Source organism: Equus quagga, chromosome 8, assembly GCF_021613505.1.
Source record: "Equus quagga isolate Etosha38 chromosome 8, UCLA_HA_Equagga_1.0, whole genome shotgun sequence".
NCBI classification, from domain to species: domain Eukaryota; kingdom Metazoa; phylum Chordata; class Mammalia; order Perissodactyla; family Equidae; genus Equus; species Equus quagga.
Genome location: NC_060274.1, coordinates 121,129,280 through 121,196,232, shown reverse-complemented (window position 1 = coordinate 121,196,232; position 66,953 = coordinate 121,129,280). Strand labels below are relative to the sequence as shown.

The window sequence follows — 66,953 nt, the reverse complement described above, 5'->3', positions numbered from 1 at the left end:
AAAACAATAAAAAATAATGTTACTGGCCCCATAGGACTAGGAACTTTGACAAACTCTTTCTCTATAGGAATGTTGTAGAGACACTGGCCTTCCATGACTCCCAATTGCCATATGTTAGCCCCTCTGGCATCTTGATATCTGCAACCCTTGTGAGTTTGTGCCTGAAGATACATAAACCACACTGGTGTGGGTGCAATTATAGGAAATTGGATCTGTTCTGTGCCTACCGAGGGGTCTGATATTTCAGAGCCAGAGGAAAGACATCCACTCTAAGACTTGGGCTGTCAGCTCCACTTGCTCCTGGTGACTGAAGTCTTCAGTACAAAACCAAAGTCTGTATCTGACTTGGAGATGGGAGGAATTTAGAAATGTAAGAAGACCCCTATCGTTCCTTACTGGAGGAAGAAAGTTTCAGCATGGATCACCCTGGAGTGGTAATGCTATGTTCCAAGACGTCCCCTGTGATTGGAATATTACTGGCTCCTACCACATATGCTCCACACACTTATGATCCAAAAAGAAAATATAGACCCAGGTTAATTTCACAGGTACACCAAAAGAGAATTTAAAAGCTTGTATAACTCTGAGTTGGGGCTGGCCACATGTCAAGAGAACAGCAAACTCCAGCTTCACTGCTTTAAATAAATAGGCAGGCAGGAACTTGCCCTTGGAGATAGACCATGCTATAATTTGAATAAAGGTTATCATACATGCACTAAAGAATGAAAAATGTAGGGGCCAGCCTGGGACATAGTGGATAAGTTTGCACACTCTGCTTCGGGGGCCTGGGGTTCGCAAGTTCAGATCCCAGGCCTGGACCGACACACCACTCATCAAGCCATGCTGGTGGTGTCCCACACACAGAAAAATAAAGATTGGCACAGATGTTAGCTCAGGGCCAATCTGCCTCACCAAAAAAAGAAAGAATAAAAAATGTAGCTGATGAGGCTTTCACAAATACTCTCAAGTTAATTACTTTGCCCTTTACTCCCACTACAACACAATTTCAATAAATACATTTGAGCATTTTAACGTAAGGAGATAAAATTATAATAGTACTTGTGTTGACCCAAATCCTCCAAGAGGCAGAAGCCAAGATGTGATCAGATGTAAAGAGACTAAGGGAAACACCTATGAGAGAAAATGGAGAGGGACCCAGAGGAGGGTGGGAGAGCCATCAGACTGTGATGTAGGTTTAACCTTGTGAAGCAGAGAGTGGAGGAAGGAAAGGCTTACACTGCAATGTTGGGTTCAGAAAGTTGGCCAAGGCCAAGAGAGAGTCCTTGAGCCAAAGTCACTCATCAGAAGAGTCCTGTGTCTTCCAAGAATGGGGCTGCCTTAGTACCTCTGCCATTCTTAATCACGGGCCAGGAGAAGCCCCTGGGCAGCATGGCCTTGGCACCAAGGATTCCATAGGGCACCACCTGGGGCCGTCTGTCAATTACATACCCGCTCCCTGAGTTGGAGATCTAAGCAGAGCATTTTCACGGCCACCAGAGCACTTATTCTTAAAACAGCTGTAGACACCTGTTCTGGATCATCTTAAATAGTGACTTAGTAAACCTCCCCAGTGACTCATACCAGTAAATGCACATAGCTGGATTCATCCACCTCTATTCCTAAATTAGAAGGTGCTTAATCCTTTCTAGATTCTTGAGGCCCCTCAAGGAAAGGATATATAGGACCACATTAAATTTAACTCGTAACTAAAAATAATTGAAGGAGACCTGTGACTGTTGATGCTCGCAGATAACTGGAAAGCATATGTATGAAGTAACCCTTGCATTTTGCTTCATGAAAAACTAGAATTACTGCAGGGATTTCCCTTTATTTGACAAAAATGGATGATGTACCACTGGTAACAATCACAATTCTGTTATTCTGCATATGCCTCTTGCATATGCTGGACAATTATCCATCATAGTGTTTACATTTATTATGGATAACTCAGAAAGTTGCTGTGCAAAAGGTATGGATTAGCATGCTTGCCTTAAGCTAATACATATCTATCCTTGGAACTGAAGATGACTTCATTGTCCCCTGAAAATGGGGAAAGGTGGATTATCGGAGCAAAATTTGGATTTGGTTAGAAAGGACAGCGGAGGTGGGGTAGGACATAAATGTTGAGGAGGTAATCTCAGTGTTTCCCACATGGCATTTCTTAAAAACCTTCCTCCAGACTATAGACTACAATCCAAACTCCTTAGTATGACAGCTAAACTCCTTCAAAACCTGGCCCAAATGCCTCTTTCAGAGCCAGCACTGTGCAAGTCCTGTTAACAAGTTTCAGGCACAATCAACATTTAGTCTTTCTCTAATCAAGCTTTTCACATTCACGTCCCCATGCTGTAGACTATGATAGAGCCTCATCTTCTGTGCCCTCCACTCTTCTCTGCCCACAAAGATCACATATATTTCTCAGAGCTGTTTTACTGTCATTTTCTCTGTAAGTTCATCTCTGATATCTTGATTAGAAATAATTGCTTCCTCCTTTCTGTTCCCTCACACTTAATTTGCAGTCAGTTTTGGCACTTACATAAATCCATCTGATGCTACAGTTGTCTCACATTTCCTCTCCTCTGTAGACTTACTGACAGTAGTATCATCTCCATGTCCCGGAGTGCCTCATAGGACATGTGCCCAGTGAGAACGTACTGACTCTCATGGAGTAGTCTGTTTTCTCCTAGGTGGGAGGAAGGATCTGAGGTCTGCACAGGAGCAATGACTCTTTAGTCAGTCCCATGTGGGTCACCATCTGTCACTTCCTAGGTTTTTAATGGACCTTTACACTGTGCCCTCGGTTGTTTGGTTTCCATTCTTCAGTCAACTCCTGCTCCCAAATGCAGGTACCTTCGTGATGGCAGGTCTGCTTCTGCTCTCTGACCCAGGAAAAATCACTTTTGTGGGAAGCCCTTTCTTCTATCAACACCAAAGTACTCTCAGGAGTGTTCTAGAACAATAGTAGTACTTTACATAAAGAGTGAGATTGCCATAGGTAAAGACTCATTAAAACCCAAGAGCACAAACACACAAAAGAGACTCTGAATTCAGCATTTGACATGGAACTTTCCTGACCACTTCATCAGTGTCTCTCTTCCATTTTGCTTCCCGAAGTTCTGTTGTTTCCTAGTATGAAATTCTGATAGGTCTTATCCAAAGTACCTCCCTTGTGTAGGCTTCTCCTTGCTCTTTCTTTCTGAAACCTGACTGCATTTGGTCCTCTGCCAAACAGGTTTCCAGTAGGCCCTGAAAGACTCAGTTATCTACTCACTAATTCAACGGACATCTCTTGAACATTCACTATATACATGTTAATTTATTTAATATATATTTATGTATTTATTAAGAAACTAAAGCTTACTGCATGCCACGAATGAAACCAGGAGGAGGACCAAATGGTGGGCAAGGGGGAGAGACTCTACACTCATAGCATGAGAGCCTATGAGAGAGACCAACATCAATCAAATGATCACACAAATACATGTAAAATTACCTCTTGGATAAGAACTAAGCAGCAGAGGGATTTGGTGTAGTCAGGAGGAGGATTTGGTGTAGCCTGGAGACTAGGAAAGTCTTTTCTAGGGAAGCAATGACTGAGCTAAGATAAGAAAAAAGAGTCATTTTCTAGGAGAAGGAAATTTCCCTTTGGTAGCAAGGAGTGTTGCACATTGAGTAAACTTAAAGAAAACCCATGGAGCTAGAGTCCTGGGAGAAAAGAGGAACCACAGTGTTAAATAAGGCTGGAGACCTAAGTGGGCTGGAGACATCAGAATGAACACTAACTGCAGCGTCAAGAGTGGACTAGAAATGGTATGGGGCGGGTGCAGTGAGCTCAGTGGGGGCCATTGCAGTAGGAGAGATGCCCAAGGTTTGATATAGGGCAGAGGTGTGGAAATGGGACAAAAGATTTTCAAGAGATAGATAGTAGGACCTGGTGAGAGTTCAGTTCTAAGAAGGATGGATTGAGGAATGGACAGCACAGCCCATGGCGGGTAGGACATGGGACTTCCCGAGGGTGTGGATTGACTCTGTGCTGGAGCCGCCAATGCCCTGCTTCTTAGTTATGGGTATCACCTAGAATAAAATTTTAGTGATTTTAACCTGCGATATTATTAACTTCTCCTAGCCAAAATGGTATGTGACTATTTCTTCCCAGAAACATTTATGTTTTCCTTTGTTTTTAATGATACAAACAGTACAAGTTAGGAACTACAGAAGATGAAAAGGAAAAGTGCTTTTTTCCATTCACAAACACCCTGGGATCAGTTATCAGAGGCAACTCCAGTTACCAAGTTCTTCTGACATCCTTCAAGACATTTTCTATGCCTTTACACACACACACACAGAGGCTATGTGTCTGCATATTAACTATATTAATGAGATAATATGCACACTAACCAACACATTTTAAACGTTAAACTTGAACTTTTCCACACTAGGACTTACAAATTTACTTCATTTCTTTTAACAATTGGAAAGTATTCCATTGTATGATGTATCTTAATTTAACCACTAACTTACTGGTAGTTAGAACTTATTCATTAGGTAATTTTGAGTTGCCTTTGGCTTAAATAACAGAAATTTATTTTCTCATAGCTCAAGAGGCTGGACATCCAAGATCAAGGTGTCAGCAGGGTTGATGTCTCCTGCGGCCTCTCCTTGGCTTGTGGACACTCACCTTCTTGCTGTGTCCTCACGTGACTTTTCCTCTGCGTGCAGGGGCATCCCTGGTGTCTCTTCCTCTTCCTACAGGGACCAGTAATAGTGGATTAGGACCCCACCTCATTGGCCTCATTTTAATTTAACCACTTCTTTAAAGATCTCTCCAAATACGGTCACATTCTGAAGTGCTGAGGATTGGGACTTCAACATACGAATTTTGGGGGTGACATAATTCAGCCAATAACAAGAAGCGTTTCACAACGTATTAAAATAAATATCAGCACTTCATTCCTGGTTCCCCCATTCTCAAAGAAAAAAACAAACTGCTTTAAAATGCTGATAGTCTATTTTGGTAAAGTTCCAAAGAGAAATATAGCAACAATATCTCATTATGTTAGTTTAAGAGAAAGGAGTGAAAATGAAGGATCAGTCAGCACTGCCAACTCTGCGCTTACGGTAAGGAGGTAAGAATGGAGTCTGGACTCGGGAAGGAGTCCACTGGTGACCTTGGGGAGGAAAAGAAGGGGAAGAAGCAGAAGCTGGACTGCCGAGGTTTGGACCTCATTCTTGGCAAAGGACAGGGTGAATTGCAGGGAAGAAATGACCTGTTCTATACAAAGAGGCAAGAAACAGAGTGTAACCACAGTATATTTTTAGTCTAGAAAAGAAACCAGAAGGAAATAAAAAACAAAAATACAAAAGCAGCAGGCTGGCCCTGTGGCCTAGTGGTTAAGTTCCCTGCTCAGCTGTGGCGCCCCGGAGGGGTTCACAGGCTCAGATCCTGGGCAGGGACCTAGCACTGCCAGTCAAGCCACAGTGTGGCAGCATCCCACGTAAAGTGGAGGAAGATTAGCACAGATGTTAGCTAAGAGGCAGTCTTCCTCAAGCAAAAAGAGGAGGATTGGCAACAGATGTTAGGTCAAGGCCAATCTTCCTTACAAAAAAGAAAAGAAAAATACAAAAAGAGAGGGAACTGGACAGCAAGATCCTGGAGGAGATGCTTGTTATTTTGATAAAGAGAATGGGCTGGAGTCCTGGTGAAGAGCCTGGCCTTGACAATCCCCCGTCCCCCAGGCAAGAGAGAATGAAGAGTCTGCTCCGTGTTAAAGTTCAGTAAGGCTGTGACAATAAATGCTGCTTTTAAATAATGCTTATAAAGGGAAAGTCATGAACTTTTTAAAACAATAGATACATCGGATAACTTCATAAACAGTGTGATAACTCACATGCATAAACAGCGGCAGTCCCAAAGGTGGCTTTAGAAAAAAGGGATTTAAAACCCCCTTCTCCATAATCACGCTCAAGTCCTAACACTCATCTCCCTACGCTTTCCTGTATCCTCTCTCTCCTCCTAAAAACAAAAAACAAAACAAAACTCTATCCATGTAAAAACAGCGTATCTGCTGTGCAAAGCTGTGCAAAATCAGATTCGCGGCAAATCTCGTACTCCTCCACATTGATTTTCACCAACCCACCTCTCTTCGGGAGAAATTCAAGCAGCAGCTACTCTATCGCTTTAGCTGTAACTTCACCAGCCTGCATGGACGCGTCTGTCCGGTGATGCACCCGGCCAGACCCAGTTCTGTGGCTTGAGCTCCACCCACCTCGGCGCATCTTCCCCGTCACGGGGTGCATGGTCTGGCGCTGACCACCAGGGGGCAGTCCCTCAACGCAGGAGCCGCCGGGCGACGGTGAAGCGGCAGCGGCCGTTCCCGGGCGCCGCACCCCAAGGCCGGAGGGGAGGGAGCCTGATTCCACGCGGGGCCGCCGCAACCCCTCGACCTTGAGTTACGTTGTTGTTGGGGGTTTGTCTGCCCCGAATCTGGTTTACTGGAGACTTGTCACCAAGTGTGACAGCAACTTTGCCGAGCTCCCTCTCGCAGGTTCTTCCAGGAAACGTTGGAGAGTCTGGGAGAACCGGTTTCGGCCCCGAGCTCCGCAGACCGATGGATTTCCTCCCGGGAGCGCGGGCCGCCCAAGGCCCCAGGTGCTGCCGACCGGGGTGGGGCCGCAGGGAGGAGGCTCCGGAGAGCGGTCGCCCCGGGACCGCCCCGCCCCGCCCCGCCCCGCCCCCGGCGCTCAGCGGAAGCCCCAGTGCAGCAGGCAGCCCCGCGGACCCCGGCGGCCCGAGCGTGAGTTTTCCAATCCCGGCGCGTCCGTGGGGTGAGGGTGGGGGGGGGGGTGGGGGTGAGGGTGGGGGTGAGGGTGGGGGTGGGGGTGGGGGTGGGGGTGGGGGTCGAGCACCTGGCGACACTGGTGCGCCCCGAAGTGTCAGACGCGTGCTCGGGAACGTTTCCGGAATCGGGGTGTTTGTCTCTTCTTGAGAGAGATGCCCAGGTTTTTGTTTCTTTTCATTTCGCCAGTTTGGCGCTGTTTGCTATTTGTCTGAAAACCCTTTTCTGTCGCCTCCTTGAACTTCGTGCATCAGGAATTTGACAAAGATGTGTGCGTGTGTCTGCGCGCGCACTCCTGTTTATAGAAAGTTGTGAGTCAGTGTTCCAAGCACATGTTACTCATCTCCTGGGTTTTTTGCTTGTTTTTCCTGTAAAACTAGGGAGACCCAGATTAGCCAAAGACTTCCCTTGTCATCTCAGATAGTTAGCAGGTCTTGGCCCCAGGCTTCCTGACCTCTCGCCTGCTCCTTCTGCTTTCCTAAATCCTAAGGCTGGGGTCATTCACCCACAAGCTCCATGCTCCAGCTGGGGTTGGCTCATTTTTGTGAATTCACTTTCCTGGGGGCAATATTAAGAAAGAGGTGTTAGATCGGAAGGGAAGTTAAAGAGAAAAAAAAACGGGAGTTGGAATTTTCCAGGAAGTACAAGGCATGCTCTGGCATACCAAGCCTACTAGAGATTTTGTGGAGAATGTAGCAGGAAAAAAGTCTAGAAAACAATGGCGAGTGCAGACCCTGGAGGCCTTCAAATCCAGAGTAAGGCGCTCAGCTTTTACCTTATGGGGGGTGGATGAAGTTTGAAGGAAGAGAAGTGAGTAGGATGTCTTGAGGAAGATTGGAGATGAGAATGCATCCTGGCGACTAAAGCCAGATTGTTTTCCTCAAGGGATGAATGTAAACTGAAGGTGCAGATGTTTGAGAGCTTAGGTGAAAGAAAGTGGACAAAATGAGGTGGCTGACCGGGTGTGCAAACAGGAGAGAGGAAGGAAGGAGGCGATTGTAGCCAACACTTCAGTATCTGTTTGGGTTGAGATTCTTCCCCAAAGAAAAGCCTGGTAGAAGGACGTGAGTGTGGGCAGTTGTTCTAATGGGAACTGCGCCCAGAAACCAGAGTGAGGAAGTGGAGAGGACTAGACAGGAATGAGGGAAAGTCCCTGGTCCCTGAAGGAAGGGCATGTTGCCGAGCTGTTTACCACTGTGGGCAACTGGAGCTCAGTTCCTCCAAGGACCCTCTGAGGAGCTCTAGGATGCACCTCAGGACAGCCGTGTGGCGTTTAGCCCTGTCACCTCCACTGGGTGAAACTTATCCAGGCATCAGTTCACGGCCACCTGGGCTGCCCCTCTGCACCTGCGGAGGTAAGAAGGCGTCCAGGGCTCGGAAAGTCCTCCACAGCAGCCACTAAAGTCAGAGGTGGGCCAAGGGGGAGTGGCACAGGCACCCAGAGCATCTACTGCCTGGCCCTTGTCACTTGGGGAAGCTAGAAAGAGCAGCAAAGGGACAGGCACTTGCATTTTCTTAGTGATCACTGTGTACCCAGCCCAGGGCAGGGTGCTCTTACATGCATTCTCTTAATCTTGAAAAACAATCGTCCAAGGGATATATTGGTCTCTTTTTATAAATGGGGAAACTGCGGCTTAAGGAATTTATCCAAGAGGAGCTGCTTTGAAACAGTGAGCTTCCTTTTAGGCACACCAAATTTTAGAAGACCCCGGGAAACCACAGAATGCTACTCAGGTAGAGGTGGGAAACTCCCCAGTTAGGCAGATGTGATAAACTGGGAGGCATTGCCAGCTCATTTAGTCAAAGCTGTCAGAACAAATGCTGTTTTTGAAAGGTCACCTGACCTTTTTGTCCAAAGAAATAAAATACTAAGTCAACTCCGCCACGGCAGCTCTCACCTTCATCTACCCAGCCCTGCAGACCCCGGCCTCCCTCACCCCTCCCAGGCCCTGCTCCTCCTGCTCCGTTCTCCCAGGCACCCTGGCGCTTCTCTCTGTTGGAGCGCTCTTCTCCCGTAGCGTTTCAGGGCTCAACTTCAATGTCCGGTTTCAGCTTCAATGTCGCTTTCTCAAAGAGGCCTTTTCTGTCACCCCGTCTAAAGTAATTTTCCAGTGACTCCATTAGCACATCACTATGTTTTCTTTTTATCATAACAATTATTAATTGCTGTATTTTGCTTATCTTTTTATCTTCCTATTTATTTATTGTCCTTCCCTTTCTAAAATATTAGATTCCTATAACCGAGGACCTTGTCTGTTCTGTTCCTTGCTGTACCCCCAGTGCTTGGCACACAGTGGGCCCAATAAGTGGTTTTTGTCTGAATGCATTTAGCTGTTTGTGTTTTCACTCATTGCTTCATCTGTTGTGACCAAGCTGTTCTTTTCTTTCCTCTACAGCAGGTGATTGAACCATGGCGACAACTCCCGCTACTGCTTTCGAGGCCCTCATGAATGGAGTGACAAGCTGGGATGTCCCCAAAGACCCCATCCCCAGTGAACTCCTTCTTATTGGAGAGGCTGCCTTCCCAGTGATGGTGAATGACAAGGGCCAGGTCCTCATTGCTGCCTCCTCCTATGGCCAAGGCCGCCTGGTGGTTGTGTCCCATGAGGGCTACCTACTGGATGCCGGCTTGGCCCCATTTCTTCTCAATGCAGTGGGCTGGCTCTGTCCCTCCCCTGGGGCTACCGTTGGAGTGCACCCATCCTTGGCATCACTAGTAAACATCCTGCAGGCCTCTGGGGTTGAGGCACAGAGTCAGCCAGAACTGGGAGATGCCCTGGGGGTTTACTGCATCAGTGCCTACAATGACAGCATGACTCCAGAGCTGATCCAGTTTGTGAAACGTGGAGGGGGCTTGCTCATTGGGGGCCAGGCCTGGTATTGGGCCAGTCAGCACGGCCGTGACAAGGTGTTGTCCAGGTTCCCCGGGAACCAGGTGACCAGCGTGGCTGGAGTGTACTTCACCGACACCTATGGGGACAGAGGCCGGTTCAAGGTCTCTAAGAAGGTGCCCAAGATCCCACTCCACATCAGGTGAGTGGTGTTTCCCTACCAGGAATCTGACCCATGTCACCAATACATTTGATCCCCCCTTCAGTGAGCTGCTATTTTAATACACATGATTTTCCACTCCCTTTTGGAACCAGCGCAAATCAAAAATAAGATAATTAAAATGCACCGAGGCCCAAGAGGGGCTGGGTCCTCAGAGTACAAATAAGGTACCCAGACCAAAAAGCTTGACTCCTCTTTTCTCCTCTACGCCATACTCAGTGGATCAGCCAAGCCTGTTGGGTCCAGAATCTAACCTCCAGCTCTACTGCTGTCAGCCTAGTCTGAACCATCGGCATCTCTCATTTCTCATGTCAGTAGCCCCCTGATTCGTCTCTTGCCTCCTACAGTCTGTTCTTCGCCATCAGTCAAAGAATTTCTTTTGAAATAGAAGTACCTCATGTCAATCCTCTGTAGAGAATCCAAAATGCCTTCTCATCTCACGATGAATTAGATTTAAAGCTCCACCCATGGATTACCAGTCACTTATATTCCAGTGGAGAACTGGGCAGTTATGGAAACAAATAGGCACATCCTCTAGCAAATATTGATAGGGCTGTAAGGAAAGTAAAGCAGGATGAGCTGATAGATTGATGGGAGGGATGGAGGACATTTTATTTAGGACCATCAGGGAAAGCTTATCAATCAGGCCTAGTCAGGATGAGTTGGTGTTTCAGATAGAAGGGGTTTAATATACAGAATTGACTAAACAGGCGGTGCAAGGGCTGAAAACCCACACAGGACACAGCACGGTAACTGAGGGGTTAGCAACACCAGGATGGACAGAAGGACGTGGTGGTGTTACTGGAGCCCAGGTGCTGCAGCTGTCTGGTGGAAGCTGGTGCCATGCTAGGCCTGTCCAGCAGGAGTTGGGACCAGATGGAGGGGCTGTCTGGTGGGACCTGGAGTCTCAGAGAAGACACAGTGATTGCCAGAGACATAGCTTGAAGAGAGAAAGACACATATCGGCTCCTCCTTCCTTCTTGCCTTCAGTCTTGTACCTCTGCCTGCCATGAGCCGAGCCCACCAGAAGCCAGGGGGCCAGGGAGCCTGGGAAATACACAGAGTGTGACAGACAAGAGGAGGGAGTAGATATTTGTACAAACAAACAAATGGCCTTCTCTGGTCAGGTGTCATTTGGAAAGAGAGCTGAAAGAGAGGGGATGAGCCAGCTGGACATCTGTGGAAAGAGGATTCCAGGCAGACCAAGGAGGAAGGGTGAACGCCTGAAGCAGAAGCCCGCTTGGTCCTTTCCAGGAATGTCAGTGATGCCCATGTGGTTGGAGCTGAGTGGATGAGGGCTGGGGTGGTAGGAGGTGAGGTCCTTTAAGAGCTGGTTGTCCGTGGGTGGAGCTTATTTGTAGTGGAGAGCAGGAGTTTAATTTTGGAAATTTGGGGTTTGAGATAACTTGTTAAATCAGTGACTAGTTGTGTCTGGCCACATGTAACAAGCCTTACTATGGTGGCTTGACCATGTAGGAGTTTCCTTGTCTTGTGTAACCTAAGTCCAGGTGGGTAGTCAGGCCTGTGGCAGTGACTCCCTGATGTCCCAGGTTCATTCATTCATTCTCTGTCCTTATCTCGCTCTTTGTCTCTCTACCACCTCACCCCACCCCCCCCTCATCGTGGCGTGTCACTTTTATCTTTATAGTTACAAGATTGCCACTACTACTTCAAGCACTGTAATTACACCTAGGCCAGAATAAGCTAGAATGGATAACACCTGCTGAATATGTCCCTTTTAACTCAGAAAATAATATATTTTCTGGAAGCCCTGATCATTAGATTTCCTAGTATATTTCGGTGGCCATAACTAGCTCACCTGGTCAACTTGAGCTGCCAGAGGGTCTGAGAGGCTAACTAGTTTTCATGGCAGTGGCGTCTCGGAGGAAATCAAGAGTCTGCTATAAGGAAGGGTATACCCATATTAAGTGAGCCCTGAGCCCCAAGCCCTGGTGCGCTTGGACTTCCTTCCCTCTGAGCAGGGTTGGGAGGTGACGGGTTCCTCAGAGACATCACGGTGGATCTCATTCACTCTAGCTTGTCTTTGATTCTAATTCTCAGGACAAACAGGTTAAGTCCCATCAGCCTAATTCCTCTTAATTGTTTGAAAGGACTCCTGTCAGCAAACTAAACCTGTTTTTCTTCCTCTGCACCTACATTTTTCACCTCTGTCACTGAATCTGAGGTATATTTTGTGTTTGTTTTAACTTTTTTTTTTTTTTGAGGAAGATTAGCCCTGAGCTAACTGCTGCCAATCCTCCTCTTTTTTTTTTTTTTTTTTTTTGCTGAGGAAGACTGGCCCTGAGCTAACATCCATGCCCATCTTCCTCTACTTTATATGTGGGATGCCTACCACAGCATGGCCTTTGCCAAGCCGTACCATGTCCACACCCAGGATCTGAACTGGAGAACCCTGGGCTTCTGAGAAGTGGAATGTGTGCACTTAACTGCTGCGCCACTGGGCCGGCCCCTGTTTTAACTTTTAATTATAGAAAACTCCAAACATACACAAAAGTAGAGAGAATAGTACAGTGAGCCCCCATGCAGCCATTACCCAACCTCATTCACAGCCAGCCCATAGTCAGTCTAATTTCATCTGTAGCCCCACCCCTGCATCGCCCCAGGTTATTTTGAAGCAAATCACAGACATCATATCATTCCATCTGTAAGTATTTCAATATGTGTCTCTAAAGATATAAACTCCTTTGAAAACGTAACTGCAAGACACTATTATCACACCTAAAATAATTAATAATTCCTTAATGTCATCATTCATTTACATGATTGTCTTATTTTTCTTCAAAGTTTGTTGGAATTTGTATTTATTAAAGCCCAAATATTTTGATTGCTTGATGTGACTGTTATGTCTCATATAATATGTGAGTTTCCTTTCCAACTCTTTCTATCTCTTGCTGGTTTTTTGTGGAAGAAAACAGGTACTTTGTCCTGAACAGTTACCTTCAGTCTGAATTTTGCTGATTGCATCCCTGTGGTATCATTGAATATATTCCTTTGTTCCCTATATTTCTTGTAAATTGGAAGTTGGGTCTAGATTCTGTGACAGGGATTGGCAAACTGTGGCCTGTGCACCAACCCCCTGTTTTTGTAAATAAAGTTTTTTTGGAACAAAAATGTGCACATATTGTCTGTGGCTACTTCTGAGCTTCAATGGTAGAGTTGAGTAGTTTCTGCAGAGAACATGTGGCCCACAGGCCTACGATGCTTATCATCTGGCCCGCTAAGAAAGGGTTTCCCACCCCCTGATTTAGAGGCTGGATCAGATTCATGTTTGCATTTTTTGCCTCCTTTATAGGTGGTAGTGTGTACTTCCACAGGATAGAACATAACGTTTCCTTTTCTCTGACTGTGATGTTAGCCGTCATTAATAATCTTTGCCTACCCCTAGATCTATTCATTCATTCGTGGTTATAAAATGGTGGATTTAAGATTCTAGCATTCCTTTTATTTATTATTTGGAATACTTCTTTATATAAAGCAAACTTCCCCTCATCAACTATTTGCTTACCCTGTAGTATAGTTTATATCAGGAAGGCAGGAGAAATTCTTGATTTTCCCTCTCCCTACTCCTTTTTTAACCAGTTTTCAAAATATTCAGTTGGATCCCTGGTATCTTCCAAAGGTCACCATAGTGTTTTAAAATTTTTTTTTAGTATCATTATGAACTCATGGATTGAGACACTCACATAATAAATGTGTCTCATTTATTATCTTTATCAATGCTAAAATCATCTTATGTTTGATTATCATGAGCCTATTCAAGTTGAATCCTGAATCTTTTTGACCCAACCTTAATAGGCTTCCTTGTTTTTTGGTATAACAAGGACTTTCAGTCTCATGTTACACATTTCCTGCCCCAGACCCAGGACCAACCATTTCCTCAAGGAGCCCTTATTTCTTTTAGTGGGAAATGGTATTTAGAAACCACAATCTGGGTGTTAGGGGTGCTCATACAGGGTTGATCATTGTTTTTAGGTCTGTTGAGTTGGCAGAGCTAAGAAGCAGGTATCTTTAAAGATAAATACATTAAGAGTTCATGCTGATACTTCAAATTCAAATTCCGGACTACAAGGTTTTATTTAATTTCAACAATCTTACATCTGTGTCTCTTCTTTTCCTATGATGAAAAATCCTAGTTCTGTAAGAAAGCAACATAATAACTCATTTGCTTTATCCTGCAATACACACATAACCGTTGTAAAATAACAGTACTACTACCAGCACAAAGATTAATTTCTGTTCTTTTTGTCCTTATGACATGTTTTATTAGATATGTAAAGTCAAATTGTCATCCTTTAAGGTCACTTAGAATAGCTCTTCTCTTTGTGGTTATACCATTAAGTGCATGCACCTGTAGATTCATTTGGTTGTTTTACTTTTGCTGTGTGGAATTGCTTTTGTAAATTAATTTTATTTTATAATTATGTAAAGTAGTTATGTGGATCCAAAGTAAAATCTTAAGAAGCCTATGTTCTATCCCTGTCCCCTTCATACAATTTCCTTCCTCTATCCCTTTTTTAAAAATTTATTTTTACTCCATTTTTTGTTTATATATAAACACACACACACTAGTGTCCTTTTCTTTCTTGGATAAGGCAGTAGTATACTATACATATTTTTCTCCACCTTACTTTTTCTACCTAACGTTATTTCCTAGATACGGCTCCGTAATAGTGTGTAGATTATGCACTATATATTCTATTATACTACAGTGTATAGATGCACTAAAGTTTATTCAGTTAGTTCTTTACTGACAGACATTTGAGGTTCTAGTATTTTTTTATTTTTCTAATAGTCTTACTATTACATATACACTGCAGTGAATACCTTTGTGCATATGTCTTCATGTTTTTTGCCATATCACTGGACATGGAATTGCTGAGACAAAGGAGAAATGCAAATGTAATTTTGCTGATGATCACCAAATTCCGCAGAATTGGGCTCCCCAGGAAGCCAACTCAGACACAGAGATTGTTGTGCAGGACGTTCTTAGGGAGTGTTCTCTGGATTAGCACCTGTGGGCAAGGGAAGGAAGAAGGACTGGACAGAAGGAGAACCTGGGCTGTGAGGCACACATTTAGTAGCAAATATTTTAAATAGTATTTTCACTGAGTAAAACACTGGGAGAACTGTAAGTGTCTATAAATGGAACACTGCTTAAATTATTATGGTATGTCCTCCAGCTATAGAGTGAATACTTATGCAGCCATTAAAATCATGTGTTCAAAGACTACTTAAAGGAATAAGAAAATATTCATGGTATAATAGACAAAATTAAGATAGAAAACTGTATTCCAATGATGCCAAATCTGTTAAAACATGTATGCATGTATACGTGGAATATAAAACACTGGAAGAAAGTAAAGTATTTATATGTGTCTCTAGTGATAGTTTGATATATAGGATTACATATACACTGGGTTACATATCCATATACATATATATAGGATTACATATACATATACATTTCATCTTTAAGCATTTCTGTAATTTCCAAATTGTCTATGATTATAACCTGAAAAAAAATGTTTTACATTACTTCTCTACCTTTTTATAAACCCTTAAACAATAGAAAAATGCTCCTCAAATCACATTAAGATGTCTTTCTTTGATTTCACGTCGCTTATATTGTTTTATTAATTCAGCTACAAAAAGGATAAAGAAAGAAATTTCCTTGACATATCGATTTTCTTTCACTCTGTCTAGTACATGTCTATATATCCATTCTTTCATTCGTCTAAAATTTATTGGGTGCCTGTTAAGTTCTAGAAACTATTTTGGTATTGAGATTACAGTGGTGTTTAGCTTAAGTCTATGATCGTGTGACTGAAAGAAGTGTTGTGAATGTCCAGGTAATGTATGAAAATAATTTTTCCACGTTACCAGTTTTTCTGATTTATAAAAATTTTCCTGAAATAGTAATATGACATTAAAGTTATTTGAATATTTTTAATTTCTCATAATGCCCCCAAAATCTTTACCTTTACATGTCTTTCTTCATTAAACATCATTTTTGCTAGTTGTGCTTACCTACTGCTATTTTGTATTTACTTAAAAACATTTTTCTGTTTTTAAACATAATCTTCTTGATGAGAATTTTTGGTACAATAGATGTTCCATAATTTGACTATTTTCTTTTGTTGAGTCATTAGGTATTTTCTAGTTTGGGTATTTTGAGAAGCAGGCATAACTGATAGGTAAGCTATTCACATCTTTAAAGTATTTCAGAAATCTCACTTAGTCCAAAGACTACAAGGTGTAACATTGGGTTTCTTGTCTTACAAAATATTAAGATAATTGGAAATCTAGTTATTAAAAAAAATTAAATAACACTGGCAGCTCAATGGCAAAGTTTAAGACTCGGTTTTCAAATTTCTCTTCTTATTCTGGATCTTCCCTTGGCTCTTGAAAAGCCAGTTCATTCTCCACGTTCAGTTTCAGCTCCAACACCCTCCTCAGAGGAGTCTTCCCCAGTGACCCTGTTGAAACTGGGACTAACCTTCCAGTTTCTCTTTTCCACATTCCTCCATTTATTCCCTAAACATCAGTGATCACCATCTGTAAATACCTCACCTGTGTACTTACTACTGCCGGTCTAGCCAACCAGAATATGAAGCCAATGAATGCATTGATCTTACCTGTCAGGTTTGCTGCTTTCTTCTTAGTGCCTGGTGTGCAAAACATAGTAGACAGCAACAAGTATTTGTAGACTATATAAATTAATCAGTAAATATGTGAATGGATACACATCCAAAACTATATCAAGAGAAAGGGCGGCCTAGTATACTAGTGTTAACCCTACAGACAACTTCATATTATGGAATACGTTGCCCAGGGAGCTGAGTCTCAGACGCTTCAGCCTCAGCTGAAAACTGAGCAGGAGCTGACTGACTCCATCAACTCTAAAGTCTATGAGGCCTTTATATTGAGCCCAGGTCACTAGCTCAGATTTTTGCCTTCCTCCCGGGGACATCCCCTTTGAGGTTTTCAGTGAACTTTCTTCCCTACAAATCTTGGCCAAAGGCTCCTGGCCTTCCCAAGCAGGTTCGCTAACTTCAAATTCCTGTTGAAGGCTCTGGAGCTCAAGGGAATTGCTCTGCCGGCCAAGGGAAGGGACAATCTAAAGTCCTACAAAAGATCCTCTCATACGTGCTGTCCTCAAGGGCGAGAACTGACTGCACACCTGTGTCTATATGCCTGAGGAGGACACTGCAGTCACTTTCTAGGCAAAAGCAGATCCAAGCCACTTGCTGCTTTTATACGAAGATACAGAAGAGTCTGGGGAAAACATTAATCTAAGATCAGCAGCTCATTACCCTTACACACAGTGTAGCCTAGGAGGTCTAGAACCTATTAGGAGCTGCTCATATGAAAGTACTGTAATACATACTAGTAGCTTAGGTTCATGTATCTCTTGAAGATTGTGTTGTCTCATCAGTCCTCACCACAGTCCTGTAGGCAAGGTCTTTGTCTGAGGTCTTTGTCCCAGCTTATAAGTGGCACTGTTCTGTTTTCATATTCAAAATCCATAAACATAGAGAGTTTCCAGGTAAAGATCGCGTGAAATGAGGCTAGATCCCAGAATTGCCTTCTGTGCTAAATCAGACCCCATGAATGAAAAATAGTAAGTAAACAGCTGACTGTGGAGGTTCCGATGCCGATACTGTCCATGCTGAGCACCGGCCTGTGGGAGAGACAGGGGACTGATGTGTGGAGCATCACCTGACACTCCCCAACCCCAGACGCACAACTGAAAGACAAGAGTTGAAACCACAATTCCAAGAATTACCATTAATGCCTTCCCATGTTGTGGAATAATGAACAACTGGGCAAGTAGACATTTAAGGAAAACAACTCTCAAGTGTAAAAGCGTGAGCGCTGCTTCAGGATTTGGTGGAGGCAGGAAGAGACACCAGAGTTTGCCATCTTGCAAGCGTGATGGGTTGGATCCCTCAAGTGCGTTCCATGCCTGGTTGGGTGCAGTAGGCCTGGCTTTAAGTCCCCTAAGAGTGGAGGGACCAGCCCCAGCAAGGACAGTAGTAGGCCCCAGCTGATCTTTGCCCTTCAGGAAGTGCTACGAACCTCAGACAATAAGAAAGTGGAAAGAAGCAATATACAGACCTCAGTATAATTTAAGAAGGTGGATGGATGTGGTGTACAAACAAACTGGTCCTGGGTAACTTAGAAAGAATATCAAGGAGAATTCACCCACACTGTATCAGAACGTGCAAAAGATCTGCCCATGCCAATTGTGAAAAAAATCTATATATTATCTACATAAAAATGCTATAATAAATTTAAAAGGGAAATATAAGACAGACAGAAATTTAGTATGGTAAGACAACAGAATCAATCACATGTGGGAAAAAAGTGACCCGGTGAACAGAAGCAGATTCCCTGAGAATGCTTCCAGCTATGAAGAAACTTTCTAAAAATGCACATTAAATAAAATGAGACACAGAATGACATAGCGACAGAGTGAAGAAAACAAATTAAAAACTAAACAGCTCAGGTAAAATAAGTCAGTTAGCCACCACAAGGAATAGAATAGACAAGGCCAGTGCATGGTGAAATGACAGTGGCTCACTTCACACAGAACTTTCCGGCCATTGCCATCATTGCTGTGACAGTTTCTTAAGCCGCGTTTAGAAAGCTATTGCCTGTATCACCTGTCTGCTTAGGTGTGATTTGGTGTGTTAAAAAACACCACCACCTCTCCCGGCCTTTTGTTCTCAAAGTGCCTTCTCCTGCACTTTCAGCTCTGAAGGCACACGTGCTTTTCCTTTTCCATAATGCAGTATTATTCCCATCTTGACATCTATTTAAAGGTTCTTTTGCACGAAAGATACCTGTTGATTGCTGTATACCCAGCTGTGGGCTTCATCCGAAGACTCAGTAATTGAATGAGAAATTCCTGGTGTGTGGACAACAACACTGGCTTTAGAGACGATCCAGCCTGGATTTGCTTCCTGTCCCTGCCAGTTATTAGCTAAGAAACGAGGGGCGAATTGCCTAACCCATCTAAGCCTCTCTATCACCCAAGGGAGGATAGTAACTTTCAGATTTATTATAATGATTAAAAGATAATCCGTATATGTAAATACCCAGCATATATTAAACCTCATTAAATAATAGCTGCTTTCATTATATTGTTGTAAATAGATATTATACAAGACTTAAATATTGGTAGATGGATATATCAGATTATTAATATTACCCTTATAATATTGTCAAACCGTCTATTGAGAATTACTTGGCATCCCATCTACTAGGATTGCTCGTCTGTCTTCCCTCCCCGCCCTCCTTCCTTCCTTTTTCTTTTGAGAAACATTTCATCTTTTTATAAAAGTATAGCAAAAGGAATTCAAGCTTATTATGAAAAAGATACAAACAATACAGGAATATATAAAGGGGAATGGCAGATTGTCTTTCATCCCACACCACCCTCCCCAGTCTCAGGCCTCTGGACTAAGGTAGCCACTCTTAAAAGTTTGATGTGGATCATCTCAGTTGCTTATCTGTGCCTGTGTGTGCATTCTGAAAACTGGGTTTTTTTTTTAACGTATCATGTTTGAGAACGTCTAGGTTTTTCTGTTATATTTATACAACAAATTGACAGAGTACAGCATTCTAGGCTCTCACTTTCTTGTCCTCAGAATCTAGGAGCTATTGAACCATTGTCTTTTCATTCTAATCAAGCTTATTAGTCATTCTGCTCAAATCGTCTCTATCCTTTTTTTTTCACTTGGTGTAATCAATCCACTGGATGCTGAGAAATCCATTACCATCTCCACATGCAATTATGAATTCATCAAATTCATCAAATTGTTTTCTTTGTAGTAGTTTTTGCTTTTGGTACTTTGTTTTTAGGACCATAAAAATGAATGAAAATTATATCTTTGGTAAAGTGTAACTTTTACCCATAGAAAATATTTGTCTTTGTTTATAATTCTTTCCTCTCTGAAATCAGTTGCATCTCATTTTACTAATCACACTTCTGTGTTCTTTTTGTTGTGTTTTCCACTTACAGCTTTGTTGATTTCTTCATTTTAATCCTTCTGTGTCATTTAGTTTCAAGTGTGTCTTTTACAAGCAGCTTATACCTGCAAGTTGTTAATCCAATCTAAGAGCCTGTGTCTTTTCATATAAAAATTTAACCCATTCACATCTAGTGATAATTCAAATATATTTCTTATTCTTGCCTTCTTGGTTCCATATTTTCTATTTTTATACCTTATTTGTGGTTTTTTTTGGATTTTTTTCTTGCTTGTTAAGTTTCCTTTATTCTTTAAATTTTCCAAATGCATTTGTAGATTATACATTTTATTTGTTTTTCCAGAAATTACCTCAACATTTTAAATTTAATTTTTAATTATCTGAGAAGTACATTTATACATTCTCCTTATTTAAAAAAAAAAAGCCAATGAGGCAAAAGCCCGTTTGAACATCTCTTTTGGTACCAGCCCCTTTTCTCCATCCCACAATCCAAACGCTCTTATTTAACCAATCTCCTGTTGTTTGACATTTAGAGTATCTACGAATTGGTAAAAAAAAAAAAAAAAACATTTTGAAATGCAAAACCTTTTCTGAATTTGTTTTGATAAATATATTTTAAATCCTGTTTCTATGTCTGGTTTTGTGTTTTTTATTTTTTTGTTTTTTGGGGGGGTTTGTTTACTTTGCAAAAGTTGGCTTACATAGGGCACAGTATTTTGGAATCTGATTTAAAGATTTTTTCCATTTAACATTTTCCAATATTAACTAGTAATTATTTTAATTACCATATAGTATGCTATCTACGGCTAACCATAACTTTATTACATTTTCACCATTTCTAAATAAAAAGTAGTAAATAACGCTCATCATGTGTGAGAATTTTAGAAAAGAAAAGTGTGTTTGTATGAAATCTTCAAGTATAGTGTTAAGCAGTTTGCCTATAATGTGCTCCTAGATGAGAGCTGGCATGTGGAGAGTGCTAGTTGATGTTTTTTACAGCCTTCCTTTGCAGAAAATTAGCCTGAAAAATTTATCTGACTACTTTCTCTAGGAATAAGAGACTATTTTTTCTAACTTAATTCATTTATATATTTAATTATTTAAAAAGACATGAAATTTAAGCCAAAATATCCAACGCTCAGTTGACTAACATGGGAAGAATACCTGGAAGTGTTCATTTGGTGAATGTGGATTTTAAGATGTGCGAATAAGGCCACCACCTCAGTCTCTGGTATTTCATCAAAACTATGACAACATCGATTATAAGAAGCGCTATTGTTTTATGTGTCACTCAGAGCAAACACTGCCACTTAAATGATGATATGCCGTCAGTTGTTAAAAGCTGAAAAAGTCTGCAGTAGACTCCATCAAGTTGGTGTATTACATACTAAAATCTCAAATGCTGTTAGTAAGAATGATGAGTTCGGCGTGAACTGTGTAATCTCTGTGCTCACACATGGATTTCTCTGTTCAGTGAGCTCCTTTCAGTGGTTCATTAACTGACTGTAGCCCTTTGTTCCTCCTGTCACTTTCCAGGTGTGAAGAGGAGCTCAGGCAGGACCAGCAGCAGCTCCTGGAAGGGATCTCCGAGCTGGACATCCAGACGGGGGGCATCCCCTCGCAGCTGCTGGTGCACGGGGCCCTGGCCTTCCCTTTGGGCTTAGATGCCTCCCTTGGCTGCTTCCTGGCAGCTGCCCGCTATGGCCAAGGCCGGGTGGTTGTGGCTGCCCATGAGGGCATGCTCTGTGCTCCCAAGATGGGGCCCTTTCTGCTCAATGCTGTGCGCTGGCTGGCCAGAGGCCAGACAGGCAAAGTTGGGGTGAACACGAGGTTAAAAAACCTGTGTGCCCTTCTGTCGGAACATGGCCTGAAATGCAGTCTGGAGCCCCATCTGACTGGTGACTTGTGTGTCTACTGCTCTGTGGCTTACAGTGACAAGGAGGCCAAGCAGCTGCAGGAGTTTGTGGCCGAGGGTGGGGGCTTGCTGATCGGGGGCCAGGCCTGGTGGTGGGCCTCCCAGAACCCAGGCCGCTCCGCTCTGGCTGGCTTCCCTGGGAACGTCATCCTCAACTGCTTTGGACTCAGCATCCTTGCTCTTACCCTTCACCCGGGCTGTTTCCCTGTCCCAACCCCCGAGACACGGAGCTACCATTTCCGCAAGGCACTGTCTGAATTCCAGGCTGTATTGAGCCAGGGGGATAGGACCTTGGAAAAGAGCTGGCTGGCAAAAGTGGGAGTAGATGGTGCAGCCTTCCTGCAGATTCCTGCAGAAGGGGTCCCTGCGTACATATCTTTGCACCGACTCCTGAGGAAGATGCTGTGCCTGTCAGGCCTCCCTGCTGTGAGCCCGGAAAACCCAGTTGCAGGTGATTCCTGTGAGGCTGCAGTGCTCTGCCTGGCCACGGAGCTGGCGCACTCTGGGACTGACTGTTCCCAGTTGGTGCAGGGGCTTGGAACCTGGACCTGCAGTTCTAGTCTGACCCCCTCTGAACACCCCATCACTGTGGAGATCTGTGCAAGCAACCCAGGTAAGGAGCGAGGAGAGAGTGCCCAGGGCATTGGAACCTGGGGGAAGCGAGCTCCAAGGGACACTGCAGGCACTGAAGCTCAGCCAGGCCAGCTCCATTCTCCATCAGGCACCTCCAGGAAGATGGGGCTTGAGGTTCTGCTTATGGTTTAGAAGGGATGAGTGCAAGAAGCATGGATGACGAGCCAGCCCGGTGGCGCAGCGATTAAGTGCCCCGTTCCGCGTCTCAGAGGCCCGGGGTTCGTCGGTTCAAATCCCAGATGCCGACATGGCACCGCTTGGCAAAAGCCATGCTGTGGTAGGCGTCCCACATATAAAGTAGAGGAAGATAGGCATGGATGTTAGCTCAGGGCCAGTCTTCCTCAGCAAAAAGAGGAGGATTGGCAGTAGTTAGCTCAGGGCTAATCTTCCTCAAAAAAAAGCATGGATGAGTTGAGGTGTGCAGGGGAGGGGCTGTCCCTCTGGGAGGGGCTGCGAGGCTCCTGGTGGAGTGGAGTCAGGTGGGGGAAGAACTTAGCCCTTCCTCTGGCTTTTCTCAGGCAACAAGGATTCCTGGGTGAGTACCGGGCTCTACCTCATAAATGGACACAATGCAGAAGTCTCACTCTCTGAAGCTGCGGCCTCTGCTGGCCTGAAGGTAAGGCCAGAAACCCCACTGCCAACATCCCAAGACCATAGGGCTACTTCGTCCTCATCCAGCTCATGCATGGCAGTGCTACCACGAGTACAGGGAGGGATCGCTGTGCACGTTTCACAGATGTCACGGATAACCGGCTAGATTTCAGGGATCCTAAGCCAGGGACCGAAGGTCCCAGAGCTCCTAATATCAGATCCAGTACTCAAACCTGAGCCTTCAGATTTCCACGCGTGGTGATCTTTACTTCCCGACAGGGATGTGGAGAGATACCACATGTGAGGAGAGGAGTGCCTAGTACACATTCAGACCCTCACCCCTGTCCCCAGTAGCACACAGCCTTTCTGGGTTTTTCCTCTTTCCCTTGACACCTGAAGGTGTACTTGATCCAATCACCCAATTCTCAATTCTGAGAGTCACTCCTGATCACAGTTAGGGTCTCTCTCGTGTCAGCCTCCTTTCTGGAGCCTGCTTAAATGAAGCCTAAGAAAAGCAAGCCCAGGACTCCAGATGAAACATCCTTCTGACCTGACGGGAGCCCTGGGCAAAGGGGGAAGAGAGGATCAGTCTCTCCCCATCAGGCCAGATCCCGCTGCCTCTGCGTGGGCCTCCTGTCTGTGCAGAAAGAGTAGACCAGCATCCTCTCTGGCTGCTTCCCAGCGTCAGAATCACCGCATGGCTTAGTCCCTGGTAGAAGAGCCCAGGGTTCTGCCTGGTACAGAGGCACCATGGGGCCCTAGTCAGTATCAGCCTCAGGGTCATGCCTGGTATGTCTGACGGTGATCCATTGTGGAGCTGTGTAAATCCCTGGAAAAGTGAGTCTACGTACCTTTCAATCCGTATGACTTGCTGTGCTAAAATTTCATAGGTTTCCTTGCATAGCTCATAGAAGGGGGAAGCTGGAGTTTTCCTAATACCCTCCATCCACACAGCACCACACACAACCCCACACACACACCTCAGGGACCCAGTTCCTCTGACACATGGTGGAATCACCTCACAGGTACAGATCGGCTGCCACACCGATGACTTGACCATGGCCAGCAAGCTGTCTCGAGCTCCTGTGGTGACTCACCAGTACTGTATGGACAAGCCCATACGGTCGGTATCCTGCCTCTGGGGTGGCCTTCTCTACATCATTGTGCCCAAGGGCAGTAAACTGGGCCCCATGTCTGTCACCATCAAGGGGGCTATACCTGCCCCATATTACAAGCTAGGTAAGTGGCCGGAACGCTGAGGGACGAGGGAGAGCTGGGAATGCCGTGGTAGTTGTGGGCTGGTTGGCAAGGAGGGAAGTAACAGTGGAAGCAGGAGATATGGAGCACCCTATGTCCATGGAGCCTTCAGGGCAGAAGAGAAGGAAGGGTCTGGAGGCCTGTCCTTCACATCATAGCATGAAGACCCACATGATAATGGCTCATTGTTTCGGTGTCCTCCTCCTGGAGTTCAAGTTGTATTTTTCAGTTCAAGAGTTGTTGGGAAGTGGGTGACTGGACTTTGATGTTTATTCCCAGGTAAGACATCTCTGGAGGAGTGGAGGAGCTGTATCCGGGAGAGCTCAGCTCCCTGGGGAGAGCTGGCAACAGACAACATCATCTTGACAGTGCCCACTGCAAACCTCTGGGCCCTGGAGGACCCACAGCCCGTCCTCCGGCTCTGGGATGAGATGATGCGGGCTATAGCCAGGCTGGCGGCCCAGCCTTTCCCTTTCCACTGTCCCGAGAGGATTGTTGCTGACGTGCAGATCTCAGCTGGTGAGTGCTCCAAGGGAAGGCTCCTAGTCATGGACACCGTTTATTTATGATTTTGCCTTTTTTTAAATGTCCAGTATGTATAAGGCATAATTTCACCAGTAAGGGAAAAAAGATATAAAAGATATGGGCCTGGATGGGGATGCAAAGATGTTTACATGTGAAAAGGTAAGTCATTTACATCTACAGGTGAGATTTCACAGGATGGTAGAGAAATCTCAGAAAAGTTGGGCTAGGAGTTCACAGATGGCAATGAGCGTTGTTTCAAGAAGAGGTTAAAATAGAAATATTTCCTTTGAACCTAAGTCAGAGTTGGCAATGAAAAGAGGGAGTACAGAGGTTTATGTTAAGTATTGAGTGGTTTGGAGGAAGGAAGGACATCTAAAGAAAAATAAGGGTCTGACACAGAGAAAATTCCTCAGGACCTTAGTTTTTTTATCTTCAAAAAAGGACTGGATTATCACTGTTCAAGAGCATAAATCTCAACAACAGTGGTTTACATAGGAGAACAAGGAATGACACCATCTTAGCCTCAAGGATCTCAAACCCAGGAACAGGACGTAATGTCACAGACTCGCAAGCAAGGGAAACTCACACACAAAAAAGGAATCATTGAATTATAGTGAGAATGACCACATAAAATGTATTTATGTTCTTCAGGACCAGAGTGAGGAGATGGCGTAACTCCAGGGTGAGAGCTTGGAAGGGGGCTAGGGACTGTGAGTTTCTGACCCAATGGAGGAAAGCCATCTACTTTCTAGTCAACATAGAGATTCTGGAATTATTGGGGGCAACCAGGATGGTGAGGAAAAGTTCACAGGGTGGGGAATGAAGGGAGATGGGTTTGGGTGGACCCTCCCCCACGCCTCATCTCTTCCCTCTGCTTTCCAGGCTGGATGCACTCAGGGTACCCCATCATGTGCCACCTGGAGTCAGTGCAGGAGCTCATCAGTGAGACAGGCATGAGAAGCAGAGGTCTGTGGGGCCCCATCCACGAGCTGGGCCACAACCAGCAGCAGCATGGTTGGGAGTTCCCTCCACACACCACTGAGGCCACTTGCAACCTCTGGTCAGTCTATGTTCATGAGATGGTCCTGGGCATCCCCAGGGCTCAGGCCCACCCTGCTCTGAATCCTGCTAAACGAGAGAAGAGGATCACAACACACCTGGGAAAGGGAGCCCCCCTGCGTAATTGGAATGTATGGACAGCTCTGGAAACATATCTACAGGTACTGAGTAGGAATTCAGGGCGATGGGGGCCCCAGACCCCTCTTGTCATGTAGCATTCTGGATCCCAGGAGCTCTCCAGCTCCTTCACTGCCCCCACCAGCCTCGGCCCACCCCTTCCCTGGACATGGGAAGCTGGGCTGCGTAGTGGTACTTCTCAGGTTATACATCTCTAAGATGAAGATGTGACACATGTGCCAGTCGCCTCCTCTGATTTTGTGGTGATAAGTGAGAGGAAATGAAAAGTACTATGAAAAAAAATAACAGAGAGAAATATAGGCTGTTGGTGTATTGGTCAAGAACAGCGGACACTCCTGAGGTTGATCACAGCTCTTCCTCTCACTCGTTTTGTCCTTGGTCCCCTAATCCGGGCTCCAGGAATGGTCACTGTTTTGTTTAGTTTTTCCTCACCTGCTTGTCATGGGCCAAGTGAGTGTTCCGCCCCTTTGTACTAACAGTGACATGTCTACCACAACTGCATTATAAGAAGGCATCGTAGGTGATAAGTCCATTAATGAGCTTCTCAGACTTCCATCATCCCCTTGAACCCAAAGTGTTTTTAGAATGAATAAATGAATAACTGAGAACCAAATGGGAAACCGCCAAAGCCCTGAAGCACGTCTGCTTCCTGTGAAATAAGCACAATCCGGGTCCCCTCCCCAATCCTGCTCTGAGTGTTAATGTTTTCTGCTGTCAAAGCTGTTCTCCTTATCCGGTCTCCTGTGACGTCCACCACAACCCTGTAGGCAGGAGTGGTATGGCCCCCTTTTCACAGAGGCATGAAAGTTAAAGAGTTAAGCAGCCTGTCAATATCACACATTTAAATGTTGGACCCAGAAGCTAAAATCAGGAGTTAATGACAGGCCCCTGGCTTTTGCACTTCCATACCCTCTCTTTGGTTTTATTGTCTTTCATTCATTTTCTAAAGAGTGAATGTGAGACAGCCCCAGTTGATGAGATAACTTTGTGTTACATCAGTTCTGTATTCTTATACAGTCAGCCTGAGGGGCTACAGGGAAACAGAGCTTAAGTGGTGGGTTGCCACCAAAGTGTAAGTTAACGCCTTAATTCTGCCCTACCCACCTCCCCACTTACCCACTCCCCACGGAGCCTTGAATACCATTTTGTAAAAGCTATGGAGACACCCCTCATCTTGAGTCTGAGACTTGGTCTCAGGACAGGCAGACACCTGCTTGTACTACCTGACGAGGTCTGCTCTCCATCATTCCTCCCGCTGTTGCCTAAAGTCCTCACTCTTCTTCTCTTGTCTGTTCCAAAAGCCTCCTCAGTTGTTCCAGCACCTTGCCTCAACCCCCATGATCCTCCTTCCACACCTAATATTCCATGGTTAAATCTCTCACAATGTTCTCTTTTACATGCAAGATACAATCAAACCTGCTCAGCAGGATGTAGAAGGTCCCTCATCATCAGACTTTCACTAACACTTTCATTGTCTTCCAATTTCCTCACCTCCGTAATTTTCCTCCAGTGTGCCAAGCTGCTTCCTGCTGTGAAGACATCTTGCTCTTTCAGCTTCTGTCCCTCCCCATGTGTCCTTCCTGCAGCTGAAACTTGCTTGAACATCATGTCTGTTATCTGTCAAGCTACCTATCAAAATTCAGCTCTATTGTCCTCTTCTCCCAACATCAGCTCAAAATGCAAGATGTAAGCATTTCTCATCTCAGTAAGGATCAAACGTGTCTGATGCCCAGGAAAACTCTTAGGATCTGGGGATACATTTTTTAAAAATAAAGATAGCAATAGCTATCATTTATTGACTATTTGCCTCTTTTCAGACCTGAGGTTCCCCATGAAGTCCCCTACTAGATTCAGGGGGTGGCCAAGGCCTGGAATGAGCCAATGGGGTTGTATATATGTGCAGGGGTTGGGTGGGGAGATAGTGGCAAATAAGCGGAGTGAAGCTACTGAATGATTAAGGGGAAGAAATCACTGTAGATGAAATATGCTTATGAACATGCGTGTTACAGTTACTTTCATGAACTGGATACCTCATTCTGCCCTTTCTTTCTCTTCCCAGCTCCAGGAGGCGTTTGGGTGGGAGCCCTTCACCCAGCTCTTTGCTGAGTATCAGACCCTCTCTGGCATCCCCAATGACAAGAGGAGCAAGATGAATCTATGGGTGAAGAAGTTCTCTGAAAAGGTGCAGAAGAATCTGGCTCCATTCTTTGAGGCCTGGGGCTGGCCTGTCCAGAAGGAAGTGGCTGGTAGCCTGGCCTGTCTGCCTCAGTGGCAGGAAAACCCTATACGGGCATATGTCCATACTAAGGAGTAGAAAATGAGCAGCAAGGGGCGGGGGTGGAGAGAGGAATGACCACTCGCCAACTCCACCACCGTGTTTCTGGCCTAGTATGCCTTGAGCTGAACCCTCCCTCCTAACCTGTCTTCAGGAAGGCAGTCAAGGTCATAAGACAAAATGAAACCAACTTTCTCAGGGAAATGCCCTTGTACTTCTTTGTATTGTTTCTGTGCCTTTGCTATTGTGCTCACCAAGAGGCTTGCTCACCATCCTAGTCCTCTAGTGGAGGATTTTTCATGTTGGTGTCGTGAGGTCCTGCAGGCTCTTGGCTTCTATTGATGACCAGTAGTTCTAAATACCGTGGATTACCATTATCATCTAAAATCAGTCCCTCACCCCTGCTGGCCCTGAGCAAGGCTCTTAATTTCTTCTGCTTTGAGAGCTTTTCTAATAGCAAGAGAGACAGGCTGGTATAATGGAGAGAGCCCTGAACCCGCTTTGGTTCTATGGGAAAATCACGTAACCTCTCTTTGTGTCTGTATTCTTACCCATGATATTGGGGTAGAAAATCTATTGTTTGGTGATGGTGAACATGTCGTGCACCAGACGTGCATACACATGGAAGGGTCGTCTTTAGATTTTGCCTGTCTCATAGTGGCCTGTCTGTCCAGTTTAGTGTGGACAACCTGAAAATTGAATCTCACTTTGGAGTTGACTACCTTCAGGTTTGTGTTCAGTCCTTGTGTAAGAGTATTTAATGAATATCAGTGTTGCTCCCATTCATGGTATCAGTGATAGTTGTGGGGCTCCTGGCCAATCATATATCCTTTCTCCCACCTCTGGAAGGATTGTTGGGTTTAACCTAACCTAAGGAATGGTGTCAACTCAAAAGAGATAGTATAAACTCAGACTGGATGTTACAAAACTAATGGGGTTTGGTTTTCTTGGTTAGTTCCATCTTCTAGTACTTTTGTTTCAACCAAAGGTAAAAGTCACTTGAGCAACCCTTACCAAGTCCATAAACTTCTTTGTTCTTAGCACAGAGAGCGATGGACTCCTCTGGTTGCCATGGAGACAAGGCACTGTCAGTTCTCGACAGCAGCTGTTCTGAGAGGTCCACAGACATGATGGGCTTCACTCTGGGACAGGATTACTGGATGCAGCAGATCAAAATAGGCCACAGTCAGTTAATTAACCTACCATCCAGCATCCCCTGAGCTTTCTCATAATCTCATTCCAAACCCCCTCAACTCTTTGTAGAGGCAGAGTTCTAATTGGAGAGTCGTCTCTGGGATTAATGGGGTGTACACCTAGTCATTTTTCTCCAGCTTGCTTTTAAACCATATTTTTGTTGTTTTGAATATCATCCCATGAGCTTTGTTGAGAGCCGAGTGGCTTCTCAGAGGAGAACTGACCCAGGGAATGTCTTTTTCTGAATGCCATCGGCACATCCTCCCCTCAACTCTAGGATAATTTCCTTTTATTTCACTGGTGTCCTTTGCCAGGTGCTTTTCACATAAACTGTGCGCAATGGGTATTTGTTGATTGAGAGAACAGTGATGATACCTAGCACATAGCAAGCGGTCAATATGTCCCAGGCATTGTGTGAGGTATTTTCTGTGCATTATCTCATAGAATCTTCACAACAGACCTCTGAGGTAGGGGCTATTATCATCCTCATTCCATAGTTGAGGAAACGAACATGTTAGGGATATTTAACTTCTGAAGTCAAAAAACTAATAAGAGGAAGCATCACGGGGTGACGGAAGCCCATAGCAATGAAAAACTTGTGGAGCTTATCCTCTCTGAATGATGTACAATTTAGAAAGAAATTCACCTAGAAAATGGGGATTCAGCAAAGTTCTGATTCAGCCCATGTTCACTATTGAATTTTTATTAAATATCAAATTTAACCTCCAAAAATGTATGGTACCTGATTTCCTGGTTGTCGCAGAATGTGATTAGCCTCCCTCGAGGCAGAGAAAGGATTTGACCCCAGGAGATTCAACTCCAGACCTGCTGTCCTTACCATGATGTTAGGGAGGGGTAACTGGAGGGATACTGCTGGGTGTAGTAGGTTATCATAGAGTCAAAGACAGAGACCTGACTCTTGCCACCCTCTCTACAGGGGGAGCCGGAGCCCATCTCTCGAGGAGAAACTGTGGCTCTGCCGCTTGTTTCTGGGTTCACGGTTAATTGTAACTGGGACACTCAAAGTATTCTATATTCCAGAGAACATTTGCTCCCAATGATCTCAATGCTGGTCTGGTGCATCATCAATAAATGCTGTCTGCCGGGAACTTTTATGTGTTTTTATTTATGGTCACGACCGTCCTGCAGGATAAGTACTGTTAACTATCTCCGTTTTGCAGAGAAGGAAGCAGAGATACAGAGGTAGCAAGTAGTGAAGCCACATTTCCAACCTTGGAGGTTGGACTCTGGAGCCCACACTCTCTGCCAGCACACCCGACTCTACGGTTACTGGGTCTGCCACAGCCTGCAGCTCTGCTTGCCTGAAACTTTGTGTCTGGCTACTGAGTCACAAAATGACCGGATCCAAACTGCTGAAAACCAAGCAGGTTATTTCTAGTTAGTCACAGCAGAATTACTTAATGAGAAGAGTCATTCCTCCAAGCACACATCCTTCAAACCCAAGCCCCTGGCCTGCCTAGTCTGGAGGTTTTCAAGATCCCATGCTTCAAGATAACAGCTGGGTGGAGTCTTAGAAGCTTGTCCTAAACATGGGGTTTATATCCAAGAGTCCTTTGCTCATTCTTAAGGACACCCTGACTTCCATCCTCATGTGTGAGAGCACTGGACAAGGGCCCACATACATTCTTACAGGTTACTAGATCCAGTTTCTGAAATACCCAAATTCCTAGAAAATTGGATAAATTTGAAAGGAATGGAATCACCCTCAGATACTTTAGAGAAGCAGTAATGGCTACTTGAGAGTTTTAAAGAAGATAAAAAGGAACTTCCCTCTAACTTCTCCCCTGAGAACAATATAGCCACTGACTTATTAGAAGAATGGGCAATTAATTTCAAACAAATTAAAGCATTAGTGTTTGATCACACAAAATGGAACTATGAAACCTCCTACTTCTGGCAAATATTGCTAAAACGAAATAACAAGCGCTGCTAAAGGGAATTATGGTAGTTTCTATCTTGAATGAACCTTACACACTAGATTTTGTGGTCACCTATGTTACTCTTTGTCTCCCTCCTGTGGCCACTTTGGAAACCTTACAGCTCCCGGCCATCAACTGTAACCCTGAAATTGTTCCCGTTGTGGCAAACTCAGTTCCTGCCCTAGTTTTAGTTTAAAAGAGAGATCTGTGTGACTCTTCCCAAAAAGCAGCTGATTGGTCAATATGTGCTTCACTTTTACTATCTCCCAAATCAGTTTGCTTTTACTGGAATGGAAACAAATCCATCTGTTTAGCTCATAGTATTGGTAAGATAGATTTAGATTCTTGGTATACAACAGATTTATTGCCTTTGTCAATTACACATATGAAGTTGTATTAACGCCTCATAGGAAATTTGTGACTTTTATAAAATAGATGATTGTTACAACAAGCCCAAGAGCCTTCCCAAGGCTTTTGGCCATAGAGATATCTTAACCACAGAGAAATATCCTCCCAAAGTAAACACTACCTTCCTCTCACTTAAACCCCATTGTCTAAGAAAGAAGTCTAGAGGTTAGTAGCTTTTTAACAACTGAAGTAGCCCATTCAATCTTTGGGCAGGCTTCTCCAGCCTAATCATTTGGGACATGCATAAATTAGTGACCTCCCACTGGGGAAAAGGAGTAAGGAGGTATCCAGAGGCTCTTCAGGTCACAGCACAGGCTGCCTTTCCATTTGGCTCATAGCACACAGAGAAGGAAAGTCTGCCACTTGGTACTTCTGAGCTCTGGTTAAATAAAAAAAATCTACAAACATAAGGACATCAAGTGCTACAAACTCTTATCAAAAATTGAGTCACAACAGGCTCTCCAGCCACAAGATGGTTACAGCTAATAAGAGTTCTGCCAAAAAAATGTAAGAAGTATATTAGGAAATAAAACTCAACTTATCAGGGATTTCATCCATACCCGGGTCAATAATCACCTCACCAAATGGGAGCCATGGTCAGGGAATTCTGACTGTTCCTCTTAAGACCCGAGTCTCTGACCTCAAGGGTTTTTACTTCATTTGAATCTCTGTTCTGAAACTTCTGGTCAAGGACCTCGGCCCTGCTTTAGGGCTATAAGATGAAGGCCTTCATTGAAGTTGTCAGCACTAACAGCAGCATCTATATTGGGCCCAAAGATGTTGAAAGGCTGAGGAATCAAATACTTGCACAGAGAATTCCATATCACATCCAATGATATGGGACCTGGGATCAAGCCCTAGAATGTGGGACATCTGGTGTGCTGGACCCAAACTAATATAGAGCAAATCAATCTGAAAACAACTGGCCAAATATAGAGATAAAGTAAAAATGTAGTCTCATATATTGGTACCAACCAAATATATGCGTGTGTGTGTGTGTGTGCGCGCGTGTGTGTGTATGCATGCATACGTAGTATGAGAGATTCTGAACAGAATGAGGCAGTCCTTCATTAGAGTTGATTTTCTTTTGGGAGCTCTAGCTACTTCTTCAGCGGCGGGAAATTGGTTTCTGAATGTGGTTAGGTGGTTGCCCTTAGAAGGATCAAAGCCAATGAAGCCCTTCAATTATATCCAAATCCTTTGTTCAGCTGGAAAAGGACAAAGAAAAACAGACAGTGTTTAGGGAGGTTCTATCCTGTTTTTCTTTGCCTTTAGTTGAAGCAAGACTCCTTGGTGTAGGCAGTTCTGAGTTGAAAGCAGTAAGTGATTCAAATTAACTTTACTGGGAAATTACAATTTTCTATCAAAAATATTCCAACATCTTAGGGCTCCTCCAGAAATAATGAGATCTTGAGGTAGGAGTTGGGCATTAGGACATAGTCTTAAGCCTTTTAAAGATCAAATTCAAAGGAAAAATGGAAATTTGTTTGAATCTGCACTAGGGCCAGACAATTGAAGGAAGAAGCAGTAAGATACAACTCAGAAGCAGGCAGAATTTTGACCTGTACTTGCCATAATCCATTTGTTATAATGAGACTTTAAAACTTGAAAAGAAAATGTATTTTTTAGGAACATTGTCATGGTTCCTATATAAGTTATAATGTGTTCTAGTAACTAAACGTGGGCTTTTTGAAGTCAGAACGTAAAACCCAACCATATTCTTGTTATTATGCAATACATCACAGTCACAAAAAATGTACATAAAACATAAGTACAATTTAAATATTAATTGTAAAGTAAGCCATTAGACTACCACAAGGTTAAGGAATAGAATATTGCAATAATTGAAAACCCCCAAATGGCCCTCCAAGATCCTAGCCCTTCTCTTACCTCCGGGTGGACGTTGACCTGACTTTTCAACCTGATCATTCCTTCACTTTCCTTTATGGTTTTACTACCCTGTGTACACAACCTGAAACAACATAGTTTAGTTTTAACTGACTTTGAACTTTATATAAATGCAATAAAATCCTATTTTATGTAATCTTTTATGACTTCCTTCCTTTGTGCAATATTATGTTTGTGAAATTCATCTGTGTTGATGCAGCTAGCTATAGTTCATTTTTATTTCTGCCTAACCTTCCAGCGTATCAATATGCTATACTCCATTCATCTATTTCACTGTTGATAGATATTCGATTGTTTCATTCAGGGCCTGTTTGCTGCTATGAACATCCTTGTACCTGTCTCCTGCTGCACATGTGCAAGGGTGTCTCTAGGATACCCTAGGAGCGGAAGCGCTATGTCATGGAGTGTGCACAGCTTCAACTTTACCAGGTAAAAACTAGCTGTAGACGAAGGCAAGTTAAAGATGGAGTTGTGCCACTTTGAATGTATGAGGAGATTCCATTGCTCTAGATCCTTGTAAACACTTAATATTGTCAGTCCCTACTTTTTTGCCACAGTGGTGAGTACGTAATAGCATATTATTGTGGTTTTAATTTACATTGTCCTAGTTACTAATGACGGTGAGCAGTTTTGCATATATTCACTAAACAGTTAGATTTTGTTATTTGTTTTTTTCTTGTGCATTTTTCTACTGCATTTCCTATCTGTCATGGTATTTTGTATGTATGACCGTGGTTAGTTACGTGTGTTGCCCATAGCTTCTCCCACTCTGTGTTGACCTTTCATTCTTCTTCTGATATTTTTGATAAACATTACAAGTCAAAGTTATTAATCTTTTCCTCATGGTTAATGCTATTTGTATCTTTAAAAAAAGTTTTTTGGAGCCAGCCCTGTGGCTGAGTAACCAGTAGCCAGGTGCTCTGCTTCGGCGGCCCAGCGTTTCGCTGGTTTGGATCCCGGGCGCGGACATGGCACTGCTTCTCAGGTCATGCTGAGGCAGCGTCCCTCAGAGCACAAACAGAGACACTCACAACTAGAATATACAACTAGGTACTGGGGGCTTTGGGGAGAAAAAAAAAGTTTTTTTAAATTGTAGTAATATTGGTTTGTAGTGTTATATAAATTTCAGGTGCACATCGTCATATATTTTGATTTTTGTGTAGATTACAATGTGTTCACCACCGAAAGACTAATTACCATCCATCACCACACACATGTGCCTCATCACTGCTTGCTATTTGTCTCTCGATTTAAATTTTTTATTTACCCAAATGCCATAGATATTTTTCTACATTAGCTTCTAAGAGTTTTATAATTTTCCTTTCAGGTTTAGGTATTTAAACGAGCTTTGTGTCTGGTGTGAATTAGGAACACAGTTTGTTTTTGCACACGTGGGCTCCTGGTTGTCACAGCACGGTTCATGGAGTTCACCCTTCTCATCATCTGCAGGGCCACTGTCTGCGTCTGGGGGTCTTCTTGGAGGCTCTCTATTTTTTTCCTATTGATTTATTTTTCTATCTCTTTGCCAATGCTACAATATTGTAATATTTTAAGAATAAATCTTTATGTTTGCTCTTCCTTGTTTTTCTTCACGAACACTCAACTATTGTCTCTTTGTTGCTTCCGTTTAAATTTTTTAAAGATTGGCACCTGGGCTAACAACTGTTGCCAATCTTTTTTTTTTTTTTGCTTTATCTCCCCAAACTCCCCCTGTACACAGTTGTATATCTTAGTTGCAGGTCCTTCTAGTTGTGGGATGTGGGATGCCGCCTCTACGTGGCCTGACGAGCGGTGCCATGTCGGCGCCCAGGATCCAAACCCTGGGCTCCTGCAGTGGAGCGCGGGAACTTAACCACTGGGCCACAGAGCCAGCCCCTCCATTTAAATTTTAAGATCAGCTCATTGTGTTCCATCGAAACAAGTAGGCAAACAATGACGACAACAAGAAGCCCTGGTGGGATTTGATTTGAAGTGATTTTTAAGAATATAAATCAATTTATGGAGAATTGACATCTTCTAAAAAGTTAGTTTTGCAGTCTGTGATAACATCATACCTCTACATCTAGTTTGGTACTCTCCAGTGGTTCTTTGTACACGTTTGTAATTTCTCCCATAATATGTAGAACATCCTCTAGATATGTTACTTTATTCTTGAATCATTCATATTTTTTAATATAAGTGGATTTTTCCATTATTCCAAAGAAATAATATATCCATTTCACAACTGGTAAATTGTTAGTACAGGATTGCAGTTAACTTTGTATATTAACTCCAGCAATATTGCTAAATATTAATATTTTTATATTAATTTCAGCCATACTGCTAAACCCTGTAGTTCTCAAACTTTGAGAACTTTTTCATTTTTCCCACATACATACTCATATCACCAGTGAATGCTAAATTTTTAGAAATTTATTTCCAACCCTTATAACACTTTTTTATTTGCTTCTTTGTTTATTTATTTGTTATTGCATTTATTTTTTTCTTACTGTTCTCTGCTGGCAAGGACCTTTAATACAATGCTGAATAAAAATGGTAACAGTGTACCCTTATTTTATCCTTATCGCAAAGGGAAATATTTCAATGTTTCATCATTTCACTGTAATGTTTAACATAGGTTTTTGTACATATCCGTTATCAGGTTAGGAAAGTTTGTTCTTATTCCTTATTTTCTATGAGATTTTATTGAATGACCTTTGAGTTTAATAAAAAGTATTTGTTCAACTGCTGAAATGATCACATATTTTCTTTTTTTCATCTGTTAACACAGGTGGATTCATTAATTGATTTTCTAATGTTAAACCAATGTTGCATCCTGGTGTTAAACCAACTAGTCACATGCATTATGATATGTGTAAGTTATTATTTATAAGCTTAATATTGTTCTTAAGATTCTTACATCTATATTTACAGCTTAGATTAGCATACAATTTTCCTTTTTTAGTGTCCCTGACATGTTTTCATATTAAAGTTACATCCTTCTTCATAAAATAAGTTACTGAATGTTCCCCTCTTTTGCTTATTTTGGAAGGGTTTCATAAGATTAAAATTATGTGTTCCTTAAATATTTGAAAGAACTCACCAGACATTGTGTCCGGAATTTCCTTTACAGGAAGTTTTTATCTACTGATAAAATTTCCTTGATGGTTACAGAATTATTGTTACCCTTTTTCTCAATTCAGTTTTGAAAGTTATGCTTTTCAATAGTTTGCTTACCGACCTTTCCCAATGTCTTGGCTTCACGTTGTGTGTAACACCCTTGTGTGATTATTTAATCACTGCGTCATCTCTCGTCTTGTTCCTTTCTCACTCCTGACGTTTGTTATTTGTGCTTTCTCTCACTCCTCTGTTTCCCTTCATCAGTCTCACCAGAAATTTGTCTTTTCAAAAAACCAACTTTGAGTTTATTTCTACTTTGCTTCTACTTAAATGATATCTACTCTCAGTTTTATTTTTTCTTTTCTCCTGCTTCTTGGAGGAGGCATTATTTTAGTGTGATTTTCTAACTTCCTAGGATGATGCTTAGTTCAGTTTGTGTTCATTTTTTTTTCTTATATTAACTGTTAAGGACATACACGTCTCAGTGGTCACTTTGCTCTCCATCTTTTGCCAAGCAGAGAGTTCATTCTCTCTGTCCCGTCTCCCTCCAGCTACAGTAGCAAGACTTTGGCAAAAAGAACAATTAAAAATTCTTTCAGACGCAGTCATAAAATAAAATAAAAACTAGCCCAAACTTTTTTTTTGAGGAAGATTAGCCCTGACCTAACTGCTGTCAATCCTCTTCTTTTCGCTGAGGAAGAGTGGCCCTGAGCTAACATCCATGCCCATCTTCCTCTACTTTATATGTGGGACGCCTACCACAGCATGGCGTGCCAAGCGGTGCCATGTCTACACCTGGATCCAAACCAGTGAACTCATGGCCGCCGAAGCAGAAGATGTGCACTTAACGTCTGTGCCACCCGGCCGGCCCCAAAACTAGTTAAAACTTAAACAAGACAGGCTTCTTCATGATCTATTAAAACCCACCCTCATTTGGCATGAAATGATCCACCCTATACAAATAGCAAAAAGGAACAAATAAATTCAGCAAATTAGTGATGAGGCACCCTAGCTTCCAGTGAATGGAGGTTCAAAGATGAGCCCCTGGTGAATGGGCTTTCAGCACTGTGGCTCTTCCCAAGTCATCATCGCTGATCCCAGGTGGCCTGCGAGGCTTCTCAGCAGGGATTGACCATGCCAAGCACCAGAGTGCATTGCCTTTGCCTCTCACTAGAGGGCAGTCGCCCAACGCAGAATGTCTAGTCTGGCCCCGTCTGGTCAGTAGTGCCATTCCAATTTCCTAACCAGGGTCCAAAGAGCAAATAATAAAAAAATAAAATTCTTGAAAACTCAAGAATGAGCCTCCTTCAAGGAAACTCTCTAACGGGACACGCCCAGAACGGTTGCTGGCCTCATTGCTTTCACTCATTTTGTTAAAATCTTTCCTCAGCCTGCCTCCACGTCCTGTCATTTTTTGGTCCATGTTTCTTATAACCAGTACAGAAGCTTTGCAGAGACCTCCTTGCTTACCACAGGGAACTATTATCATACAGAGCATGATGGTGACATCTAGAGGGGACTTTGAAGAGGCTAGGACAATCTCAGCACCTACATTATTTCAGTTGCCTTTACAAACCCAGACCCAGAGAGAAGTGACCCAGAGACTGGCAAGGAGAACCACTTAAATGTCACTCAGGTATTCAGTGAAGGTGCCCAGCCAAGCGCCACTCTCCCAAAAGGAAGCAGGAAGAAAGATATTCTGGAAGATAATCACACCTTCTTCCCTATATATAGCATCTCCAGACTATCCACTCATCACTTCTACACAGACGACTCTTCTCCTTCACGCTAGGCCTGAGCTACAGTCGCAAAATGACCAGGTGAGCTTCTCTGACGGTCTCTGCAATGTGAATGTTCCCGCTGTGCAGGCACGTGGGGAGGGAGGGGTTACTGAGGTTCTTTCCTGTGTATTGGACCTGGACATTGTGTGCCTAGGGCTTGTGGTACCACTGAGAGGAGGGGAGCTATTGGACTTTTGTATAAGTGAAAGACGCAAATGTGTGGGTTTGAACTGGAGCCCCCAGGTGTCCAAAGCTCATGAGAGGAGTTTCCTTGCTCTTGGTCTGTTTTCTGTTTCTGATTTTCTTTGTGCCCTGATTCTCCTTCTTTTGTTCATGCCATATTTATCCTTCTTGGGTCTTATCAGACAAGAGTCCAATTTTCTGTTTGGCTTCCATAGGCAGGCAGAGCATCAGGGCTGACAAGGATTTAGAGACCCTGCCATGTTACACTGTGGGTGAGCAACTATGGCTGGAGAGGTGAAAGGACATGCTCTCTGTCGCCAGCACTGTGGGATCCAGTGGGTGGGCTGTGGCAGCCGCAAAGAAGAGGCATCGAAAAACAAAAAATGTTGCAAATGTGAAAGAATTGTCACATTTAATTTGGGAAAAACATTTGAAGTGGTCACCCAAGGGAAAATCAGAGTTTTGTTTGCTTTTCTTTTATATTTTAGTGTGTGGTTTGGTTTTTTATTACATGTGGAGTGTGCAAAGGCCGCACCACCATCCAGCCAGTGCTTTAGGCTCTAACATTCTTAATCTGATTCAGAGTGTCACACAGGTAGTGGCAGGTCACAATCTGTTCTTGTTCACATGATCCTTACTCTGCAATCTCAAAAGGAGAAGAAATGTCAGATACTGTATCTTCTTTTAATCAAATTAGATTCTACTCCAAGCCTACTTTCTCCTAGACTAGTAGGAAATTCACTGTCTGTTAAGCACTGGGGATCTCTCAATTCTAGCTCGGTACTTAAGTTAAGCAAAAACATTCAGGAAGGCACCTCTGGTCCTTGGTCTGCAACGGCCACAGCTGAGATGTACACTCTTTAAAACTCCATGGTCTCTGCAGTGGTTCTGGGGCTTCATTGAGCTAAGACATCTTCACAGAGACTGGGATCCCCAGTGAATGTGTCCATTTTCTCTAGACATAACACCCAAACCCTTCCTCTCTCGTCCCCTGAACCCCCTGGCCCCAGATCCTTCCACCTCCCTGGAGGTGCTTCCCAAAGGCTGTCCACAGGCTCCTATTCCCATGGGACCCACAGAGCCCCTTTATCTTCTCAGTCTCAGGTCATCTCCCACTTCAGTCTCACTGCTTCCATCGTCCACCCTCTTTTATTTAAAGTCACTCATGTCTCTCCCTCCCCCAACCACTGGTGACCTCAAACTTTCAGAAAATACCCGGGATGGGGGCTGTCTGTAGACAATATAATTTTTTGGCTTTGTAACAAAATCTTCTACTTGGCTTTAAGACACTCACATTATGATTTACTTTTGAACAGGAATATATGCTGTTCCTCCAACCTGAATCTCCAGTCGTGCCCCTTCATGTTGAGAGTCCTTGCCCCTGCTCCCCTAATCTCATGAGCTCAGGCTAGTATATTGAGTGGGAGGATGGGACCAGGAGTAGTGGCCCTATCACCACCTGGTATCCATCACCAGATTGGTGATCTAGCATCTTTCTCTCTCCCTTTCTGGATCCTGGTCTTCTGGGATGAAAGGGAAGTGGATGCCAATTTTACCTAAAATCTCTGATGAAATCACAATGTCTCTTTTACTCTGTACCTCTCTGTTTTCCCAAGACCTCCTCCAGCCAAGCACAACTCAGCTTATTCTCAAGCTGTCTAAAGACTTAACTATTGTCTCTGAAATATTTCTTTTTGAGGCTGAACTCTTCCAGGATTTGTTAGGCAAAAAAATTGATTACCTCATCCAAATAAAAGTATCTTTGCACATGCCTCTGGCTGCCTCATCGGTAACGCATCAAAGGACACATCGCTTGGGCAGGGTATTCACTAATCTAGATGCCAGGCACTCAAGGATCCCATGGAAAACTCCTGGTTTTCCTTAAACTTGCAAAGGAGCAACCGGATCTTTTAACTTTGAAAAGTAATCACCTACTATCACTCACAGATTCCAGGCTAGTGTTGAAACTGAAACACTTTGCCAAACTTACTGGCTTCTCAAAATGATCAAAATTTTCCTCCTCAACTCGCTTCACCAGTCTCAGTACTTGGAAGAAGCTGGGGGAAGGGTGACATTTAGTCAGGCTGGGCAGTCAGCAGAGCCTGCTCCTCAACCATGCCCTTGCTCATATCCAGCCTTCAAAATGGACCAAACCATGTCTCATGGGTCTAAAGACCCCCTGGCAAGTGCCTTCTGTGAAAAAGGCTTTATTCTCAGAAAAAATACAGAAACTTTTTCACTTGCCTTCTTCCGGTAATTTAAATTCTTATAATGAGTGTTGGCGAAAGAGAAGGGAAAGGAGGGAGGGAATGAGATTCTACAGGACAGAGACTAGAAATCACAGGCCATGTTCACATTTTCCAAGTGGACCGGAGTCTTTATTGGGGAAAGTAGTGGAAGATAAAGCTGAAAAAACATGAGGAGGCGAGATTCCGGCAGCCTCCTCTACCAGTTTGAAAGAAGCGATCATAGTTTACCTGTGGTGAAGACTTGAGAATTTCTTATCACGGGAGTGGATGAGAATCAAAGATTCCAGATCAGTTTGACCAAAGCCTGAAGTACTAAGAACCTGAAGCAGGTTAGTGGCAATATGAATGGAGACCAAAGTGATAGACACTTGACAAAGCTTGGTGACTAACTGGATGGTCAAGGAGGAGGGAGGAAGAAGGTGATCATGATTGAGGCTGCAGTGTCTCCCATCATTTTCAGAAGCCAGAAAGAGTGATAAAATCACAGAAATTTACTTATAGTTGCATAATGTGCCAGGCTCTCAGCAAACCATTGACATCAATCTTCAGATCAAAACCCCTCAAGGTCCATATTATCTTCCCTATGCAGATGGGAGAGACAATCTTACGCACTTGATCTAAAGGTAACTGTTGAGAAGATAGAGATGAATTAAATTTCCTGTATACAGACTTTGGGCAGATGACTGTAATGTTCCATATGCTGATTAAAAATAAAGATTTATGTTCATTAGAGAAATGCAGGCCAAGGATAAACGATAGGGATCATTTATAGCTGTCATAATGAAGAATTACTGTAAATGTAATTTCTGATGGGCAAAATGGGCCTGGAAGAGAGGAGACTGGGCCAGCAGGGGACAGAGCCAAGAGAACATCTGGGAGATAAGGAGGGATAGATAATGTCTGACTAATGAAAATAAATCAAGAGAGTGAAGCTCCTTAGAAATGTCTGGGTAATGAAAATAAATTGAGAGAGCGGAGCTCCTTAGAAATCATATATATGAAGAGTTGTAGAGCCTGGGAAATCAACAGAGAGGTAGCTACTTGAAAGTACCTGAGTACAGCTATAGGTTCTGTTGAACAGGACACTATGAGAAAGAAGGTAACTGTTGCCTTTATCTTTTTCTATTTTTCATAATAATACTAAGATTTTATTTTCCTTTTTTGACTGTGTTAACATTTTCACAGATGGAACTATAGATTTATTTTTTTGTTCATTCATTTACTATACTGAATCTTTGCTTTCCTCTGCAGCAGCTAATAGAACTATGGGGACAACTCCCACTGCTGCTTTCGAGGCCCTCATGGATGGAGTAACAAGCTGGGATGTCCCCAAAGGCCCCATCCCCAGTGAACTCCTTCTTACTGGAGAGGCTGCCTTCCCAGTGATGGTGACTGTCAAGGGCCAGGTCCTCATTGTTCCCTCCTCCTATGGCCAAGGCCGCCTCGTGGTTGTGTCCCATGAGGGCTACCTGCTGGATGCTGGCTTGGCCCCATTTCTTCTTAATGCAGTAGGCTGGCTCTTTCCCTCCCCTGGGGCTCCCATTGGAGTGAACCGTCCTTGGCATCACTAGTAAACATCCTGCAGGGCTCTGGGGTTGAGGCACAGAGTCAGCCAGAACTGGGAGATGCCCTGGGGGTTTACTGCATCAGTGCCTACAATGACAGCATGACTCCAGAGCTGACCCAGTTTGTGAAACGTGGAGGGGGCTTGCTCACTGGGGGCCAGGCCTGGTATTGGGCCAGTCAGCACGGCCGTGACAAGGTGTTGTCCAGGTTCCCCGGGAACCAGGTGACCAGCGTGGCTGGAGTGTACTTCACCAACACCTGTGGAGAAAGAGGCCAGTTCAAGGTCTCTGAGAACGTGCCCAAGATCCCACTCCACATGAGGTAAGTGTCCCTATGTGGAGTCTGATCTGTGTTAAATAGCAGCCCCATTTCCCCCTTTTTTCAGTCTAGCAGAGGAGAAATTTGTTGGTATGGAAGAGAATCATTGCAAATTACTAGTGTAACTATACAAATGACCTTTGGCGGATAAGGGACAATATCCTTGTAGCCGCCCCTGACGCAGGAAGGGTTAATGATCACCGGAAAAGGCTTACCAACAGACTGTGACCCAGAAGTGAGAAGGCCAGTCAGCCAATGAAGGGTAAGACCCCCCAGGGCGGGGCAACCTAAGACAGGCGCAGTCGCCTGGGGGCACAGATGGAGACACGATATTGATATTGGGAGCACGAGGAGCTGTTGCCTTGGAGAACTTGCCTGCTCCGAGATAAAAATATACAAGCACAGCAATAACATGATAATATCAAAACAGAGGCCGAGGGAGGGCTCCTTGAGAAATCACTAAGAATTCTTGGCATTCACTAATTACTTCATCCAGAACACCTGTGTATGTTTAACAGATGTAAGTTATGTATATATTGAAACACTGGTTATAATAAACTCAGAGTGGCCATCAGCCCTCTTAGCATCTATCCTGATGTGTACATTGGATTGTGACACCAACAATCCTCTCTGTTCTCTCCTATGGACTGGGTATTAAATGTCTTGAAGGCAGGATGTTTTTCTGTTTTATTTACTATTGTGCCCCCGAATTTTGACTAGTTAGAAAGAGATGGCTGTAAGTAGAGAAAACATCTATAAAGTTCAAGAGAGAGAAGAATCATGTCTGTTTGAGTTATATCACTAGCACATAGTACCCTACCTGGCATATAGTAGGTACTAAATAAACATTGAATGAAGGAATGAATGAAATTGAGGGTCAATGTACTTCAGGGACAGCAGGGAGAACATGTCACAGTCTAATCCTTCCATTAAGATACTTCTTTCCCCAGGAGTGGAATGGGGCAATGCAATTATCTCTGAGTTGATGAAAGTAGAGTAGCAGCGTGGTTATGAAACCAGGGGCAGCCCTGTGACATCTCCTTCTACAGTGGAGTAGGATTCTTTCTATCTTTTAGAAATTGAACAAGTGATGTGGTTTCTCATAATCATAAGGTTGACTCAAACGAGCTATAATGGTCCTATGATTTGAATCCCAAGAAGTAGATAGGTCAAAGTTCTTCCTCAGTTGCCTACATCCCCTGGATATATAAATCTACCTCATTCTTTGGCACAGATGAATAGTATTCCATGTGGTGGCCATAGTGTAACTTATATACCCATGGAAATATTGATGGGATCTAATATCTGCTATTATTCAAAGTTTCAAGATGAATATCCTTATATGTCATTGTATACAACTGCAAGTGTTTTTTGGTATACAGTCCAAAAAAGGTGAATAGCTAATTAAAAAATATTTGTATTTGAGATGTTAATAGAAACTGACATATTGCCATTTTAAAAGGCTATATCAATTTACACATATAACAAAAATAGTGTCCCAGACAATCGCTACGACTGGGTGTTATTAATTTTTGTTTGACATTCTTACCAGTATGGAATGTGAAAAATGTTCTTATTTTAATTTGTATTTCTCTGATTACAAATGGAGAGGATTCTTTTTATGTTTATGGTCATTTTTATTTCTTCTTTGAATTGTCTGTTCACAACTTTTATTTTTTTCTATTTGGTTTTTGTCTTTGTCTTATTGATTACTAAGTGTTTTTTTCTATAGTACACATGGTAAGTTTTTGTCTATGTTACATGCTGCAAATACTTCTTTCTACCATTAGTTTTTTAATTTGTTTTGGGAGTTATATACATGTTTTATATTTGTATGTGGTCACATCTATCAGTCTTTTTCCTTCATAGCACCTTTTATTGTTAAAAAGTCTTTTCCCATTATAAATGTGTGAAAATACCTCCCTCTATTTTCTTCTAGTACTTTTATGGTTTTATATTTTACATTTAGATCTTTAATCCATATAGATTTTTTTGTATTATATCATACATATTTTTTCTCAACATATGGCCAATTCTGACAGTACAATTTGTTGAAAAGTCAGTATTTTGTTCACTGATTTTAAAGGTTACTTTTTTGTATAATATGCTTCCATATGAGTATGAATCTGTTCTTCAGCTATCTCCCCTGGACCTCTGACCTATTTGTCTGACTCTGCACCAACCATATTGCTTTTGTTACTCCAGCTCTGAAGTGCATTTTGACATCTAGGAAAACAAACTCTTCTCCATATCCCCATATTACATTGCTCAGCAATTTCAAAAATTTCCTGTTTGCTTTTGGACATTTATTCTTGCAAATTAAACTATAGAAGCAATTTATCAAGTTCCTTTAAAATATATTGAGACTTTGGGCAAGATTAGACTCAATTTAGAGATTATTTAGGGATAATTAACATCTTGAAAAATTGGAACTATTCATCTAGCATCAAAGTATGTCTCTTCAGTCATTCAGGTGTTCCTGTATATTCTTTGTCAAGTTTTATAGATTTCACTAGAAAGTCTTTTCACATTTCTTAGTAGTAGGATTATTCTTGATACTTTTATATTTTTTTGGCCATTATGAATTATGAAATTATCCATTGTATAATTATCTGTTCCTGATTTAATTATTGAGTTTTGTGTCTATATTGAATTCAAACACTCTTTCATTAGTTATAATAGTTTGTCAGTTGATTCTCCTAAATCTTCTAGTAGATGGAATCTAGTAGCAAATAATGGAATTTTTTACTCATTTCATTATAATATTTCTTTCTTTCATTCATTAAATAGGACATCCCTTAAAATTATGAATAGCGGCAGTAATAGAGGGAAACCTTGGTCTTTTTCTCCTGGTTTAACAGAAGTGCTTCTAATGTTTTGATGTTGCATATTCTAATGGCTACATTTTATTCAGACAAGCAAGTTTTCCTCAACTTACAACTTAGTTTTTAATTTTGTTTTATTTTTTAAAATCAGGAATAAATTTTATCAAAAGCTTTCTTGACATCAATAGGAATGAGAAAGTTGATCTCTAATTTATTAGTGCTCTGCTCCACATTTGTTCAGAGTCAGAGTCAGAACTCCTAACCATTGAGCTATATTATCTATTTTGGAAGCCTCTCCCTCTCCCGAAAAATCAAGAGTTGAAATGAAATGGATAGTTTGGTTTGAGCATCATTTAGACTTAATATTTTGTTAACTACAGCACCCCTTCCTCTTGATAATGTCACTTGATCTGTTTTTTCATAGTATCAGTAGTAATGTGTGTTTACTCACAGAAAATCTCAACTATAAAGAGTTTTTGTAAGTTTTCTATTTCAAAGACACCAACCTGAAAATCAGTTGTGAAACGTCTGCACAGATAGAGAAATCTATAGGCAGAATGAATACTTTAACTAAAATGCTACATGTTGATTTGAGAACAAGACAAAAAACTGTCGAAGTATTTTCTCAATTTTATGTGGAAAATGAATTAAGAAATAACTTACAGCAGTTATTTCACAGTATTTGATAAAATCAGTAAATGAACATTTAAAAATATATAGAAATTATTTTTTTCTGATTATGAAGATAAATTCAGAACATGTGAAAAAGTATAAAAGGAAACAAAAATCATCCAAAGTGATCCTACCTAGAGCTAACTGCAATAACATTCTAATATATACCCTTCTAGTAATTTTTCTATACTTTCAATAATATTTTCAATATTATTTTGGATCTTCCTGTACACACTGTTTTTGTAAGTTCAGTTTTTTCACTCATTTTTAATTGCTGCCTTTTATCGTAACTATACCTATGCCAAAATCTATTTACTCAACCTCCAAGTTTTGACAGCTAAGTAGAATACAATTTAATACAACACTGAAATATTTTATCAGCTAGTTTAAAAAAATGGTGATGTTTTCTTACCTGATTTAATTGATAAAAAATGATGGAATAAATGTTTTCCTCTGTGTAATAATTCCAGAGGTTTTATTTAAAAACTACAAAAAGTAAGCAGAACAAAAGACAGCCTAGAGCTCTGATAAAGATAATTTGAGAATTTGGGGAATTTCACGGCCTTTTTTATTTATGCATGTGTATGTGAGCACATTTTGTAGAATATAAGCCTTCCAAATTTATAAGCAGGTCTTCTCTCTATGGGAATGATAGGCTGTTTTCTAAACTTTATTTCATATTTTTATTCAAATAAACAATGTATAATTCAGAATAGTCAATGGATTGTTGACTGAGACAGCAGTTCATGCTGGAAAATTTCACTGGGAGAATTTATATTTTTATTTCAAGATATATTGAGTCTTTAAAGTAGAATCTCACAGTTTTATGATGCTAATTACTCATAATCAAAACTGATTTGAAGACTGCAAGATTAAAATAGCAGTCTCCTCGCTTTCCTCTTAAAGGTTTTGTTCCCAAAGGCCTCAGGTCTTGGGTGTTATCTTCTGACCTATTTTTATGCTCACCTGTCTTGCAGGTGCTAATGGGGGGGGGGGAGGGCGGGAAATGCCCCTTCTCCAGGTGTGGGGAGGACCACAGTCAGGATCAGCAGCAGCTCCCAGAAGGGATCTCAGAGCTGGACATCAGTGGAGAGAGAAAACACACCCAGCTGCTGGTTCATGGAGCCCTGGCCTTTCCCCTGGGACTAGACAGCTCATTAGGCTGCTTTCTTGCAGCTGCCCATTATGGCTGTGATCGTGTGGTGCTTGGTGGCCATAAGAGTTTGATCCTTGATCACAGGATGGGCCCATTTGTAGTCAATGCTCTGCACTGGCTAGTGAGGAACCAGAAAGAGATAATTGGATTGAGCTAAAAAATGCAAGCACTGGGCACTATGTTATCAAAAAATAACCTGGAGTGGAGAAGGGCAGACTTCTGACCAGTGACTTGAGTGTCTTTTGCTGTGAATCACTCGGCAACATGGATGTCAAGAAGGTGGAGGAATTTATTGCAGAAGGCGGAGGGTTGCAGATTGGTGGCCAGGCCTGGTGGCAGGGCTACAAACACCCAAATTCTAACTGTATGTCTTAGTGTCCGAAGAACAAGCTCCTTACACGCTTTGGCCTTGGCATCTCAGATCAGCAAAGCAGTACAGGTTGCTTCCCAGTCCACAATCCCGGGGTGATAACCTACCGCATCCACAGAGCTCTCTCCCAATTCAAGTCCATGCTGTGCAATGAAAGAAGAGGCATAGACCACAGCTGGCTAGAAAGGCTAATGAAAGACTGTGCCTACATGTTTCAAATCCCGTATAAGGGAATTCCCATCTATGAGTCTGTGCACAAAACCGTCCCGGAAATGATCCAACAAAAGGGCTTACCACTCGTGAATAAGGAAAACCCAATTACTAGGGGCAGCTCTGAGGCCGTCCCGATATCCTTGGCCAGAGACCTGGCCAAATTGGGAACTGACTGCTTTCTGTTGCTCTGTGATCAGACTCTGTCCTTTCTATGTCCCACAGAATCTCCCATCACCATTGAGATCAGTTCAGGTATGGAATGAAGAGAGGGGTTAGGATGGTGCAGGAATAGGGAGATGGTGGACTGGGTGACTTCAGCAGCATTCAAAGGACCTTCCCCCTCAGGAAGGCCACCTCCATTCTTTCCATGAACCTTTAAGAAGGTAGGGTTTAGGGATTCTAAGTGAGATATGGGACACATGAGTCATGGCAGCATAGGCGAGTTCAGGTGTGCGCAGGAGGTGCAAAATCTTTGGGAGGGACTGTGGGGATCCTGTGTGAAGCTGGAGCCATGGTGATGGGAAGACCTCAACCTTCTCCACAGTTCTTCTCAGACAACAGTAGTTCCTGGGTGGGTACTGGACTCTACTTACCTCAAGGACAAATTGCAGAAGTTACGCTGTCTGATGATGCTGTCTCTGCTGACTTGAAGGTAGAGCATTCTGAGCCCACCTCCACACGAAGTGAACTTCTGACACTTCCTTAGCACTTTTACTTCTTCTCTCAGTAATGTTTTAGATTCTCTCAACAACCCCACCGGGCGTACAGGGCAGGTACCACCCTCACTTTACAAAAGAGGAAAGCCATCATGGAAAAGCCCAAGGTTCTGGTGAGAACAAGGAATCACAAAAGGTTCTTTATCTCCTCCTCCTTTTTTGCCCGATATCAAACACTTTCTGACCTTTATTCTTTCCCCTAACATCTCAAACCTTATGGGCTGTCCAAGCTCCAGCCCCATCCTAAATAAAGGGATCACTTCCATAGATACTTACATGGGTGCAGATCCTGCCCTCTCCTAGCTGAGACCCACAGGAAATACCAGAGAGAGTCACTGTCTTCTCTGAGTCAGTATTTAACGTGGGGCTGGATTTGCTTAAAAAAAAGAAAAAAAATCCCCAAACTCCATAGAGAGCAAAGAATCATTATGACCAGAAAGGGGTGCCCTGAAGAAAGAGGCTAAATAGAAGCCATCCTGCCCTTATCCAGGTGAGACCTACCACTCAGGCATGCTCCTCTTCTCACTCCTGCTCAGGACAAGGCAGGTCGGAATCCTGTCTGCACTCAAACCCTCACACACAGCTATTCAAACGTCCCCATGATGACTCCCTTGTCTCCCTTGATGGATGCTTACTCTGACAGGTACTGATCAACTGCTGCTCCAATAACCTAAGTCTAGCAGAGACTTACTACCGGTCCCCTGTGATGATGCACCAGTGCAGCTGGGAAACAACAAAGATGTCCATCTCCTGGCTCTGAGGGGGGGGGGGGGCCTCCTCTACATCATTGTGCCCAGCGGTTTTAAACTGGGCTTTGTGCCTGTAACCATCAGTGGAGCTGTGTCTGCTCCATACTTCAAGCTGGGTGAGCGGGGGATTTGGATTCAGCTTAGGTCCCAGAATAGAGGCGAGTCTGGAGGTGGAGAGTGGGCTGGCTGTAAGAGAGAACAGGGGCCTGAGTGATGGAAAAAAGGGGAGTGAGTCTTGAGGGCAGAAAGTGAGCTGGACAATATGGACACATGATCCTTGGAGACCTGAGAGAGGGATGGGGAAAGGGACAGGGGTTTGTGTTTCCTTTTATGGCAAGGAAAGACTTTATTAATTACCAGGTTGTCTCTCTCTGTGGTCAAAGTTCTGTAATATAAAACCAGGAAAAATGATGTGGGCAGACTTATTTCTTAGGTAAGACATCCCTGGAGGAGTGGAGAGGCTGTATCCAGGAGACCTGGCAACCTGGGAGAGTTGGCAACAGAGAACATCATCTTGACAGTGCCAACTGCAAACCTCCGGGCTGTGGAGGACCCAGAACCTTTACTCTGCCTCTGGGATGAGATGATGCAGGCTCTAGCCAAGCTGGGAGCTAGACAATTTCCTCTTCTTCATCCTGAAAGGATAGCTGCTGACGTAAAGATCTCAGCTGGTGGGTGCTCTGGGGGAATTCTCTGAAAATTTATTTTCCAATTGAACAAATGTAATTTAAATTACAAAGCAAAATTTTGCTGGGATCAGTAGAGGAAATGATGCATAACACTTAGTGTCCTGCAAACCACGTTCTCGTGAAAAAGATAAATTATTTAAATCTTCAAGACAAGGAGTCACAGGCTAGTAAGAATGGAGAAAAAATAAGTCACATATGGCTTCATGAAACATGTAAGAAATGAGTGGAGACAGAGCTGGCAATGAAAAGAAGCAGAGGACGGTACTTAGAGCAGAGTAAAGGAGGCCTTGTTGAGTCTTGAGAAACCTGGAGAAAATGTAGGTATTTATAGAAAAATGAGGAAGCCTGATTGCCATCCTCAGGCTCTCAAAATGATTCCACAAAATGGATTAAGACTAATTTCTAGAAGGGAGAAACATACTGTTTTCTCTCAGAGTCCCAAATCCAGACACTGCACACCACCCACATAAAAACAGGTGCCAACAGTCACCCACACAAAAATGAAAAAATAAAAAAAGACTGATGACATGAATAGTCACATTCCATATACATGTAACTTTCAGGTCAAGTAGGGAGGAGAATGTAAAACTCTAAGAAACTGGGAAGGATGCCAGCTAGGTTGCAAAGAAACTTGGACAGGGAGGTAAAGTCAGATGCTTTTCTGATTAATCTGGGATTACTCAAAATGTTCTGGGTCTTCTGGGATCGTGGGGGAGATATAATCTGCAAAGAATATCATACATCACCTCGTCTCTTCTTCCTTATCGCTTTCTTCAGGTTGGATGCCTTCTGGGTACCCCACCACATGCCATGTGCAACCAGTGCCTGAGTTCCTTGATGAGGGGATCATAAGGTCGAAAGGCATTTAAGCTCCCTTCCATGAGCTGGGCCACAACCAGCAGCTATCCGGATGGACTATCCATCCCCATACCACTGAGGCCATGTGCAACCTCTGGCCAGCCTACGTGAATGAGATGGTCCTGAACTAATTCCCAGGGCTCAGGCCCACTCTGCTCTGGGACCTCAAAATCGGGAGCAGAGGATCAAAATGCACATGGACAAGGGAACCCCCCTGAATGCCTGGAAGATGTGGATGGCTCTGGAAACAGATCTTCAGGAGAGCAGAAATGGAGGGAGGTAGGGACCCACAGCTCTGACCCCAGGAGCCCAACAATTCCTTCCTCACCCGCACCAGCCATGGGCCCATGATTTCCCCTGGACCTGGTGGACTGGTGGTTTCTCTCTGTGGCTCAGGTTTTACACGTCTACAGTGGGTAACGATACAAGTCTCACTCCAATCCTCGGCCTCAGAATTTTTGGGAAATAAATGAAAGTGGGTGGAGTCATTGCGAAAAGTAATTATAACACAGCTCTGGCCAGACAACCTTGAAGCAGAACCTCAGCTTTGTCAAATACAAGATCCAATTGTTTCTTCTGAGTCATCTTTATAGCTCAAAAGACGATGACATTACTTCACTTTATCAATGCATTACAGGGATATATTTTGGGGAGAGTGACCTGGTAGCAAGTTTCTCAAGACGGTATCTTCCTCCTCAAACCCCTAATGTGGAAGACTTCTGGTTTCATTATAAAAGAATACCATATGTGCAGTGTTTTGTAGCTTTTCAAAAACCTCTCCCATTTTTCTCATCTAATCCTTGCCAGCTGCATGAAATACACTGCAGAAGTCTTGTCATGATCTTCATTTTACGGGGGCAGAAACTGAAGTTTAAAGAGCATAAGCAGTTTGCCATTGACCTTATGATTAATAGGAAGGGACAGACCTAGAACTCAAGTTCGGTGTCCTGACTCCAGTTGCCCATTCTGGGCACTACAGCACTCTGTCTCTGGATTTTCAGTCTCCACAATTCCAAAGAGTGTGAGATTACTTCAGGCAGCAAAATAGCTTTGGATTATACCATTGTCCTTAATAGTAACTAATCTGTTTGCCCATCTGCATGAAAGAGTCATAGTCTCAGCCAGAAGCTTGACATACAAATTCACTTCAAAGCCTCTGGGGGCAGACTCCCTTCACTGCTCTCCTCCTAGACTTCTGTGGCTCTGGGGTCTGAGACTCAAGTCCCGGCCAGGCAGCCACCTCCCTGACTCCCCACCTTTCATTCCCACCACTATGGTCAAAACCCAAGGCCCAAGCATCTCTCATCTGAACTATTCCAGCAGCCTCTTCACTAGTCTCTTTACTTCTAGCTACAATCCCAACAGACTTACATCTGCACTGCTGAATAAACTGCACATTTCAGCTAAAAACCCTTTAGTGACTCCCTATTGCCTTCAGGTAGAACGCCAAACTCTTCATTATCTGCCTCTGCCTTATCTTCCTGCCTTGAGTTCCAGGCTCACACCCTCTTACTCATTCGCCAGCAAATCCAAACTGTTTATAGTTTTCAGAACACATCACTGTATTCCATGTTTCTGTGCATTTACAAACACTGCTCTGTCTCCCTAAAATGGTTTTGTCTTCTTTATATACCAGGAAAACTCCTGTTCATCTTTCAAAATCAACTCATTTGTCACCCTTTCCAGGAAACCTTCCCTGAATACATTCCTTTGAGACATTATTTACTTGCTCTCCTGCATTACTTTTTGTGTTCTAATGACACGACGTTGTCAGTTATTTGCTTAAGCACTTGTCTCTCTTATCGGGGGCCAGTATAGGAGAGTTTTCTCCTTTTTCATCTTTGTGAGCCTAGTGTTCAGCACAGCTCCTGGTACACTGTAGATGTTCAATAAATGGTTGATTATAATTACTATTAGATATCTCCTAATGATCTAATGGATACATGATATCACAGCTGAGCAATGATGAAAGAATGACAGTGGTGCTGGCTGAGACATTCTACTTCAACTTGTCTTCAAGGCTGTGATCCTCCAGGGTCATAGATTCTTACGTGATGAACCAGGAGTATGTCCTTTGTAGCTCTAAAGTTCTACAATCCTGATGATCCATTGGAGGGGCCTTCCAGGACCTGCCTCTGAGCACCCATCTCTCCCTACTGTCTGAGTCTCTCCTAGCTCTACCCACAAAGAATGCATTCTTCTTACATATCTGCCCGTCTCCAGAAGGCAATTTGGCAGACTTACTGGGAGTCAAATCTTCAACAAAGAATAAAAATTTCATTACATCTGGATGGTGTGGGTATTTTCAAATGGTAGGCTTCCACTTTTGAGATGAGAGGATATCCTCACTAGATCAGATTGAAATCTTTATCTACCACTAAGCTTAGGAGTGAGAGAAATAATAATACCAAAGTAACTACCATTTCTTGAGAACCTATTATGGACCAAATAATGTGTAAGCATAGATTCCATCTCTGAGACTAGAGTGAGGCAGAGTAAGGTATGACACCAGTCCCTGGAATGAAGATTATAAGGCAATGGAGAAGGAGAGAACCACTGATGAGAATTAAATGTGTTAAAAAGTGCCTTGTAACTAAACATTAGCAAGCAATTTATTGTGTGTGTGAATGGGTGGATTTTGTAGACTAAATACCTCATTCTGTCCCTACTTTCCCTCTCAAGCTCCAAGAGGCCTTTGGGTGGGAGCCATTCATGCAGCTCTTTGCTGAGTACCAGACCCTCTCTGGCATCCCCAAAGACAACAGTGGCAAGATGAATTTATGGGTGAAGAAATTCTCTGAAAAGGTGCAGAAGAATCTGATTCCTTTCTTTGAGGCCTGGGGCTGGCCTGTCCAGAAGGAAGTGGCTGATAGCCTGGCCTGTCTGCCTGAGTGGCAGGAAAATCCCATGAAATCATATACACTTTACAGAAAGGAGTGAAGAATTGTAGAAACGTTCACCGTGAAACAAATCACTGGGTTCAACAGGTCTAATCCTTACTTAATCAACCCAAATTTCAACTTTATTTTTTTCTCAATCTTATTCAGAATATCCTAATTCTTTTGAAAAGTGGAGATTAAATTGAACAGTCATTTTCAAAATTGGTAATATGTATAACTCAGGTTTTCTCTAGTTTTATTTATTTATTTTAATTGCAGTAACATTGGATTATAATATTATATAGCTTTCAGTTGTACATCGTAATATATTTCCAATTCTGTGTAGATTACAACATGTTCACCACCCAAAAACTAGTTACAGTCCATCCCCTCACATGTGAGCCTAATCACCCCTTTTATCCTCCCCTCTTCCCTTGTGGTAACCACCAATCCAATCTCCATTGCTATGTGTTTGTTTGTCATTATTTTTATCTTCTACTTATGAGTGAGATCATATGGTATTTGACTTTTTCCCTCCGACTAATTTCACTCATCATAATACCCTCAAGGACCATCCATGTTGTCTCAAATGGCTGGATTTCATCATTTCTTATGGCTGAGTAGTACTCCATTGTGTATATATACCACATCTTCTTTATCCATTAGTCCCTTGATGGGCACCTGGGTTGCTTCCAAGTCTTGGCTATTGTGTATAATTCTGCAGTGAACATAGATGTGCATGTATCTTTATGCCTTCGTGTTTTCAAGATCTTTGGAAATATACCCAGCAGTGGTATAGCTGGATTGTATGGTAGATCTATTCTTAATTTTCTGAGGATACTCCATACTGCTTTCCATAATGGCTGCACCTGTTTGCATTCCCACCAGCAGTGTACAGGGGTTCCCTTCTCTCCCTATCCTCTCCAACGTTTGTTGTTTCCTGTCTTGCTAATTATAGCCATTCTGACAGGAGTGAGGTGATACCTCATTGTAGCTTTGATTTGCATTTCCCTGATAGTTAATGATATTGAGCACCTTTTCATATGCCTGTTGGCCATCTGTATATCTTCTTTGGAGAAATCTCTGTTCAGATCTTTTGCCCAGTTTTCTTGTTTAAACCAAAGGGATTTGTTTCTTGATTTGTTTAGCATTTTACATTTGCTTCATTGGGTGACAAGAGTTGCTCCACCCAAAGACTTAACCCCAAGAATGTCTTTCTTTGGATCCCTATAGAGCACCTTTCTCCAAATCCTAAAATTATTTCATATATTTTACAGATATCTTTTGTCTGGGTGGTTTGAGCACAGTAGGTAGTCAACAGATACTTGCTGAAAAAGAATAGTAACACCTGCATGATGGAGAACTCACTGTGTGCCAGCTGGGATGGTAAGCGCTTTACCTGGACTAGGTCATTTCCTGATTGTAACCACCCTACAAGTTAGGCACTATTGCCGGCAGACCCTGTTCCAAGTAGGAGAATGTGTTCCTGGAAATTAAAGCTCTAATGTAATAATAGGTTAAACTTCATGGAGATATATTCCATATGCTTTGGGAGTTATTGATTCGTATACTCACCTTCTGAGTGTTCTTTAGAATTATTCCCATGGAATTATTCCCAGACAGGAGCTGCTACATCGTCTACCAAACACCCTGTGTTTTCCCTTGGGGAAATAATTGAACAATTTGCTGACAATTAAAAGTCTGTTATCCAAGAAAATATAATGTTGGTGTTAGAAAGATAGACCAAAGTAAGCAAACAAAAGAAATATTGGCTTGTTTCATGCAAACCAAGGAAAGCTTTGCAAGACACATGGCTGCTTTTTGGTCAGGATCTTCTGTGCTGGAGGATCAATGTTGTTGCAAATCCATGCTGAATGGAGCGCTGCTAAGCCATGTATGCATAGATAATCTTCACTGGCACACAAGGAAACCTAAATTTCAAAGTGACACACTAACAAATTGTAGAGCAAGAATTTGAAACAGAGCATTAGAGTCCAGATCCAGCTCCTGTAACTGAAAGAACATACGATCGTAGCTATCCTTCCTCTAGTTACAAGAGCCCAATATATGCTCAAAGAGAAAAGAAATATATAAATGTGCTTTTCTTTAGTGGACTTCCTGCCTTTTTCATCTGTTCTATGAACCTTCCTCCTGAGAGTTACTTCTGCCTTCTCTATGATTGGAATGGGCTGGCAATCAAGGGACCACAGCAGTCTCATCATAAGAGTAGGCACAAGACCATGAACAGCCAGAGTAAGCCATCCCCTAGACTAGTGGCTGGACCGTGGATTTTCACATGACTTAAGTAGAATCAGGCAGTGTCCTTTTTTGATGACTAATAAAGTCATTGGTGAAGGAAGAATGATTTTTTCCCTGAGATCATGGTTTCTATGAGCCATTTAAGCCAGGAGCAGCCTTGCAATTATGTTCACACAAAGAGAGCCTTGTGGACAATGAAACCTATATAAAGGAAAACGATGAGAAATCAAAGATCTAACTCCCTAAATCTATTGCTCAGGAATCTAGATCTAGCAGTGCTTCAAGCTCCATGTCAACTCCCAGAATTTTGTTTCCTGAATCAATAAATTTCTTCCTTCCTCTTCTACCAGTTTGAGTTGAGTTTCTATCACCTGTCATCAGAAAATTCCAACTAAAATATTTTCCCCTTCCTCAAGTCCTCTCCAGTTTGCTGTTAGTACAGTGTGACTCCTGTCTTTTCTCACAAAAGATTTGCCCTGAAATAGACCTTTCTGGTTTCACAGCTCTTTCCTGTACATATAGTGGGTGAGCTCCAGCAACATGAGTCAGGACACTGATAACACAAGCCAGTTTTCCTCTGATAGTAAAGGTAGCCAGTGGTCACGAAAGACTCCACCTCTAGAATTCCATGATTCTGAAACCATAAACCATGTTTTTAAAGGTACCTTTGGATAAAGAGGATAGACGAGAATTTGATTTTTTCCAGCTTTGGAAAGATGGGAGTCTGCTTGGAAAGGCTGACTAGTGGTTCTTTGTCTCCTCTTTTAGGTCCCAATTTAAAGATTATTTCTTAGAGGAAACACTATACCAGCTGTTCCCTGACTCTGCACACTGTGTACCTGCAGTCACACCACCCATGCTTCATTGAATACTTCTCATCACATTTGCAGTTAGTTTGTTTAATGTTTTGTTCCCTTACTAGACTGTACATTTCATGGAGGCAGGGCTGAGGTCCATATTTCTCGGAATTTTATTCCCAATATGTAGCACAGTGCTTGGAACATCAAAAATTCTTGATGGATAGGTATTTGTGGACTGAATAAGGTATACAAGACTTATTAAGGATTTCTAACTCCTTTCCAATTGAATATCCTATAGAGGTCTACAACATTTATTGAAATTCAAAGAACTCCTTCCATTACTCTAGAAAAAAACTGCCATATGACTTTAGTCTTTTCTGTATTTTTTTCTGCTTCATACCTGGTTCCATAAATTTTGGTCATATTGGTGGTCAGATTGGATCAGAGGGAACTTTCCATTTGTCTCCTCACTACCCCTTTTACATATTCAAGATTAAATACCTATGAGAATGTTTTCTGCAAAATTTCTGTGGGGGATGATGATGGAAACTTTCAAGGGAAATAATCAGCTTTTAATTAAATTCCTTAGGCCTGGACATTATATGGTCTCTGTCTTTGCTTCTTCCCACACCTGCTTCTTTTCTTTCCTCACTTGAACTTCAGCCAACATTCATTGTGGAAAGGCTCTTCTTTTCTCTGAATTATCACTTCCCCCAGTGTTGCTATACGTCATTAAATTTGGGATCAAGGGCATTCCTCTAAGTCAGGATGAATCACAAATCTCTTTAATATCATCAACCAAAATAACTCCAATCCTTTCCTGTCTGTCCTCAAGATGGCACACTAAGCACAGGCTCCAGCCTCTTCAACCCTCTCCCTAAACTACTAGAAAGAGGAGCTCTTTTCTAAAACTCTAACACAGCATTGGAAAGGCAGAAGGCAGGCTCCCCCTAAAAGACCCAGGGAGATGTTATCACATAGTGAAAGAAAACCAACAACCTGCCCAGTACGAAGTGTGCTACAGAGCAGGAGTGGCACGGGTGTGCTCCAAGTCCAGAGGGTGTGGACTGGGGGAACAGATAAGTCTCAAGAATGCAAGGATGATGCAATTTTAGTATATCTAATATGTTCACTGAATTCACAGATTACAAGAGAAAAACTTTATGATCATGCCAAAAACATAATTTAAAAAATCCAAGACCCAATCATGATTAAACATGATCAAATATTTGCAGCATAGTAAAGTAGAAACTTCCTAAATCAGACAGTATATCTACCGGAAAGCTTCAGCAAGCATTATACTCAGTAGTAAAAGTTTAGAAGCATTCACATTAAATTCAAGAACATGAAAAGAATGTTCACTCTTAAGTGCTACCTTCAGCAGATCCTTAGAGGCCCTTATAAATGCATTTAGACAAGAAAAATAGATGAATTGGAGAGAAAGAAACAAAATTGTCATTATTTTCAGAAAATACAACCCTCTATTTTGGGGGTTGTACCTAGTAGACTTAGCTGATGAATTGCATGTGATGCGGACAGGTAAAGAGAAATCCAGGATGACACCTAGGCTCTCACCTTGAGCCCTCAGTATTTTTTATACATTAGTTGAGAGAGTGGGAAATGAGAGTGTGGGATGAAGAGAAAATATCAAATAGTTTAATATAAGAGTCTAGATGTTAGAGGTTTGGAGAACAGAATTAAGAGGAGATATTAGATAGGCAGTTTGACAGATGAGTGTAGGCTTCAGAACAGAGGTCAGGCCGGAAAATACAAATTTAGAATTCATCAGAATATAGATGGTATTCAAAGCTTTAGGTCACATTAAATTCCTTAAGAGGAAGAACGTTGGGAATGCTGCAAGCCAACATTTTTGGGCAAGCAAATGAGACTGGGAAAGACCAGCCCGGTGAGATAAGAGAAAGCAGAAACTTATTATAGTTTCACGGAACTGTGGGAAAGGAAATATATATTTTTTTAAAGTGGAGGAGGAGGGAGAAGTCAACAGTCATATGTTGTTGAATGTTCATGAAAAAGTCACGTAAAATGAGGGTGGAGAGGTAACTTTGGGATCAGTCTTCATGGAGGCTGTTGGTGCTCTCATCAAGGTAGGTGGTGGGGTAGGTTGAGGAGAATGGGAGATGAGGAATTTGAGACAACCCATATTTAAACTGCGTTTAATACATTTTTCTTGGTAAGGAAGCAAAGAAATAGAGTGATAACTGGAGGAATAAAAGCTGAGGGGAGAGTTTATTTTTTAAAATAATCGAATATTAGAGATTATTTTTATATAGATGTGAATAATCCAGTATAGAGGGAGCAACTGTGACTTATGCATTTGAAAGAGGAAAAAAGTAAATTAAGTTTAGTTTTATATGAAATTATAAAGTAGTTTTCAAGTAAAGGGAAAGAGATTCGATAGAACATAGATTCACAGGTCAGCCAGACAAACCGATTTTCTTTCAACACAATTAGATTTGAAATTTGTTATATGCTTGACACTTAAGAGGCTAATGTGTAAAAGATATTTTTTAGTTTAAAAAATATATTATTTTCATAATACTAAAATAACTGGGTTTCCCCCCCTACCAATAACACCTTACTTCTCATTATATCTTTGAGTTTCCAGGATGAACCTATATTGACAAAAGACTTATTAATTCAAATCTAAAAGCTTTTTGTGGATGAAAAAGTGGAGATTTGACTGGAATCATACAGATTGCCTATCTGCTCTCAACTCACTCAATTCTGTTGAGTTTTAGACAGACATGGAGACTTTTTTAGTTTTCTTTTTCTTTTTTTGGCTGCTGAGCATTTGGATCGTGATTCTTTTTGGGGTCTTCTTCAAATAATCTGAGTCTGAGTGGAAGTCAAGGTCCTTCTTCACAGCGCATTAGCTAAAAATGCCAAATATATGCATTTCTCCCTCTCAACCCTTATAACTAGAGAGTAGACAGTCATGTCTGCTGGGACATTGAATCCCAAGCAGATGACACAAGAGGAGTGTAAAAGTATGGAATTAATTCTGTTGGTGGTATCCAGTAGCCAGTGGCCACAGCAGCTGCATCCTAACCAAACTCTTCTTGTGCAATAATTTTGCTGTACTCCTGAACATCTAGATCCTGGTTCCTAATGTAATCAGGCCTGGTTCTCCATACACATTGTCAATTATGAGAGCTATCTAAATTACTTCTGGAAATTTCCTTTTCTGCAGAAGTTAACCAAGGCTTTCTTTTCTGTTGCTTGCCAACCGAGATCCCTGAGTGCTACACTAGATATATTCACAACCAGAGCGCCCTTGGGCCAACCTGACAGCCTCTTCCTCCAAGAATTCTACCCAATTCTTGGGATCTTCGGAAGCCCAAATAGTACCTACATTTCTCCTTTGCATTCATTCCTATTTGGCTCTTGAAGGTCTAAATCTTGGCCACCTAAAGTTGGTTTTAGAATCAGGCAGAAGAAAGAGAGAGAAAGAACGGCTATGAGAATATTTATATCCAAAGTGTACATCTCTAGAAAATAGAATTCATTCCCATTTAATCTTTGTGTGCTGCTTTCCTCAATGGCTAATCAGTGCATTGCATAAAGGTTTTCATTAAGTATTTCTTGAATAAATACATCCAGAAAAAAAAAAAAAAAACAGTACAGAAGAGCGGAGAGGATGCCAAAATGGAGGTCAGGAAATAAAACTTTCTCTCTTTCTCTACTACCTTGAGGTACTCTCTGGGCAGTATTTTCCCTATTTGTAAAATGAAAAGAAAAAATGGCTCTAACTTTCAGCTCAGAAATTCTTTGATTTGGGAATAAAAATGCTTAAGACTGGGTACTAGGACTCAGAACTACATTGTGCTAGTTGAAAAAAAGAGTTGTTCCTCTGGTGAGGGAAAAAATGGGATTATATCTCATCAATTTTCCCCAGCACTCAGGAGAATAAATGTAGGTTTTGTTAATTAGTAAAATTTTAAATGCCAGTGTGTTCACATTTGCGCACACAAGCATTAGTTCCCACAGGAAGGTGCTGAGTATCTGCCATGAGTGGTACTGCAATGTCTACTGAAAATGTTACCTCTGAGGGGCCACACATATCCATATTCCCACAGCATTTCCTAAGGCTACCTTCTCCTTCTCAGGGTTAAACTCACTGATGCAAATTGCCCAGCTGGGTTTTAATTAAATGTCTGCTCCCAAGTTCCTTTGGGTTTTTCTATCATATACACTTCTCTTCCCTCTCTCTTCCTTAGTCACTTTTCTCCTTTCCCTTAACTCCCTCCACATAGGCCCACGGTGAGGAGAGAAGACAATAATGAGGTCCCAGGAACTAGTTCAAAGCCTTTTGTAAAACTTTTTAAATTAAACCCTTGAGATTTTAGGACTGGTAATTAGAATGCATGATCTGAAGTGAACTAACATAACCCTATTGTCTAGCTGGCATGATCCTGTGCCCATGGGTCTGCTGGGTCTTGGGTGTTAAAGCCCCAGCAGAGAGACCCATTTCCAATCATTGACCATCTGCCCTGAAAGTGGGCAAAGTCTTCCTTGAACCTTTTGGGAAGTGTCCCCAATTCTCCTCTTTTTGAGCAGTTGGGATGTGTGTTTAATTTTCCACTATTAGATTCAGTTGCTTTGATGAATATCTATGGAGACAAGTCTTTATATTTGTGAAAATTTCCTCAAAATAGATTCCCAGAATAGAATTAGAGAGTGAAAGTTCAGAAATACATTAAGGACTCAATATAGATGCCAAATTCTTTCCTTTCACTCATTCATACGAGCAAATATTTATTGGGCCTGTATACATGCCAGGCAGTCTTCTACATGTCGGAATACAAGCTGGACAAGGCTTCTGCTCTCTTGAAGTGCCTATTCTAGCGGCTAAGGAAGAAAATAAACAAGTAAGAAAAAAATATATAATATAATTATAAATGCTAACAAGTGCCATAAAAATATATAACATGGAATGATAGAGTGTGGTGTTGGCTTCCTCCCTTCTTCATACTCTCATACAGTTATCACGGGAGTTGGTCAGCTTTGTCGTCCGCACATGTGCAGCATTCAATCACTTCTCACCACTTTTGTTGCTATCTCCCTAATCCAAGTCACACCACGTTTTGCCTGGACTTCTCTAGTACCTTCCTTTGCCTCCATCTTGCCTCCCTATGCTTTACTCTCTCCACAGCAGTCTGATTGAGTCTTTTAAAGTATAAGTCAGATCATATAACTCAACTGAAAAAACACTTCACATAGCTTCCCCTGTCTCTCAGAGTAAAATCCAGTCATTGCCCTGGTCTATAGAGCAATCCATGGCCTGAACTCTGCTGTGTCTCTGCTCTGCTCTCCACCTGGTCCCTCCCCTGACATGTTCCTCTCCAGTTCCAACCATGATCTTGCCTCAGGACTTTGCCTGGCTCTTTCCTCTTTTTGGAGTGCTCTTTCCCCATTTATCTCATTTCTCCAGCTCCTTGCTGAAAGATTACCTTTTCAGAGAAACAGTCACTGACAATCCCAAGTAAAATAGAATGGTATCCCCATGTCTTCTTCATCTTGCTTTACTTTTTGTCATTGCACTTATCATCACTTTACCTATTTATTTGTGTATTTTGTTGATTTACTGTTTTTATCCATTAAAATAGAAATTTCATAGGTAAAGGACTTTATCTGTTTTATTCACTGCTATATCCACAATGCCTACATTGATACCTGGGTTCAATATTCGTCCAATGAATGAATAAACCACCACATGCAAAGTATTTTCGTTAAAAGCTATATTTCAACCTGGTGAGAGATTTCTAAGGATGTGCTGTAGGACTAGATGCGCCCTATCTTGTTTTTTATTTTTATCAATGACTCAGATCAAGAAACAGTAGAAGGTTTCACAAAGTGTTGTATATATGACCTGTTTCAGAATCATCTTCAGCAGTGTTTTTCAAACTGCAGATCACTAACCATTAGTAGGCAGTAAATATAGTTTAGCAGGTTATGAACAGCTTTTTCTTGCTAGGCTGGAACAGAATGGAATTGAATTGGGGAAAAAAATTATCACATGTAATACAGTAATTTTGTGAAAGTTTGTTTCAATGATATATATGTGAGCTTTTTGTGCACTTATCAAGATACGATATAAAAAGTATTCATTATGTCATAGTTTTGAAAAATTTAAAACACAATGACCTAGAGTGTTGATTGCTGGAAATTGATCCAGAATTCCCAGGAAATAGTAAAACTAACAGCAGAAAACAATGAAATGGAAAAGCATTAAAAGAGAGACAGAGAGAAAGAATCAATGAACCAAAGAATAGTCCTTCAAAAAAAATAATGAATTAATAATTGATTAGCCATATGGCCAAAATAAAAAGACAGAAGATGTAAATTATCAATTTCAGGAATGAAGGAAGGGACTTCATTGCAGATTCCAGAGATATTTATAATCATAAAGATGAAACAGACGTTTTTTGAAAGACACACTAGCAGAACTCACTGAAGAAGAAGGAGATATTTTAAATAACCTTATATATATTTTAAAAATTGAATTTGTGGTTAAAAACCATCCCCCTCTAAAAATCTTCACATCTAGATGGCTGCGCTGGTAAGTTTTCTCAAACATTTCAGAAAAGTAGTACCAATTGTACACAAATTCTTCCAGCAAATAGAAGAGGAAAGAATGCTACCCAATGTATTTTACAAAGCCATCATTACCTGATGTTAAAATCAAAGACGTTGGGGCCGGCCCAGTGGTACAGCAGTTAAGTTCTCACATTCTGCTTTGGTGGCCAGGGTTCGCTGGTTTGGATCCCAGATGTGGACCTACACAACTCTTGTCAAGCCATGCTGTGGCAGGTGTCCCACATAAAATAGAGGAAGATGGTCACGGATGTTAGCTCAGGGCCAGTCTTCCTCAGCAAAAAGAGGTGGATTGGTGACAGATGTTAGCTCAGAGCTAATCTTCCTCAAAAAAAAAAAAAAACCCACAAAGACGTTACAGGAAACTATAGACCAAATATCTCTCATGAGCATAGATACAAAACTCTTCAATAAAATTCTACCAAGTGCAATCCAACAATATGTAAAAGAGAAGAACACACATGATGAAGTGAGATTTATCCCAGCAAGCAAATATAGCTAAACATTAAAAAGTTAATCAAATTGATTCCTCTCATAGGTAGAGGAAACAAGAAAAAGATCATATGCTCATCCCAAGAGATGCAGAAAGTCATTTGACACAATTCAGCATTCATTCACAATAAAAACTCTCAGGGAGTTAATAATAGAAGGGAACTAGGAGCCTCAAACTGAGGAAGCACATCTACAAAATGGCCAACCAAATCACAGTTAATGGCAAAAGATAGAATGTTTTACCCCTAAGATCAGGAACAAGGCTGAGAGGTCCGTGCTGACCACTCTTGGTTGACATCATACTGGAAGCTCTATTCATCTCAAGAAGAGAAGAAATAGAAATAAAAGACATAAAGACATACAGATTAGAATAGAAGAAATAAAAATGTTTCTCTTCACAGATGACATAATTATATATTTAGAAAATCCCAAGGAATCTACAAGAAAGTTATTAGAACTAAAAAGTAAGTTTAGCAAAGTCAATGGATAGCAGGCCAAGATAAAATCAATTTACGAAATTAATTGTATTTCTGTATGTATTCTATGTATTATCAATGGCAATTGAAATTTTTCAAATAATGCCATTAGAATAGCACCCAAAACCCCAAAGTGCTTTGGTGTATTTTAACACCAAAATTTAAGAAAATATGTGTATGATCTGTGTACTGAAAAGTCCAAAACACTGATGAAAGAGATCAAAGACCTAAACAAATAGGAGACATACCTTAGCCATGGGTTGAAAATCTCAATGTTGCTATGATGTCAATTCTCCCTCAGTGGTTCTATAGATTCAATACAATCTTAATATTGTAGCAGGAATTTTTGTAGAAATTGAGAAGTCTTTTCTAAAATTTACGTGGAAAATTCAAAGGAACCAGAAGAGCTGAAACAATTTTGAAAAAGACAAACTTGGAGAACTTAAACTATGTCATATTAAGGCTTACTATAGAGCTACATTAATCAAGGCAGTAGGGTATCGGTGAAAGGACAGACACACAGATGAAGGTAAAAGAGTAGACTCACGCATAAAGGATCAGCTTATTTTTCACAAAGATGTAAAGGGAATTCAATGGAGAAAGAATAATCTTGTCATATGACTTTGAGATTTGTGGTTGTTATCACAACAGCTGACTGGAACACAAATTGGTAGCAAAGATGTGGGGTATTGCCATAACAAAAACTTGAAATATGTGACATTGGCTTTGGGTTGCAAGGAGACTGTTAACAGAGGCTGGAAAAATGCTGGAATGTATTACATGGAAGCCAAACATTTGGCATAACTGTTGCCTGTGATAACTTGCAAGAGAGGATCTGTAGCTAATAAAATTACAGTGTTAGGCAAAGACGTTTTGAAGAAGAATTTTGAAAGATGAGCTGACTGTCACTGGCTACATTATTAAGGTACTACATGAAAGAGCTGAACTGAGGAAAGAACTGATCAGTTTGCAAGAATTTAGAGAGAATTTAGTGAGTTGAGAATGTGCAGCGTTGGATAATGAAGTAGTTTCTCCCCAAATCAAAGGTATGACAGTTATTACAAAGTCTCAGAGTAAAGACCAAATCAAGTGTGAAATTTTTGAAACATTATCAGAAGCTAATAGAATTGACTGGAAGCCCAGAGAATCAGATTTGAAATCAATAGGAATAAAGGTAGTTTTGGGAGTGTAGAAAGCAAGAAAACCACGAATTGTCTAATGGAGGAAGAAATCTAGTTAGAGTGCCATGGATGAGATGAATCAATGCCAAATATCTTCCGACTTGTTTTACATCTTCTGAAGATTCAAATCCCAAGGAAGAAGAAGCAAGCTGGCTCAGCAGGCATTACATGCCCATCCCCAAAGTAGGGGAGAGCAGGGCCAGTGGTTATAGTTTCATCTGACTGTAGAGGATTTAAATCCTAAAACCAAATCTGGCTGCTGTCAGGAAGGAAAATATATGAAAAAAATAGAAAAAATATCTTTCAAACTTGGTAAGTACACATGCCCTGCAGAAGACGGTGAAGAAGTACTTCTCAAGTCCATTTATTCTTGAGACTTAACTATATGAGTTCATCTCTGCTTCTCCTCAGACCTCACTAAAATGACAATTAAGTGATTACAAAAGGTATAAATCTTCAAGGATTGAGAAAATGGGAGTGAAGATGACAGTAGCACAATTTTAGACTTTGTAAAACAGATGGTAACCAATTTAGCAGCCCAAGAAAAACATAAATCTAAGCTGGAAATATAGTACTCCTGGAACCCAGATTTATACTGCAGATTACTAGGATGTCTCTGGAATTGAAGAAGAGTCGGGGTTTGAAGGGTGAAGAACACAAGGGCTGGTTTAAAAGTCTTCAAAGAAATAGTTAGATCCCTATGGCCAACGAGCTGCCCCTACTCTACCCTGGGTGAAGATGGGAGAGGTTGAAGTGGAGGAACTCTGTACTCAGGGACACCATACTTCTCCAAGAACAGGTGTCGTATGCTGAAAACAGGAGCACTGAGTGAGACTTCTTCCCCCTCTCATCCTCAGATCCCTTTCCCTATCAAGTCCCCAGGATGTTGGCAGCCAGACTTGTGCTCTACAGGCTAGAGATTAGTGAATTCCCATCTGAATACACTGACAAGTCAGTAGAAGACTTGTACATCCTGACATTTAGAGGTCCCCCATTGAAGTGGTTGAGGCACCACTCAATTGTTGAAGACGAGCAATCAACCAGCTTTGTGCACATTGTACTT

The 66,953-nt window shown here is 42.1% G+C and overlaps 1 protein-coding gene and 1 pseudogene across 3 annotated transcripts; both read left to right on the top strand.

The window, feature by feature from the left end:
- Positions 1-6,404: 6,404 nt before the first annotated feature.
- On the top strand, positions 6,405-35,370 carry LOC124243231 (TRPM8 channel-associated factor 2-like). 3 transcript variants are annotated; one of them, XM_046668817.1, is made up of 10 exons: positions 6,405-6,794; positions 9,233-9,869; positions 21,438-22,429; positions 22,968-23,065; positions 24,066-24,279; positions 24,577-24,816; positions 25,705-26,042; positions 28,079-28,201; positions 34,049-34,173; positions 35,072-35,370. In XM_046668817.1, exons 2-10 carry the CDS (start codon positions 9,247-9,249, stop codon positions 35,247-35,249), a joined length of 2,931 nt encoding a protein of 976 aa, XP_046524773.1. In that variant the 5' UTR covers positions 6,405-6,794; positions 9,233-9,246; the 3' UTR covers positions 35,250-35,370. The 3 variants fall into 3 exon arrangements, with proteins under 3 accessions (XP_046524773.1, XP_046524775.1, XP_046524774.1); XM_046668819.1 differs by lacking the exons at positions 34,049-34,173; positions 35,072-35,370 and adding an exon at positions 29,336-30,597 and having other exon boundaries at positions 6,644-6,794; XM_046668818.1 differs by lacking the exons at positions 34,049-34,173; positions 35,072-35,370 and having other exon boundaries at positions 6,644-6,794; positions 28,079-30,597.
- Positions 35,371-42,321: 6,951 nt separating this feature from the next.
- LOC124243407 (TRPM8 channel-associated factor 2-like) lies at positions 42,322-52,946 on the top strand (annotated as a pseudogene).
- Positions 52,947-66,953: the final 14,007 nt, after the last annotated feature.

Coding starts and splice junctions, on each gene's coding strand:
- LOC124243231 (XM_046668817.1), top strand. CDS start 9,247: ATGGCGACAACTCCCGCTACTGCTTTCGAGGCCCTCATGAATGGAGTG. Junction 9,870..21,437: donor AAGATCCCACTCCACATCAG/GTGAGTGGTGTT, acceptor GTCACTTTCCAG/GTGTGAAGAGGAGCTCAGGC. Junction 22,430..22,967: donor GATCTGTGCAAGCAACCCAG/GTAAGGAGCGAG, acceptor GGCTTTTCTCAG/GCAACAAGGATTCCTGGGTG.